The sequence below is a fragment of the Xenopus tropicalis genome, chromosome 9, assembly GCF_000004195.4.
Source record: "Xenopus tropicalis strain Nigerian chromosome 9, UCB_Xtro_10.0, whole genome shotgun sequence".
Lineage (NCBI taxonomy): Eukaryota > Metazoa > Chordata > Amphibia > Anura > Pipidae > Xenopus > Xenopus tropicalis.
Window position 1 is genome coordinate 68,488,942 of NC_030685.2, and position 57,916 is coordinate 68,546,857.

General features: G+C 41.2%; 3 protein-coding genes across 4 annotated transcripts; 1 reads left to right on the top strand and 2 right to left on the bottom strand.

Moving 5' to 3' along the window:
• Positions 1–374: 374 nt before the first annotated feature.
• Positions 375–7,749, bottom strand: klhl41 (kelch like family member 41). Its single transcript, NM_203883.1, is given in 6 exon segments — positions 375–622; positions 1,668–1,814; positions 1,922–2,107; positions 4,104–4,211; positions 4,294–4,451; positions 6,568–7,749. Coding segments are annotated over 6 exon segments (1,821 nt in total). The 5' UTR covers positions 7,678–7,749; the 3' UTR covers positions 375–510.
• Positions 7,750–13,249: 5,500 nt separating this feature from the next.
• bbs5 (Bardet-Biedl syndrome 5) lies at positions 13,250–23,704 on the bottom strand. The gene is given in 12 exon segments (NM_001016238.3): positions 13,250–13,915; positions 14,228–14,251; positions 16,699–16,782; positions 17,512–17,646; positions 18,661–18,723; positions 19,106–19,201; positions 19,783–19,918; positions 21,004–21,131; positions 21,224–21,273; positions 21,687–21,752; positions 22,251–22,333; positions 23,552–23,704. Coding segments are annotated over 12 exon segments (1,029 nt in total). The 5' UTR covers positions 23,614–23,704; the 3' UTR covers positions 13,250–13,813.
• Positions 23,705–23,836: 132 nt separating this feature from the next.
• Positions 23,837–35,912, top strand: erich2 (glutamate rich 2). 2 transcript variants are annotated; one of them, XM_031893321.1, is made up of 14 exons: positions 23,837–23,928; positions 24,146–24,189; positions 25,075–25,117; positions 26,919–26,952; positions 27,422–27,458; positions 27,735–27,780; positions 28,075–28,120; positions 28,631–28,667; positions 29,714–29,812; positions 30,025–30,104; positions 31,377–31,504; positions 33,228–33,285; positions 34,416–34,487; positions 35,682–35,912. In XM_031893321.1, the coding sequence occupies exons 2-14, from the start codon at positions 24,179–24,181 to the stop codon at positions 35,828–35,830; spliced, it is 840 nt and encodes a 279-aa protein (XP_031749181.1). In that variant the 5' UTR covers positions 23,837–23,928; positions 24,146–24,178; the 3' UTR covers positions 35,831–35,912. The 2 variants fall into 2 exon arrangements, with proteins under 2 accessions (XP_031749181.1, XP_031749182.1); XM_031893322.1 differs by having other exon boundaries at positions 25,075–25,108.
• Positions 35,913–57,916: the final 22,004 nt, after the last annotated feature.

Here is a 57,916-nt window from a genome sequence, read left to right on the forward strand (position 1 = left end):
TAGCTTTCATACACCTAAGCTATAGTCATACAGTTGGTAGGGCTCTCAACACTTAAAGTGCCTGATCTGCCAGAGGGATAAGAACCCTGAGCCCTTTGATGTGGGGTCCCTGCCAATTAGTATGGGGACAGTCAGACCCTGTTATTTTGAAGCAGCTGTTACAATATTGGTTGGGGGTGGGGTTACACCTGTTACACACCAAATTGTGACTGTGCGAGGTGAACAGATGAACCAACATAACATGGCAGAAACGATGCCCCTGATTCTGTATCACTGTACAGCTCAGACCAAGTTCTTTTCTAGCATCAGAATTCATTTTTTCTTACCAGTAAGATGCTAAGTCACACATATATATGTACAATTACATTTAAAAATCCATACATGGTCATAGTTTTATTAATTTACCTAGAAATGTCTGTACAATTTTTTGTGTTTTTTAATTTTTTTTACACAAGTAGCAGAGATGAAGAGAAAGCTGAGGACACAACCTCATGTCGCAGCGACGCAGCCTCACAACTTGGTCAGTTTGAAAAGGTTAAGACGTGTGTCCAGGCAGGTGGCTCCTGCGGCGTATCGCAGCTCCTTCAGCATCCCGCTCCATTCCTTCTTATCATCTTCGTATCTGCAAAAGTAGAGGACAGGGATGTTGGTAAAGATAATCAAAGTTAAGCTGAATATGAAAAATAAAAGATAATGGGATAAAGAACAGTGTGAGTAATTATGGCTAAAGGAATACCAATGCTGGCCTGAGGGTTGTCACCCTTCCTTGAAAAAATACTCTGCTTCCTATATTTTTATGATTATTCCCTAATAATAACATTGACATATTTTTTACCAATGGGGGGCAGCCCTAGGCAAGAAAAACTATGGGGTTGTCCTGCTATGAAGAGTGTTAGTAGCATCCTTGTTTGGCTGATCATTCTCTAAAGATGCCATGTAATGACCTGCCTGAACTGCTAGGGCTTGCACCCTGGTTTCTCATAATGGGATTATAACACAATAGGAGGCCCGTGGTGGGTGATAATCAGGGAGGTTTATTAGGACTCTCAACCAGCAATGAGTGCAAAATCATTGGTAATCCACACCATCCCTTTGCCTGTCTTTACAAGACCCTCTGTTCCCCTAAAAGTTCTCCTAAAGTCATGAGGTCTGCTCCAGGGTTGGACAGGGCTGGCAGGGCACTAGAATAGAACCTGGTAGGGGCCAAGGGGCCTCTGCTGACCCAGGCGCCCTCCCTTCACTAACTGCAGGCGCATCTCTCCCTTATCACAGCCACAAGGAGGAAGTGTGGTATACAGTGGGGTTGGGGGGGCCCCCAGGTGGTAGCTCTGGTGGACCCCAGACACCCCAATCTGACCCTGACCAGCCTGCCAATGGGGGAATGGCTTTTTAGGCAAGGCTTGAAACTGCAAGCTGAGCCCATAATAAGTTGTTTGGAACCCCGGTGAGTTACAGTAGCCGGACCATCTGTGTGTGTGCCAATCACCAAGGAAAAAAGGGTGGGCTGAGTTCCAGTGACTAGAGCCCAGGCCTGCGCCCTAACATTATTTACACTGACACTGTGTATTCAATCAAATAGTAACTTGTTTAGGCCCATTTTTAGATGCACAGCAAAAGCCTGCACAGAATCCAGTATAGTCTGCAGTATGCCTATCTAATAAACTTACTTCCACACATCAGTGACTTCAGTAGGTGCAAACTCCTTTGATTCCAGCTGAATCATAGCAAATCCTCCCACGGCATATAGCGACCCGCCCACGCTGACCAAATTTATAGAACTTCTCTCCTGGGGGAATTCGGCAAGTGTTTCCCACCTTTAAAGAACAAACAGAAAATTACTGAAGAGTTCTGAAATAGTGAAGTCTGAAATAGTAGCTCTTGCTCTTCTAGTATATCCAGCTCTTTGGCCAGTAGCCCTTACTTGTTAGTGGCAATATCATAGGCTTCCACAGATGCGGTCAGGCCTTCCTCTGTGACACCCCCGACAACGAATATTTTCCCTTTGTGCACGGTGACCCCAAACATGGAGCGGGAAGTTCTCATGGGTGGCAGGTCTTTCCATTCTCCCTTCTTTGGGTTGAATACAAACATTCTGCCAGTGCATTTCCTGTATAAGAAAATAAAATAGATTAACAGGAGCCAGAGAGAGCAGTACACAAGCTGGAGAGAAGGAGTTTTAATAGAAACCTATGTTCAATGAAGACAGGAGCCACCAAGCCAGTTAAGAAACTGTAGCATTTATGACCTGCCTTATTCGGCTTATCCCAGCAATGTGTATCTTTATGTGAAGTTCCAAGCTTGGTTTATCTATAGCAACAATATCTTGTGGCCTTTCAAATGTTTCTCTAATATATAAAATATAATAGGGCATAACTGTAAAAGAAGCAAACCCTGTGACTGCTGGGAGAGGCAGAAGGTAGAAGGGACCAATGAGGCACTGAACTATAAGCAGTCCCACTTGGGTGTCCTACTTGTCCATTGTAGCAGTTGCAAAACCACACAAGGGGTCTACATAATAAGGCTCTGAGCTACACATATTTTCCTATGACACTAACTTCAGGTCAGTCCAAGAATACAAATGTAATTGTCCATTATAAGGACCTTGAAGGTGTTGTAAATCCTGCTGCACTGCCGACTTTACTTAGTTGTTGCTGGACTACAAATCCCAGAATACATATAATATAATGAAGGGTGAGGCATGCTGGGAGCTGTAGTCCAGCAACATTGGGGTTATATTCTTAAAGCAATACTGCACAATAAAACTTTTCCAAAACATCTCCTCAAATCTCCAGGGCCAACTGCTGCATTAAAATGCAAAAAAATCCTCCAATGAGAATCCCAGCTGATCTGTGTTAATCTGGCTCCTGCAACAGGAGTTGGGAGCATTAAGCACAGTGTCCTGTAACTGAACAAGTCTGTCCTGTATTCCCATGTTTAATTCCAGTGTAATATAATAAAGAAGAAAGAAAATGACATAATTATCTCTATATGTAAGATAACAGCAAGATACCTGACACAGTGCTGGGATTCAGCATTCTCACTGGCGGATTCTCTTGCATTTATAATGAAGTTTTTTGATCAGTAGAATTCTCATTGGTGAATTTTCTTGCATCTATAATTACGTTTTTTGCAAAACTAAGGGGTGCAGTGGGACAGTGCTATCATTTTTTTAGTTGTTTAAGTGCTACCATTTCAGTGGCCACAACTGTGTATGAGCTTGGGCACATACACACAAACACAGGCACACAAAATTGCATTACAGGCAGAGGGGTAGTGCCGCTGCTGCTGGAGAGCTAGTTCATTCCAGTCCAAGAAGCTCCCAGACCTATATAGAAGGCCATGGGGTAGGAATTTCAGGCTGGTGACAGGTGCAGTGAACCCAATCCAGTCTGACAGCCTTCACCAGGCTCAAACTGTATCCTTTGATTTTCTTTAACCATTTCAGCACTGGAACAATAATTGCAAAGAAAAGCCATCTGAAGGGAACACAAACCACAGGGGGTCACAAATGGGTTTGATAACTTATGGGCTGATATACAGTTAGACTTGAACCTACTACTCATGCCACTGCCAGAATTGTATGACAATCCTTCCGAAAGGTTTTAAAGCACTGTATGTATCATTTTTACCACTGTTAACACTACAAGGCAGAAAGCAGTCGGGCAAAAGTAACATTCTATACTTTATAGGATTCACTATTAATAAATATAAATTATTGTTTTTCTTCAAACTTGTTTGGTCTGTGGTCATTCAGTCTACCACAGTGGCTCCCAGAGTGTAGGGTTGGCCTCCCTGGGTGATAATCAGATCCTTGCCTGTAGGACCAAAACTAAAGGCAGCCACTCATTGGCGATAAAATGACTGTCCCTGAGGGCATATCTGGGAAAGATCCTCTGTTTTGGTGACCTCACCAATCGAGCATATCTTTCAATGTATGGCCACCTTTAAGGCCATTTTGGCCTATTTTTTCCTTAGAACCACCAGAAAAAGCCAAGATTGGTGTTCCAAGATGGAGTAGAATGGTGAAAAAATATGTGATTCAGGAAGATAATACTGTTATTTTTTTTTTAATTGTAACATAATTTGAATGTATTTATACTTACTTGTCCTCTGTTTTTCCACCTAGACAATAGATTTGGCTATTGTGTGACACTGCAGAATGCCCATAGACCTTGATCGGGAGCTTCTTCACTTCTGTCCAAGCTACGGCCCTGAAAGGAGATCCCCAGATTTAATACAGTTTGTGGGATGAGATCAGACTAGCTCTAAGCATTGAAATAATAAACAACATACTTGCTATCGTAGCAGAACACAGAATCTAGCGACTCTTCCGACTGCAGGTCCCTGCCAGCAATGGCATAAACGCAGTCATCTGCTTCACCCAGGCCGAACAGGCATCTCGCAGATGGGAGTGGGGGGAGTCCAATCCAGTCGCCAGCGATGCTGTCAAGCTGCAATGCAACAAAGAATAAGGTTAACAGGGAAAGAAATAGAAAATGTTTCTATATTTTATAACCACTGATATCAAGGGCAAAGTATCCAAGGCCAGCCTTAGCAACTGTAGGGCCAGTTTGCTGGCCTCATTGGCCTTTGTGGCACCTTATGTGGGGAGCTAAAAGGGTTAAGGAATGTATGGTTCCATTCACTTACCTGGCCTTACCCTGACCCACCCATTTTGTGAACAGACTGACCCCTTTTTCATGAAGACTTCTGCCTGTCCCATCCCAGTAGTGGCCCTTCCCACAGTCTCTAATTCTTCTTATACCCCTTCTCTATCTCAGCTTAAGTTCCTTTCTTATTTCTAAAGCTGGAGGTAGTTACCCTAGTGCAGGCCCTTTAGGGGAAAAGAGGACCCAGCTGGGTTCATAACAGGGTGTATATTATTTTAACTATGAGTGCATAAAATATGTATTTTTACAAACTTAATTTGTATTTATTAACTTTTAAACCAGCTTTGAATGTATCTTACTGTATTACAATAAAAACTAAGTACCTTAGTGTATATCAGGGCTCATTAATAGTGTCATTTCATTTCACCCCCCCCCCCAAATGTAGTTTCAAGGAAACTGAAGGGGAGATTTAGTACCTCCTATAATATAGGGTTGAAAGGAAGGGGACAAAGTTCCTACCTATCCTAAACCTGGACTATATACTGTATGTATGCTTTACTGTGGGTTGTTTTGAATGTAACAATACCCAGACATGGGGATACCCTTGCTGTGTTTAACAAATAAAGCAACCTAGGTTTATTAATTTATGTAATTTAACGCTTTTTTTATATCTATATATAATTTTCATTCTAAAAAGATTCACTGTGGCTGCATGAATACATCTGAATATCTGCGAACTATCGGAATTGCAGACAGGAGCAGAGAATTAACATTCATACATTCACATGTAAATGGGCCTGCTTGAGTTGTATACGTTGGAAGTGCACACCCCTTTGGCATTGTTAGTGGTACAGTCCACTGGGCAGTGGACTCATTAGGCTGAGCTTTGGGTAATCAGTTCTGAATCATGATTAGTGAAGCTTTGGGCCTGACAAAAGTTCATTTCCCCCAGACATACAAATATCTCATTTACCTTTCAAACTGGACCACCAAGAACTCTTGATTTAAAAGATCATATTGGACAATATACTCTTTGTTGGCTTAATATTTACTTTATTTTCCTAAATAAGCATTAAAAGATAGTGGCTTTAGGTAAATCTGCACAGAGGGGATTTATTTGTTCTCATATTTTTGTTAATTGAAATCATTGGGTACAGAGCTATAATTGCTCTCACATAGACTCTTCATCCGCATAGTCAAATCCAAAGATATCTCCCAGTAGCCAAATTATCAGAAAGAATGGTGTAAAGCTGAGGTTTATCAAGCAATGACCTATGAATTAGCAGTAGCAGAAGAAGAACTAGACACCCATGAGCCAGCACCCTCTCCACCCCCTACCGATGGCCTGCTGCCACCATTGCCACCATCACTCCCCATGGGGGAACAGGTACTTACACCACTATGAATGAGCAGCACTGCTGTACCTTTGTTCTACTAAAGAAGCAATATCAAACAAACCTCATAATTTTCTAATTAATGTTTCTTAATTAATGTTGCATAACTTTCATGCATAAGCACCCTTACAGCAAAGGTCACCAAGGAAGCTATTGTACAACTGCAGCTTAAACTTTTCTGCCCATAAATGACCTTCGCAGTGCCCTATAGGTGAAGCGCACCTCCCATTCTACTAAAAAGTACCAATCCTATAAGTTTGACTATGTTGAGATTTTTGAACAACTTCCAGCATCTTGCAGGCAGCCAAAGGCAATATGTGGGCGATGGGAGTTGTAGTCCAATATTATGAGGATCATAGCCAGTACCTTATCACTGCTATCAGTGAGGCTTTTCACATTACCAAAATCAATTTCCATTGCCTGCTCATACACAGGGAGCCCTGCATAAGAAGGTGGTTAAAGCAAGTATCTGGTTGGTTTACCCTGGGATCTATTTTGGGCCCTACACCTACAAACCATTGATGCGCTGTGCAGTAAATTAACACAATTTTAAAAATACATACCTGAAAGAAATATGAATGCAATGGCTGATCTTTGTTCTCTTCATCCACATAGAGGCCACCGATGACGTAGACTTGGTTGGATTTGGTGACTATGCTGGAATGGTTTCTTGGAATCTGTTCTGACAGTCCGACCAAGAAGCACTCATTTTCAAGAGGGTCGTAAGCCACAGCCGCCGTGTCGCTAACCAAAAGCATCAGATCTTTCACAAACATACCGTGTCTGGGAATGTCATTCAGATACCCAGGGAGCAAATCTTCATCTCCAACGTCGCCATCCTCTCCTTCTTTGCCCGAATTCTCTTTGCCTTTGGAGCCCTCGGGGAGTTTGCCAGCAAAGGCATCCTTAATAACCTTAACTTTTTTAACTATATCAGGATTGGCTTTGATGAGGTCATGCTTTTCTACCTTATCGGTAAAATATTTTTCAGGCATCAAGCGAAATCGAATGCAGTCGAAGACATCAGAGAGGCTCTTTGTTTTGTTTTCCTTGTCTGTTTGTACCCATTTCATTATGGCCTCAAACACCAGCTCTTCCTTCTCCACATTTAGGCCATCACTGGAAATGACTGCGATTAATTCATGTGGCGCAAGCTGCAGGAAGTCTTCTTCATTGCAGATCTGCATGAATCGATCACAGACATAATCTCGGGCAGTAACGGCCAGGCGTGGACAATCTAAAAGAAGGCCCAATCTAAAGATGGCCAAACAGTTAGCGGGGGAGAGCCTTCTCTGAAGATAAGTCACACACACCGTGAAAACAGATGGGATTTGGAAGCGACTAGCCAAAGCAAAAATATCTTGCACGTTGCCATCATTAAGGTCAATATCAGCTGAATATAGATATTTAAGGATGGCTTCCATTGTGCTTGGTTCGACATTGTCCAATTCCATATTTTTTTTCTTCTCCTCACTTTCATCGGATAGGAAGAACTCCCGGAAATAAGGGCTGCAGGCAGCAAGGATAAGCCTATGGCAAGGAAGGCTTTTGCTGCCAGCCTTTAAGAAGCAATCTACAAACTTATTTTCATCAAGAAGCTCCTTCAGGCCATCCTGAAGAAGAGTCGACTGGTAAAGCCTAAGTTCATCCTTTATTTCCCCGGTGGGATCCATTTTTTTTTGTTTCCTGAAGAGCAGGCGTTTGCAGGAGAAACGGAGAGGCCTCTGCTTCTAGCAGCTCCCAAGGCACAAGCTAAAAGGGCTGATCTGTGAACTCTGCCAAGCTTAAAGTCTCTGCAATTTAAGCCTGCCAGCTAAATATAGGCGCAGGCTCTTACAATATGGAATTCAGGTTGGCCAATTTGGAAAGTGGGATTGCTCCTGCAGCTGTCACAGATTGAAGGAAACAACTGTAGATTTTAGCTGCTAAGGGGACGGCTTTGTCCCTATAGTGTTGGTCACTACAAAAGGCTCCATGTAGCAGAACTGCAAATGTTCTGATTAGAAAAACAGGGTGAAAAGTGCTGTAAATACTGTAAATTATCTGCATTTTTGCTTGCAAATTGCACTACATATAATGTTAATGATGTTAAAATGAATTTCAGAACCCGCCTTACATTTCAGACAGTCTCTAATGCAACAGCGCCTGCAATATCATATGATAATTATGGGCAGAGTAAAAAGCTTAATTTGAAGTTATTTCTTAAATCCATAATTATTACACATATGGGACCTGTTATCCGAAATGCTTAGGACCTGGGGTTTTTCAAATAAGGGCTTTTTCCATAATTTGAATCCCCATACCTTGTCTACTAAGAAATAATTTAAATGAAACCAAACAGGATTGTTTTGCCACCAATAGAGATGAATTACAGTATATCTTAATTGGGCTCAATTACAAGCTTCAGTTGTTTGATTAAAATGGAGTCTATGGGAGATGCCCTTCCTGAAATTCAGAGCTTTTTGGATAACGGATCCCATACCTGTATCTGTTATAGAAGCATCCCATAGAAATGGGCAGAATTCACACAAACCAGAAAAGTGGCTTCTTGGGAGAATTCGGGATATAGCCATTTCTGTCGTTGCGCCGGGGCATTTTTGCATTACTCCCCACATCAAGTGAAAACACCAGAAAAGGCCATTATGTGATTGTCTCCTGAAAATAACCTTGGGAATATAATAATGTGAAATAATCATGTCCTCACACAGTTACCAGTGGGTGTTTGCTATGTTAATCTGGCCATATAGGGGCTGATAAAAACTGCTGACTCAGCAACTTATTGCCACGTGTATGAGGGGCTGAGGATTGCCTACCTGACCAATATCTGGCAGAAAATCCACCAGATATGTATTGGGCAGGTTTTAAAACACCATCAGGGACCACATTGGTGTACTGGGTTCCCCTAGGACTGCAGAATGATCTGATTGTTTGCTTGGTGGGGGGGGAACTTCTTAGTTTGGGGGCCGAAGGCATATGTCTGTTATGCTTTGCCTTTTAAACCAACCCTGACAATGTTATTCTTAAACTACAACTCCCAGAATCCCCTGCTAGCCTGTTGTGAGAGTGGCATCTTAACAGCTGTAGTGCATATGATGCATCTGGCTTATGCTGCCCATTGTTTCATATTTTCCTTGCTGATTTATGATTAAGTTCAATGTCAGATGCAGCAACAAATCCCTTTTGGCTTTGCATTTCACGTGACAGCAGCATCGTAGAACGACAATGTGCCTGAAATTAATTCACGCATGGCAATGCCTAAAATAAAAGCTCCATATCCATATCCACAGTGCAAAGAAAGTTTAACCAGCTTCAAGATCTTGTTGGATCTGACAAGCTGAAAGGTTTCCAGGCCAATGTGAAAGCTGCATTATCAGAGTCCCAAAATACTCTACAAATACTGCTGCAGTCCGTCAGCTGCTAAAACAACAGCTGAACTGGGCTCTCAGCTGACGTTTATTCCATGTATAGCTCACAAAGCGTCAAGGTAGTCAGTGCTCCGGGTGGGAGGCAGCTGCATTACCCCTCCTGTAACAATATATATGACTTCATTTGCTCCACTTGGCACACGTCACATCCTAAAGGTCCAGTGAGTCAGAGGGATTCACAAACATAGTACATTCTACACAATTCCTACATAATCCCCAGGGCACAGAATGTTCTACTGGGATAGGGAACAGTACCTGGGTAATAATGAATTAAAATGGCATAAGCAGTGGTAGTTGAAAACCTATCCAGGGGCAGAAGTTTAGCCGGTTAACTGTAAAGTGGCAGTATATACCCAGGGCCGTGACCTCAAAGCCAGGTATTGACTGAGATTCAACACAGGGCTTGGTATTTCCAGTACACAGAGGCCCAAACAGCACCCCACCAGCCCAATAAATAGTGACTGTCTATGCCTCTATGGCATCTTACAGCAGCTACAATTTGACAGTCTGGGCTCATAGCCCTGGGACCCCCAGCAAAACATTTAGGCCCTTCTAATATGTGTGGGTACTCCTGTCACCCATGATTCCCAGCACCTCTGTCTTTATCAGGAACCCTGTTCCCCAGGCAACTGAGTGCCTGGGGCACTGGGCTCCAACTTTTAAGAATGTAATCCTATTTCTGGGGTTCGTAAGGCTAAAACAGCATTTATACATAATTATTGCAGTCTCTGAATTTATGCTGTGTGCGTATGCTTTATAATCTACACTTATTTATGGTAAGTTGGCTGATGTGAGCGTGATTTACATTGTGTGACTGCAAATCAAAGGATTCTGTTAATATGAATTTATACATTGCATCTCCCAGGTTGTGCATAGAATGTTTTTTGTTATACAGTTCTGAGTGGGAGGGTGGAAATGTTATTAAAATGCTATTAAAGGATTATTGGGGGGTATATAGATAGTGAAGATCTTTTGATGATGGTCCTAGATTAGGCATTTTTCTTGTATCTATTTATAAGGAAGTTAGGTATCCCTAGTGCTAAATTGCCAGTGTACCCCACTGATTTGCACCACAGATCAGGAAAGGACTTAAAGGTGAAGGAAAGATAAAATCTCTGGGGGTTGGTGGCGCCAAGGTTTTAGGCTCCTCCCAGTGGTTCTAGACCCTTACCTGTAACCCCAGGCTGGCACTCTTCTTCTTTAAAAACACACCAGCCCAGGGTACTGTCAGGGGCAGGGGTGCTTTGATAAATGGGCAAAAGGAACAGTTGCCAAGGGCCCACCAATACAGCAGGCAAATCTGTACAACTTACAAAAAACACAAATTGCATGAATGTTAGTAAATGGGCCCCTTAGTGTTACTAATAATTAATCTCTGTGGTTACTGGACGAAACTTCCCATCATGCTCTAATACTTCCTACCGTGCTGAAGAATGCTGGGAATTGTAGTCCCAGGCCAAATCCTTAGTACTCAGCCTGTCCAAATCTTTAGGTGGTCATACACGAGGGGCAAGGAGGGGCATGCCCGACCGATATATGGCCTGAAATTGGACAGTCGGATTGGGAACTGCATCAGCTCGTTGATGCGGTCCCCGAACCAACTGCGCCCATTGCCGCCATTATAATTCGATCGTTTGGCCCCAGGGCCAAACAATCGAATTAGCCTACATTTGCCCGATATTGCGTCCCCATAGGTGGCGATATCAGGAGAAGATCTTAACGTGTATGGCCACTATTTCAGCTCAAGCAATCATAAAGGAAACCCCATGTGAGTTCATGGGAAAAGGAAACCCTGCTGCACAGCGCTGCTCAACCAAACTTTACTCAGCTGTCGCTGGACTACAAATCCCAGAATAATGTAACATATAATAAGGTAGAGGCATGCTGGGAGCTGTAGTCCAGCAACATCAGGGTTGTATTCTTAAAGCAATATTGCACAATTAAACTTTTCCCCAAATCTCCACAGCCAGCCACTGCATTAAAATGCAAGAAATCCTCCAATGAGAATCCCGACTGATCTGTGTAAATCTGGCTCCATGTTCTCTGTTCCAGCAATTGGAGTTGGGAGCATTAAGCACAGTTTCCCAGCACTGAACAAGTCTGTCCTTTATCCCCATGTCTGATTCCTGTGTCATATAATGAAGGGAAAAAATGACATAATTATCTCTATATGTAAGATAACAGCAAGATGCCTGACACAGTGCTGGGAATCAGCATTCTCATTGGTCAATTAGTTTACATTTATAATGAAGTTTTTGATCTGTAGAATTCTCTTTGGTGAATTTTCTTGCAATCTAAATTTTTGGTAACTTCTATAGCAAACCTAGGGGGCGCAGTGGGAGAGTATTATGGTAGGGTTTACAACTGCGTTAAGAAACGTGGGGTTTTGGCTTTTTTGAATAATAAAGAATTTGGCATCAAAAAGCTGCTAAACTATTTTTGAGAAAGCCCACTTATGAAAAAAAAAACCCTGAACTAATGGGTTTTTATTAGGGATGCACCAAGTCCCAGATTCGGTTCAGTATTCGGGCTGAATCCAGGCTTTTTTTGAAGGATTCGGTTTCGGCCGAACCGAATCAGAATCCCAATCAGCATAAATTAGAATATCCTAATTAGCATTCGGAAAGGGTTAAATGGTAAGCGCGCAGCCTAATTAACATATGTGACCCTAATTCGCATATGTTAATTAGGATTCGGTTTGGGATTTGGCCGAACCCAAAAAAGTGGGTTTGGTGCATCCCTAGTTTATGGTTATGCAACCAAAACTTGCCCCAAGCCAGGAATTAAAAAATGAGCACCCGCTTTGAGGCCACTGGGAGCAATATTAAAGGGGTTGGGGAGCAACATGTTGCCCACGAGCGACTGGTTGGGGATCACCGCTCTATGTTGTGCCCATCCTTGGTGCTGAAAACCAATGACCAAAGCTTTTGATGGCTACAAAGGGTTTTTGTTTGTCATTTACAGAGGCAGCTACAGTGTGTAATTTCTGATGCAATTTGCTGTTTTTACCCAGAATGAAATGTTTCTCACCAGAATTCCAACACAGATTTTTACCTGATGCATCAAAATGAATGCAATTGTATTCTTTTTATGAAACTGGTGCAAGTTGTGAGTGGGGATTTTGTGATTTCTGGAACTCAATGTTAAAATAAATGTTGCATGCCTGTGCCGGTTACAGGCGGACCTCTGCTTAAAAATACATTTCTCGATTGTGCCATGTGTGCCCTAGGCAGTATATTTACCATACAGAACTCTGCAAGGCATTCTTTGTTAGATTGTACAAAATGTCTCCTGCTTACTGCTCTTAGAATGGAGTTCTAGAACACTTTTCATGCAGTGCTGCTGGCGTTCCACAGTGCTACATACCATGGAAGAGAATCATAGTGGCAAGAAAACTACAGTGATAAGCAATACAGAAATACATTGGGAGTGCCAGGAGAGTAAATATTGTCAGTTGTGAGGAATAGGGATCATGTGTTCCCTGTAACAAACACCCACCACAGTCTGATATTTAGATAATGCAAAGCAAGCAGCCATATACTTTAGTCTTAATAATCTTTAGCTGAAGGATAAGCAGGCCAGCACTGGGATTTCAAATATTCCAGTCCGGGCCTGGGGATAAGAAACCACTGGCACTTCAGCTGCTTCAGTGTAACAGCTCCCAGTGGCTCGGGGATACGAGTCCTTATTCAGTGACAGCTGGGGACCCCTTGCCTCACTTAGGGATCTTAAAAGTCAAAATGTGTAAAATTTAACGGAATGGTGAGGAAAAAAAAAAAACAAATAAAACACATGACAATCCAACAAGACTAATGAATTGCCGTATTTATTATTTCCTTTCTGCACAAACATGGTAAGCCAAAGTCAAATACTTATCTTACACTAAGGGGCGTATTTATTATGCTGTGTAAAACTAATTCGCCGAAAAAACGGAGTAAAAAGCTGTGTAAAATAAATGGAAAAGATCGCCCTCTGAAAGCCGGATATGGTTATTTTCCATAAGTTCCGGTGGAAGAAAAATGCTAAGCAGGTCTTGTCAGGACTATGTTTCCCATCATGCTCTGAGAGCTTAGGATAGATGATGACTAGAGTAGAAGACCCAGACACCCCAGGCATGCCCAGTTCTGGTTTACATAAATAAATATTTATTAATATAAAAAAAAGTGTTGCAGGAATGATATTTTATTGCATCCCCTTTAAAATAAATTATGTGTATCCATGGCCTACCAGAATAGCATTATGTATAGTGCCCAAGTGGATGCCTGGCTCTCAGTATGTACCAGCAAATACCAAACTGCTACAACTTTGCACTTTATGGGAATGTGTTTAGGATTTTCTGCAACTATACTAATTTTTAAACTCCACAGAAACCTGCAGTCATCCCTCATCCCATCACATCCCACAATCCCTGCAGGGTAAAGCCATCCTTCAGTTTCTCTATTGCCAAGCCAAGCTCTTCAGAATAGACTGGCTCCCGATCTTGTTGCTAGAATAAAGAAAGAATCAGTGAACCTTATTCAGGAGATAAACAGGATATTTTAGATTGTAAGCTCTACGGGACAGGGACCTCCTTCCTACTGTGTCTCATACCTCATGGCATTTATTCCCTGTGCATTTATATATATGTATTGTATTTATTTATTATAACACTTGTCCTCCCTGTGTGTAATTTTGTATTCTGTAAGTTTGTACAGCACTGCGTACCCTTGTGGCGCTTTATAAATAAAGTTATACATACATACATACATACATATTTTACAGTAGTTAATATAGAAAAAAAGGAAACAAAAAAAATCACCTTATTTCCATCAGCAAAGTAAGCCTATAAAAGAGAACATAAACACAAGATTAGTCGCTTAAAATATGTTTCTTTATAACACAAAGCGGGTAGTTTATTAATGGCAAAGCACAAGTGCCGGAGTCCTATGGGCTGCAACATTGCTCTGTATTGAAAATTTAATGCAAGGCTAAGAACTCAATGCTGACATGTGGAATGGAGACCTTAAAGGAACAGTTCAGGGTAAAATGGATAGATTGTGCAAAATATGTAATGTATAAAGGCTGGAGTGAGTAGATGTCTAACATAATAGCCAGAACACCACTTTCTGCTTTCAGCTCTCTTACCTCTTAGTTAGTCAGTGACTTTAGGGGGCGCCACATGTAGTTTACATTTGAATCTGACCTGCCTGCTCACAAACTAACTGAATAGTTTATCCCATGTGCCCCCCCCCTCCCCCCAAAATCATAGACTAACTAAAGGTGGCCATACACGGGACAATTTTAGCTGCCAATATTGGTTCTTTAGACCTGTCATGCGGGCCCTGAACCGACGGCGCCTATACCCGCCCAAGGGCCAAACGACCAAATTAGCCCGATATCACCCAACCGTAGGTGGTCAAGCTAGCGGATCTTACCATGTATGGCCAGCTTAAGAGGTTAGAGACCTGGAAGCAGGAAGGAGATTTCTGGCTGTTATGTTAGACATCCTCTCACTCCAGCCTTTGTAAATGACATTTTTGCCTAACTATATTAGAAATATTTTTTATCTTGCTTAGTCTATCTATTTTACCCAGTTTTTTCAATGAACAATGCTTTAATCAGAGCTCTTCTGGAGCCTTTTGGTGTCTGAACCCTAAACCACTGTGTTGGCCCATGTGCAGGCTAAACAGTGTGGGTTTCAGCTCCAAAACTTGTGAGTATGCATTTTGCACCAAAATTTGCTCTCTCTTCTGTGTCTGCACTCGGGGCCACTGTGTCAGCCTGGGTTCAGACACAGAAGAGTGCTGATTCAAGTGTGGATTCTTGGCCTGGGCTTATCCACAGGCTGACAATCTGCAATCTGAACACATAAGTGCAGCCCCTCCTTAATATATTGCAGGCAGTGCCATACATAGAGGGTTGTGCCTCAGGACTCTAGGGGGCTGATTTACTAAGACACGATTTTGAATCCGAATTGGAAAAATTCCGATTGGAAACGAACATTTTGCGACTTTTTCGTATTTTTTTCAATTTTTTCGTCGTCTTTACGTTTTTTGCGTAAAAACGCGAGTTTTTCGTCGTCTTTACGATTTTTGCGTAAAAACACGAGTTTTTCGGCGTCTTTACGAAAGTTGCGCAAAGTCGCGATTTTTTCGTAGCATTAACACTTGCGCGCAAAGTCGTGCCTTTTTCGTAGCGTTAAAACTTAAAAGGCGCGACGTTTCGCACAAGTTTTAACGCTACGAAAAAATCGCGACTTTGCGCAACTTTCGTAAAGACGCCGAAAAACTCGCGTTTTTACGCAAAAATCGTAAAGACGCCGAAAAACTCGCGTTTTTACGCAAAAATCGTAAAGACGCCGAAAAAAATCGAAAAATTACCGATCATTACAAAAAAAACGCAATCGGACGCATTCGGCACGTTCGTGGGTTAGTAAATGTGCCCCTAGGAGATATTCCAGAAAAGAAACAAAGGTTCAAAATGCAAAAGGATTGTACATTTTGTATCCTGCCCCCTTTATACATGAGCCTTAATGTTGGGATCAGAAAATACATGTAAATGAAACAGAAATGCTGAGAATCATATTGAAATGTAAAGCAGCAGATCTATTCATGTTTTAATGAAAAAACTTAATTACAATAAGAAAATTAAAAATATAGAAGGAGGTTAAACATCATATAAGATAATCCCAACCCTCTGTGATTATTGTATATGTCAGAAAACATTCTTACACTGTTCAAACCATTCAGAATACAGAGCATACTCACTTGTTTTATACCCCATATGACATGCAAAGAGAAAATGAATACACTATAGGGCTCATTTATGTTTGCACATGCATTGGGCAACTTGTGCTTTTCCCTGCAAAGAGTAACATGTATCACAGGTACTGGTGCCAAAATGCACTCCTTGCACTTCTGTAAAGTTCCACTTGGCACTGCTCAGTCCTCCCTGCCTTCCATTCCAAATCGGGTGCTGCTGTGTCTATTTACGCAGGGGTAGCCTGCAGCTACCGCCACCTCCTGAAGAAGCGGTAGCTCCAGGGTTCCCTTCACACCTTGAGTCAATAGGTACAGTGCATTTGCGCCTAAGGAATTGGGTACAAATGCCACTCGCGCCCTGACATCAGTCAGACTACCATGCATTTGCATCCAACTTGTGGTGAAATGCATTCATTTGGCTGAATCGGATAACTGCACCAGATGTAGTGCGACTGCATCACACACAATGTTCGCTTGCTGCCACAATGGCTTTTGCATATCCATATGAAACCCTAGAATGATGACTTACCACAAATGCATCAGTGTGTTCATCTGCTTCTATTTCAACATCATCTTGAACCTGCTCTATGGTCAATTCCTCGAGAGCCTGTGGCTAATAAAAACAAAATAGTATTAGAAAACAAAACGTGTTGCCTTTTATATCCCATAAAATTCATTTGCAAAATGCAATCAATAAAGATAATAATAAGGTACTCTTCATAAAAGATCCTAGGGCCAAAATGACTGGTACAGCTGTGAGTAGCTGCAGCAACATCATTCACTATGTATGCCTATTGCTACTTTTCAAGCAATATTACTTTCTAAAACAAATCTCTTGCTTCTACCCTGCCCCCTGCAGCTCTTTTAACATAATTATAACATCAATCTTGGGTAAGTGACAAAAAAACACCTAATTTTAAGCCACTCTTTACACAATTGCTTATGTTTATGGAATCTTTAACACTCTCGGGACAGTTAAAAAAATGTTGTTAAATAGAATATTACTTCTGAATATCCCATTTAGTAAACCTGACCTAAATTTGGCACAAACACAAACATTAAAGGTAATATTAGGCAATACTAGGCTCTAGGCAAAATCACCTTTATCAAAGCACAGTACAGTTACAGAATGCACTGCACTGAAGCTGTCATGGAACTTCCAAGATCTAAAGCCGATATAAGATCAAGAAACAGAAAATACTAGTCACTGCTTACGATACTAGCAGAGAACCCACAATCGACTCCTTATTTTACCAGAGGAGAAATAAAAGGCTTGCTTCAAACATATAATGATTTATTGCGCAGATTCATGGGGCCATTTCCTGTGCTGTACTAACATTACCTTTTCCTCCATCTCATACTCTACTCCAAATATAGGGCTTGCAGAGTAGACCCTGTGCAATGAGTTTATCTCCTTCACTGAATCCTGCAGCTTTTCCACTGGATCAATTTTAAAGCCAAGGACATATCCACCACTCTGGAAGCAAGAAAAAATAAGTGAATTTTATATAAGTAATGTTTCTATACCAAATAAAATATACTTTCCCACCAGTGGCGTAACTTTGGGCACCTGGGCCCCTCCATGATATTTTTTTTCCTCCCTCCCAGGTCAAAATCGCATGCATTGTGGTCATCAGTGGCCCCCCTACAAAAGAAGCAGACCAGGGTTCCCTGGGGGGGTCTGTTTCCTCTGTAGTTACGCCATTGTATTCCTAAATGGGGAATACTGCCCCTGCTGGTTATCTGCAAAATACATTAATTTACCAACACACCCTATATAACTCTCCATAGTACAGACCACTCATTTAAACTTAAGTGGCACATAATAAAAAGAGCTACTATAGCATATGTAAGCATCAGTTGACATGGAGCTAAAAAAGAACAAGATCCCAACATAAATAGATTCCCTCTGTTTATTCATGCCTATACTGGAAGTTAAAAAATATAATCGAAAATCCAAATGCGTTAAAGTAACCCTTTATTTATCTAGAAGGGAATCATTAGGCATTCTTGATTTACAATTTTTTTCCAGTGGAAAAGGTATTGTATCTGTTATCCATATCCAAATTATGGGAAGTAATAATCCTATTGAGTTTATTTAACATTCAAATGATTTTTAGTAGACTTAAGGTATGGAGATCCAAATTATGTAAAGATCCCTTATCCAGAAAATCCCAGGTCCCATACCTGTATCTGGAACTTGATGGTTATGTGTCAAAAGATTTTGGACAGTGCATGTTTTGCCAAAAGTTTCCACTACCCAAATCTTCATCATATTTGGATTACATTAATATTAAAAAGGGACAGCTGTCTTTATTCAGAGTTTTAGAATTACTGCCAAACTGCACAACTGTGATCAAGCTGTTTTAACTCCAGGCAATCTGTCTAATTCAACAGGACTTTTGTACATGGGTGATGGAAATGAATATAAAAAAATATAGGTTATCTGTAAAAGAATCTGCCATTGAGATGTAGACGGCTGCATTCTTACCTGCTGGGAGCTTTCTATCACCAGTGCTAAACCAAATTTTGAGTCTCTGATTTTTATGGAACGCTGTTTATGGAAGAATGAGAAATAAGTCACAAAAGAAATGTCACAAACGGAGCTCAGGCACAGTACACAGGTTATTTAACACAGAGAAAGTTTTTTTTGGGTGTGAGGGGGTTGGAGAAAATGAAAACTGATTCCACTGTATCCTGGAATATTTAGAATATTATCTATCTATACAGATTTCTATTAACAGTCCCATTCAATTGCCACATTCCTAATGACAGAAGATCATGCCCCTTGAGTTGCTTGAGCTCACCTACTACTGGCTTCTTGTTACAGCATTATAACACAATAGGAGGATTATGGGAAGTGATACAAAAGGTTATGGCCAAACAGTCTGAGTCTCCCTCAGGGGTATAATTACTCTGAAGAATCCAAAACTTACAATTTGCAGGTAAGGAATGCTGACGTTGAAACTGTCATTCATATTGGCATGCCAAACTATTCTTACATTGGTTATAAAGAATGTTCCCAAGTTTCCCTAAAGGAAGAAAACATATAGATTATTACACTTAAACCTGATAGAATTTTAATGCTATACAGAGTATAGATATATTCTCTGAATGTATAACATAATGCAGTGTGTAATATTAAGATAATCAACAAGGATGTTAATAACAATTAGCTGCCAGTAATTATGGGGACCCATGCAACTCCCCCCCGGGGTGGGGCAATAACTAGCCACTAGTCACATAGGCCCCCTAGTTGGTGGGCCCTTTAATCAGTAAAATGGGCACCACTGGAAAAAAGTGCCCCTAACACTGCCCAGTATGCCAAAATGCCATCCATGATCCACAGAAACCCTTCCCATTTCCGTACAAGCCCCATTGTGGGAATTCGTTGGAGGAGAGCTGACTACTGCAACTTGTTTCAGTGCTACATGTATTCAGAAACAGCAGTGCAGAGAACAACAATCTGCTGCACAGACAGATCCATTTTACAGTAATTTAAGAACTTTAAAATCAATGTAATTAATGTATATTAGAAAGTTGCTTAAATTACATTTGCTTTCATTGTGTTCTATTTTATATTTGGTTCTATATTTGTTCTACATATGGTCACCTGATCACTGGACAAATTCCACACTCCATTGATTTTATCGTACACTTGTTCTCGTGGAAGAAGCCTCAGCTGCTTGTTTTGGATGAGTGCGCCTCTCAGTTTAAGATCACGATACATTTTTGATGTCTCATAAGCTCTGCAACAGAAAAAATTTAATAATCACAGGGCTTTGGTAGATGTATCACACACACACACATATATATGATGAATGTTCTGCTTTAAGGCAATAGCACTAGGGACTGTTTCAGGCAGGGCTGGAACCTGGGGTAGGCATCAAAGGCAGTTGACCAGGGCAATATTGCTGGGGGGGTGGAATATAATTCTGCTACCATCAGTATACACGGCTCAGAGTCTGCAAGTGACAAGCTATGCCAGTACACATATCATCTTATCCATTGTGCAGCACAGGAGGTGTAGGACCAATTTTTGCCATTGACACAAGTAGTAAGCAAGCGGCTGCACCCATGTTGCTTGGGTCAGGCGATTATTACTCGATGCGTTAACCAGCATTTACAAATGTTAACAGGCTGAAATGTGAGTGCTCCAATGGGTGCACGCGATTAAAAGAAAACTATACCCCCAGAATGACTTATTAAAGAATCTCACAAAACTGGAATATATATATCAGTAAATATTGCCCTTTTACATACTTTCCCTTGATCCACCATTTAGTGATGGGCTGTGTGCTCCCTCAGAGATCACCTGACCAGAAATAATGCAGCAGAAAGAAGGCAGAACTCTGTCCATTAATTGGTTGATGTGACCTAACATGTGTGCCTTGGCTTGTTTGCGTGCACAGTGAATCCTATGATCCCAGGGGGGCAGCCCTTAATTCTTAAAATGGCAATTTTCTATTTAAGAGTACCCAATAGCACATACTACTATAAAAGTAGTTTTTTATGAAAATGGTTTATTTACATGAAGCAGGGTTTTACATATAAGCTGGTTTATGCAATATATTATTCAAGAGACCTAAATGATTTGGGGGTATAGTTTTCCTTTAACATCCGAATATATGAATGAGGCGCCTAAGAATGTTAGGTATTCTCCTTTTGAATGGGAACATGATCAGGAGACAAAACACACTGCATCACCTTGTGTGTTATTACCTTGAAAATAAAGGAAACCTAAAAACTCATTTTCTCCCAAAGCTGCCCTGTTAGACATCATTTTATTTGGGGGCAATGGCCCTTTCAGCTAAACGTAGCAGCAAACCGTTACCTGTGTACTGCGATAACAGAAGTAAACAGCCGAGGACTCCCAGGTACGAGGTTTGTAAAGATAAACTCAAAGCGAGTGTTGTTACATTTGGTTAAGATGTACAGTGCTTCAGTCTGGCCGCGTAATTTCTGTCGGGACATACAGTTGATTGGTACATTAATACAGTACCCTAAGGAGTTAACCTCAATTGTAAATATCTTGTTAATGACACCTCACTTACAGAATTAGCAGTCCTTGTAGTGATGTTTATAATACAGTTGTAGCCAACAGCTGAAATAGAAAAAAAAAGAAAAATCATAGACAAGACAACACTTCAGAAGGCCAAGCTGTTATAAAGGGACTGCAGATGCTCTGTTTAACCCATGCCTGTCTGGAAAAATAATACATCAGAAAATTATATTGGCTTCATTGTTAATCATAGTGATTTTTACTGTTATCTCATCGTACAGAAAGGGAGTAACTCTGTAATGGATAAGGAGATCCCTCTGCTGACAACATAAAATTACTGCTTCAGGAGGATTAAAAACTTAAAATATGAAGTAATGGTAATAACATTACAATAATAAAGTGCCAATGTTACTTATCAAAAAGCTCAAGTTCTGTTTGGGTGGAGTTCCCCTTTAACTATTTACCTCCCACACTTCTCCATGCAGGGGACTTACAATTACCCAGAAAGGACTTACCGAGATTCACACGGGGAAGTGCTAGGGAATGCCAAATGACTCGTAAATTTGTGACTAGCAGCCTTCCTAAAGGGAAGAACAAAGCTTGTTATAGAGTCCAAAAGAAAGTTCTGGGATATTAGGAATTTCAATTTCAATAATACAAAAGAGGTCAGTAAAGACTGCAAGTGTATAGTGCAACATCATAGTATAGTGCCAGCCATGTTTTTTTTTTTATATAATTCCTGTGTAATTGCAGCCAAGAGAAAGAGCTGCATCTGATATGGGGCTCTATGGACACACCCCCTGATTGAACCCAAAAAAACTTGCCATAGATATCAAGTGTTCTTGCCTCCTTGCACAAATTTCACAGCCCCCTTTCTTCTTCTTATGGGACCCCTGCACCCCTGGGTTGCAAGCTCTGTACCCTCTATGGTTACACAACAGTGATCTCCACTGCCTCCTCACTGTAAAACTCATCAGCCTCCACCATCCTTGTGCAACAAGGCAACACTTTTATAAAATGTTAACATATTTAATAAATATGAAACATGCTGCATTAGGTAATGTTTCAGAAAAATGTACCTCTGTCTCCATTGTTTCCTTTGGTATCTTCAATAGAATCTAAGCAGTCTATGAGCACTTCCCCGGGTCTCATTTTCATTTGCCTGCGGTACAAATCATAGTTGCATAGTTATTAACTACTCCAGCAATGACATTATAGCACTCATTTACCGACAGTGGTTTCAGAGGGCAACCTTTACACCATCCCCAACCAGTGGCTCGGGCCAACATGTTGCTCACCAACCCCTTGGATGTTGCTCTCAGTGCCCCCAAACCAGGTAGTTATTTTTGAATTCCTGACTTGGGGGCAAGTTTTGGTTGAATAAAAACAAGATTTACTACCAAATAAAGCCCCCAGTAAGCTGACAGTGTGCATAGAGGCTGCTTAATAGCCAAACTTAGCCCTTATTTAGCACCACCATGAACATTTATGATGCTTGTGTTGCTCTCGAAGTCTTTTTACATTTGACTGTGATTTACGAATAAGAAAGGTTGGGGATCCCTGCTTTACACCACTCTTGGCACTGAGCATGGTGAACTTCATGTATGTAAATAATTCCATTGAGTGGAAAGTAATTTTAGATGGCTCCAAAGACCTCCTGGTCTGTATATGACCTGAGGGAGTCTATGAAATGAGAACACAGATAAGAAAGATCTAGCTGCTGTGTCTACAGCCATCTCAGCTACTACCTAGGTAAGCCCACCTCCAACCAACATGGAACATACAGCTTTTTAATCAGAATACAAAAGGTTCTTCTAACAATAATCTTCAAGGCATCTAAGCAACCTTATAATGCAACGTCAGTTCCAGGTTTGGAAATAATTTTCAAACTAAAATAGGAATGACAGTCTTTTGCAGAGTAGAATCAGTTCTCTGTAACACAGGATTAGTATTCATTCTTCTGCAGCGCCACTTATTATACAGAATGTGTACAGTAGATGCATATAGAACAGTAAAAAGGGTGTTTGCACCATTTTATTTGGAAATTGAGGTCCCATCTTTGCAGTGTTTTAGCGTATACATCTCTTAATTAGCGTCAAGCATAGAAAAGCAATAATTGCATGTAGAAAAGACAAACGAATCTGGCTGCAGTGCTTACTGTCACACTGAGAGAAGGGGTGCCCCAATATAACTAGCAACACAGTTACACAATGACACTTTTTAGGGACCCATATGAACCTGGGGGAGAGTCCTTTCTGCACAACTTTCCCTGGACCAGGCCTTGCATTCACACTTCCTGCAGAACTAACTCTCAGAGCGCTATGGATGCTGGGACTTGTAGTACGCTGTTGGTCTAGCCTTACATAATGACAGTACTCACTGGGGCGATATATCAAAGCGAACATCCCGATCCTCCCATAGCGCGTCCAGCACGGACAGCATTTTGCCTGTTGGTCCAACCTCAGTCTAAGAAGCTCTGCTGCGCTGCTCAATTCCATAAGCCTGCGGTCTCCAAGGCAACCGCCTCCATATTGAAACAACGTCATGAAGACTCCAATCAAGTAAGGGCTGCGCGGTCGATAACCAATGAGACGCCACAGACTTGGAGATTAGGGTTGTATTTAGAAAATAAGAATACGGAACCTTTCTCTCGATCACTATTTTCTACCCGGAAAACGGAAGTTGCAACATTTTTGCATGAGCATTTGTTGCTATGGAAACAGGCCGCTTTTAAGCCGCTGGTAAAACTTATTTCTGGTAAGACACTAGCAGGGAGATTGGGGATATGTTACCCAAAGAATGGTGTTATACACTCGGGAATCTTTAACCAGCTTGGTGCCCCTTGTTGCTGCTGAACTACAAATCCCACAATCCCTCCTGAGACTAAAAGCAGCATGAGAGCCACTAGTGTATATTATAGGATTAACCTATTCAACAGACTCGTCCATAAACTATTTTTGTTTTTTTAATTTAGGAGATTCGCAAATCCAACAGCAAAAAAGGAACAATGGTGAGCAGGTAAATACAAACAATCCATACCTTTTCTAGAGGTTAAATGGAAGCTGCTATAAGATTTCTGTACTTATGATTTTCACTAGAATTTCCATCAGTTATTACATGCTGCCTGCCTCTAACCTCTATTCGTATGTGTGCAACTATTGGTCGCACGAAAGATCGTTCCCACCCTCCACAGACGTTCAGGGCTGAATCGTCAGATATCGAGGTAGAAACAATAGATATTCTGAACGTAAGATTTTGCTCGGGCGCCTTCAATGGCCATACAGACACCGAATATCGTATGAAACAAGGTTTTGGACAATATTATAGGTGCGTGAATGGCCGGCTTAAGGGTGAAGACGCACAGAGCTACTTAGTAGCAGCTACTTGTCATAGCTACTAAACGCCAGAATATACCCTGCCATAGACAATACTGAAAATTGCCTAAAACACAAATAATCATCTTAAAATGATCAGCATTGTCTGTTTCTGTAGCCACGAAAATAGCAGCTACTAGTAGCTCTGTGTGTCTTCACCCTACTGGCAGCCCTGGATGCAGCTGAAGTCTCCAAAGAGAATCATCCTTACCAGCTCTATGTCAGCCATCTCCCATACCATTTACTGGAGGGGTGCATAATGTATTGGCACCCCCAGCGAATTTATCTTTCCCGGTGCCTACTTTGGAGAGCTAGAAGATGCTGAATTGCGATACCCAACAGCTGTTGCCAGGACTTCTCTCTGTGTGTATTTCTTTTCTACATTCTTCCATAGTAAATGTGTTAAGCTGCATTGTCAGTTGTAGTACCTGCACATTTGCGTGGAATCTGTTGTGAGCTCCTTGGATTGTCAGGCTATTTGTGTATATATAATACTTTTTTAAGCTAACACAATTATTTTTCCCCTTAGGGTGGAGACCCGGAGTGCAACAACCAGAACAAGTGTAAGAAAAGTACTGGAGCTACATTTGAAATTAATGGGTGATATGTATTAAATATGCTCTGCTTGCTTTGTTTCTTAATTGATTAGAAAACCTTCTCAAATATTTGTTCCTTTTCCACTATGTTTTCTAGATGATTCTTATTCTTTGTATATTCCACTCATTTCTATGGCCTTCCTCTCCTCCTACCAAGAAAGAATATATTTATATTTGGAGTATACTGTATATGGTGTAGAGATAAATATAGAAAAATGGACCCTATTTACTAACTTTATCACTAGTACAGTGCTATACTGCTCTGAGATGGCATTATAATAACCTACATGGCAACAGTGTAGCAAGTTTTTCAGCATTCTTTAAATGGGTTGTTCACCTTTGAGTTAACAGTTAGTATGACGTAGAGTGTAATATTCTGAGACAATTTGAAATTGGTCTTTATTTTTTGTTGCTTGTGGTTTTTTTAATCATTTAACCTTTTTTTCAGTGACTCCAGTTTAAACTTTAAGCAGTTATGTGCTTGCTAGGGAACTAACAAAGCTGCATGAATCCATATTAGTGGAAAATATGTTTTTGTTTTAATTTTTTTATAATAAGCTGATGCAAATTTCCGAAAGACCTCTTATCTGGAAGGACCCAAGCATTACGAATAATAGATCCCAGTATATATGTTGCAAAAATAAACTTGATAAGGGTTTGCACACAAGAAACACAAGCACAGTGGTACTATTAAAAAAATATAGTCCTTTATATAGTATACAAAAGATTTAACAGCAGTCAATTTTAATTGCAAAGTTAGATTCTCTGCTGATGTAAAAAATGACCCTCCCAACTATCTCTTGCAGTTCCCACTGACTTCCAGGGATACTGCGCAAAAGTGCGGGTGGGAGTGTGTTTTTTAACCCTAAAATGCTTAGGATGTAAAAGTATTTATACAGGCACTTCTGTGAGGGGTTCTCCATACATTTGTGTTTGTGATCAGTTAACTTAAAGGGGTAGTTCACCTTTAATTCACTTTTAATATGATGTAGACATTGATATTCTGAGACAATTTGCAATTGGTCTTCATTTTGTATTTTTTGCAGTGGCCCCCACCAGCACATCTGAGTGGTACAGCTCTAGCAGGTTGTACTTTGCATGATTGGGTGAGAAAAATTGTGGAAAAGAAAGAATTTTGTTGATTGGGGGATAAAAACTCGTGCACAACTCCTGTTGGTGCCATGCTGTGACTGCTACGTCATCGGTGCGTGCCACGGTCAAACACGCAGGCTGACCTCAGTAGCTTGGTTCCCCGGCCATCCCTACCTCATCCAGCGCGTGGGATGACACTATCCATCACCCAGACTGGTTGTATTTGTTTGGCCATCGTGCTTGGCAGCACAGCAACCCCTAACATGGGGTACTGGGTTTGTGTCCCAACTACCACATGACATTTCCCTGTGACAGCATGGCATATAAAGGACTATATTTTTTTAATACTACCACTGTGCTTGTGTTTCTTGTGTGCAAACCCTCATCCTATTTAAAATGTTTTTGGTGCCCTGTATGGGGGTACTGCTTTTGGGTTTTTTTGCACCAAAAACCTATATTGTTGTTCTTTTGTTTGCGAAGTGAGTGCCCTCCATTTATGTATATTTACTATATGCAGAAATAAACTTGCTCAGATGAACCCAAAGGACAGTAAAATCTTGTTAAAAGTTAATGTAACATTTAATGTTTGTTAAAATCTTGACTTATTTGTACACGGTCAAGAAGAGTAGCAATGGGGGATTTACAGTGTTTACATGGTGGTAACTGGCAAATTTTATGATTTCAGGGTCCAGGAAAACTGGAAGTTCTTGGCCCAGAAGGTAAGTTTTTTCTAAAGGGAAAATCATAGCAATATCTATTGATATCCTATTTTAGTGTAATCGCACACATGCCTGTGTTTGTGAATGAGCCTTTAAATCAGACCCTGTGCTGATATCCAGTGGGCAAGCTGGAAAAGATCTAGGGCAAAAGACTGTCTGACTCTGGAAGCAGTCTGCATCTGATAGGTCTGCATGGGCCCCATAATTTCATGTGATCATTAAGTGACAAGATCAGCCCAATTCTGACAGACCAACTGTCCTATAAAATCACAAGGCAGTCTGCTAAACCTGACACCCTTCATGGCACCCTCCATGCCCAGATGATTAGGCACTTAGGTGCAAGATCAAAAGCTGACACCATCATCTGGCCACCATAGACTTCAGATGAATTCTCTTTAGGTCAGAATCTCTCTGTGTTTTAACTGAGTTGGAGGGTCTGACCATACTTGTTTAACGCTTTGTTTTTTAGATGGACTTGCTACAGAAACTTGCTCTTCGGCACCTCAGTGAGTTGAAAGATGTAATGTGTGCAGTGCACAAGCCATAATGGTACCGTGCAAGCTTCTATAAAAGGGAGTCAGAATGTGTGAGATTAGCTAGTCCTAATGTGTTTTCTATCTGTTTGTGTATATATGTTCAGTAAAGCCTACTGGTATTTCTAATTCTGCAGTGTTTATCCACATATTTCTGTTTTTTTGTGTATGTGAGCTGCCATATTGATCTTATTTGCATATTTCACAGCGTATAATTAATATCTTGTCATTAACTGCCTCTTATTTTAGCAGATTTTGCCATTTTGAGACTGCGGATCTAACAAAGGCCATAAAGGTACTTACATGTAAAAATTCAGTCCCATTGAATGAGTTGGTTATGCCTTAATCCTGTCTTATGCAATATTAGCTTTAGTTTTGATACCAAAAAAATGTAATATAAAGCAAAGTAACAGCGTACACCATGCTAAACATTATGTCTGCAAACTGCCCTCTTGGCCTAAAAAGACAGAGAAACTGCCCCGTGAGGCATTAGCCAAGGAAGCCTTTATTTGCCAGATATTTTCTGAAACATTTAGTAAGATACCTAAAGTGTGTATATTATTAATTATATTTTCTGTTAATTTTTTAGACAGTAGCAGATGAAAAAGGAAAACTACAGGTCATCGGTCCAAAAGGTGATATTATACTCTTTTGAACTCTTATACTGTTTTCTTTAATAAACATTTTTGGAAATATATTATTGGTGGACTCGGCAGGCAGCCAATGAGGGGCAGTAGTACTCTTAAGTAGGCCAACTTGAATAGAATACGGCAGACAATTAAGGAAGCAAGCCAGAGATCACCTGATCTTTTGTTTATTGCTGAAAGACAAACAAGCATTATAGAACCTAGGGCAGTTGACACTGTTTGTACCCCCTATAGACAAGTCTGGTATGAAAACTCCAAAATATTTAACCTAATGTCCAAATTGTGTTAGACTGCCAGCCCTCAGGGGCAAGGTTTAATGTACTCCACAATGATATTAAACAAATGCTGATCATTTTGGAAACAATTTATAATTTTCTTCCACATAACAGTCATGATTTATGCTCCTGTCATTTGAGTTGCCTGACTGTATATGGTTTCAGCTCAAAATTAAGTAATATTATTCATTCTTTTTTTTTTTTTTTTTAAATTGTATTTCAGAAAATGTTTTCATTCTTCCTAGTGGAACATTATCAAGGTAAGATGGGAGAGTCAGGAAACACCCAACTTATACTAAAAGGACCTCTTTCAAATGCTTGAATAAAGACTTTACATATATCTGTATACATATTAGTAGCAGGAAGGCCTGGACTGGCAATCTGTGGATTCTGGCAAATGCCAGAGGGGCTGCTGTAAGATGCCATAGACACTCACTATTTATTGGGCCTGTGGGGGGCTGTTGGCAGTTTTTTTTAGATGAACCTGATCCATTTAGCGATTTTTCTGCTGGTGTAGAGATGCTTGTCACCTGCCAAACACTGATTTGAAAGGCAATTAACATGTTCCAAGGGATAACAGTCCGAACTTTTTTTTCCCAAAACACACATTTCAATATTTTCATACCCTATTTAAGTCAATAGCAGGCAGCACAGCTGGTAATAGGTGTCACTATGTACATGTACTGTACGCCTTAGTACGTAGATGTAATAACAACCAATTCCTGTTATTACAGGTATAGGATCCATTATCTGAATATTTGGGATCTGGGGTTTTCCTAAAAAGGGACCTTTAATTTGGATCTCCATACTTTGTCTGCTACAAATCATTAAAACATTACATAAACCCATTAGGATTGTTTTGCCACCAGTATGGCTTAATGCAGCTTAATTACTATCATGTACAAGGTACTGGTTTATTATTACAGAAAAAAAGGAAATAATTACAAAAAAAATAGAATTATTTGCTTAAAATGGACTTTGTGGGAGATGGCCTTTAGAAAATGCTAAGTTTTCCAGATAATTGGTTTCCGGATAACAGATCCCATTTCTGTACATAGCACAATTCTTATGTTAACATGGGGGGTAGTAAGTAGAAAGGTTTGATTTAAGTTTAATCAGCTTAAGCAACCTTAACTTAATCAGCAGAACATTAATGGTTTGTATAGGTGACTAAACATGTTCAAATTTTGCACCTTTATTACTTTCCCTTATTGAATTTTATATACCTGGACAAAAATCATAGTCCACTATAAAGCCAAATTTAGAATTTAGAATATTGTTTTATTTAAATAAATTCCTTTTTCAGACCAGTCAGCGCTGGAGGAGGTCAGTGGTCAGTAGGAAGGAAAACGTACAGCCCTACCAAGCAGATCTCGCTGTGTGCAGTGAAAGCATTGTCACAAAGGTACGTGGCTAAGGCTTATGTCCCACTGGCAAACTAGGCAAATCAAATCAGTGTTTCAGTATAAACATTAGGGACGTTCAGTCACCAACTGCTGAACTCCCCATATGCCTTCTCACATGCCCTATGGTGTAATTGCTGTGCCACCACTTTTTAAACCAAAATAAGATATTACAAAGTGCACATTTAGTAACCTTACTTGTGCTTTTTTTCAGCAGCGACAGTGAAGAGTGCAAACCCCTAGGAAGGATGAGCACTAATAGAAATCTAAATAAATCCTTGCCAGAACAGATAGGTAATTGTCTGGGTCATTTTCTTAATGTATTTATTATTTACCTTGTTACAATGTAAGGTAGAAGCAGAGATGGCAGTGCAGAAGGGGGGACAGCAATAACATTTGATTTTACAGAATAAATATAGTATAATTGTACAGGTATGGGACCTGTTATCCAAAATACACGAAACCTGTGGTTTTCTGGATAAGGGATCTTTCTGTAATTTGGATCTCAGTATCTTAAGTCTACTAAAAAAAAACATTAAACATTTACTAAATCCAATAGGATTGTGTTTGCCTTCCATAAGGATTAATTATATCCTAGTTGGGAATCAGGTACAAGGTACTGTTTTATTATTACAGAGAAAAACATTTTTAAGTATTAGAATTATTTTCTATAGGAAATGGCCTTCCCGTAATTCAGAACCTTCTGGATATGGGGTTTTAGTATAATGGGTACCATACCTGTATAATGGTGTACAATATTGTCTTTTTACAGCATATATACATTTGCTATTTATTCATAGTATTTTGTTTGGACTTCATAATGCAGCACCACTTCATAACCAGCATTAATATGGATTATGGCTTTAATCTTAGCTTGAGATATTTTGCAGCTACAATGACTTTTCCCCAGGCTTTTTCCCCAGTACAGGTATGGGATCCATTATCCAGAAATATGTTATCCAGAAAGGTCATCTCCCATTGCCTCCATTTTAATCAAATAATTATCTCTGTAATAATAAAACAGTACCTTGTACTGAACAGTACCTTGAAACTGTTGCTTTTTCAGCAATAGCGAAATCCCACAGCAAAATCCTTTTGGGGCCCTACAATGCTAAAAGAAGAACCTAATCACAAATATATTTTTAAAATTGCACGTCTTTTAGGGCTCCACTGGGCTCTCTACACTTCAGGGCCCCTAGCAGTCACAGGGTCTGCTCTCCCTATTTTTACACCGATGATTAGCGATAAATCCTTTTTAAAGGGGTGGTTTTCCCTTAGATTAACTTTTAGTATGCTATAGAGTAGCCAAATGTTTGCAACTTTCCAATTGGTCTTCATTTGTTTTAGTTTTTAAATTACTTACTTTCTTCTGACTTCTAGCTTTCAAACCCTGGCATCTAAAAAACTATTGCTCTTTGAGACTCCAACTGTATTGCTATTACTTTTCTTTCTATTTCGGCCTCTCCTAATCATATTCCAAGCTTTCACCACTCCTTGGTTGTTTGGATAATTTGGACCCTAGCAACCAGATAGCTGCAGAATTCAATACAGCTTTCATGTTTTTAGATGAAAATGCAGGATGCGTATCACAGCACATTGGGAAGACAGTGGTGACAGACAAGGGCAAGGAAGCCAGTGATGAGGATGACAGCGATGATGATAAAGAAGTCGCGCCAATAGAGCTTCTTGCTGAGGTGGGAAAGCTTTGTATCAGATGCATTTTGTCATGCAGTGCAACCACCAAGCATGCTACACGCTCACACGTGACATCCTTAGGACTTTTGCAAACTGGCATTTGTACATCAGATAAAAGTCCAGCACAGCACTGAAGACTTGGTGTGGCCAAACGTATTCCCTTTCAGCAAACAGACCCTATATTTAACAAAGTGTGCCATCTGTTTATACAACATAATGCACCTTGGATAGAGGTAAAACCACAGTGGGTATGTAGCCATAGCCTAAGGAAGAATATATATTTTTAGCCATCATCTAAACACAGTAATGGGAGGCATTTAAAGGGACACTAAACCCTACTGTGCTGCACTGCTCAACCAAACTTTACTCAGCTGTTGCTGAACTACAAATCCCAGAACAATTTAACATATAATGAAGGTTAAGGCATGCTGGGAGCTGTAGTCCAGGAACATCAGGGTTATATTCTTAAAGCAATATTGCACTATAAAACTTTTCCAAAACTTTCCCCGAAATCTCCAGGGCCAGCTGTTGCATTAAAATGCAAGAAATCCTCCAATGAGAATCCCAGCTGATCTGTGTAAATCTGGCTCCATGTTCTCTGTTCCAGCAATAGGAGTTGGGAGCATTAAGCACAGTTTCCCAGCACTGAACAAGTCTGTCCTTTATCCCCATGTCTCATTCAAGTGTCTTATAATGAATGGAAATAATAACATAATTATCTCTATATGTAAGATAACACAAGGTGCCTGACACATTGCTGGGAATCAGCATTCTCATTGTTGAATTATTTTGCATTTATAATGAAGATCAGTAGAATTCTCATCAGTGAATTTTCTTGCATCTATAATTACGTTTTTTGGCAACTTCTATAGCAAAACTAGGGGGCGCTATGGGATAGTGTTATGGTAGGGTTTACACGCCCTTTAAAGAGCAACTAAAGTCCCACAATATTAACCTTGTATAATGTACATTAGCAAACCTAACATAGCTCGCCTTGCCATTTCTGCCGACAAACAAAACTTACCTGCCTGTCACTGTCTAGGTTTTAAGACACCCACGCTGGCCCGATTTTACCGCCATCTGTTGAGCAATTTGCATTACTGCACATGGTGGATTTGCTCAATAATCTTGCACTTTATATACTTGGGGGCACATTTACAAAAGCACGAACGCTCGATCGGTCATGCGAACGCTCCGAGTGTATTTTCGCCATTTTTTTCGGGCGTCCGCGCGACTTTTCCGTACGCCGCACAACTTTTTCGGACGTTTGCACAAAATAATTGGAAAGGTTTTACCACTGTTTACAATTGTTCGGTACGAAAATTTCGCGACTTTCGGATCGCCAATACGATATTATCGTGACTAATACGATTTTTTCATAAGCATTTTCGTGATATTTGCGATCTTACGAAATTTTCGTTTCCAATACGATTTTTTCCCATTCGTGATTCGGATTCGTGGATTAGTAAATGTGCCCCTTGGTGTTTGGATGCACTTAAGGAATTACCATTTCTAAACGTTTTTGCATTATAAGTTGTTTTTTGTCTTCAATTTCTATACACATGCGCTCCTGCTATACATCTCTGTAAGTCTGTCTAATATAGCTGGCTTCCTTCTTGCCTCCCTGGAATTCAAGTTCTGTAACTCCTTTTTATATTTACAGGTTTCTTTTATAGATTTGTGAGCCCTGAAAGCTATTAATAATCATTTCTCTTTTTTCAGTTCCTTAAGGCTGTAATGACTGCAGATTATAAAGTGGCGCACAAGCTTTGCCAAATGAGTAAGGATCTCCCTTTGTTACCATTTGTTGCTTCTGTACAAACGTTATAGAGCAGAGACCAGAACAAAAATAAAATCAATGGAAAGCTGAGAGCAGGGCACAAACCACTCAATTTATACATAACATTTACACTATAAAATGAAAAGGAAAAATATGTTCCTTTCAAGTAGAGGTATAATTAGATCTTATGTTCTGTAGCAGAAATATCCAGATATTTATGTTTTATAGCTAGCATCTTTTTGCTGCTGTTAAAACTGCCTATAAGTCCAATCACAATTAAGTATTTAATGGGACCATTACTATGAATCCAGCAGAATTTGCTTTGCAGAAAAGTCACTAAAGCAATATGTATTGTTTCAGTGCTAAGCCCAGCATCCACATTGCAAGGAATGTTGTGAGTGTGCGTAGCTCAAGGTTCACATATACAGAGCTTCCGCTTTATAGTACTCCCTAACCAAAGCTGGCCATACATTATAAGTTCCTCTCGTTTGGCTAGGTTGCTATGAGGTTGATATGCCCACCTAAGGTAGCCAATATCGGGCAGATCTGTTTGTTTGGCCCTGGAGGCAAACAATTGAATCACAATGACAGGGATACAGTCCATGAGGGTGAGGAGGGTATCAGTGAACCCGGGGCTGCTCCAACCATGAGGCAAAATAAGAACCTTGCCTTAGGTGAGCAACCAGTTACCAGGGAAGACACCTCTGGTAACTTTAAGAGCCGACTTTTTGTATTCGCGCTCTCTGCACTAGTGATGCTGCAGTCCTCGATCCAACGGGAAAATCAAACCTGCCTGATCAATATCTCCTTGATTTTTGGTCAGATATTGGATGAGTTGGAGGGCCCTATACATGGGCAGATAAGTTGCTGAATAGGTCTAAGGGCCTGAATTGGCATCTGGCCATGTATAACATTAACTGCTTATATCAGCTCCCAGCCTGGACCTCTCTTTGAAGAGAGAGCTTTTTAATACTTAAACCCAGTCCATATCTAAACTGGGGCAACACAATTACCTGCAGGCAGTCAAAGCATTAGATCCTTCCAAAACCCATGGTAACAGAACCAACTGCAACAGGAGCAAATTGTAAAATAATTTCCACTGATCCAGCTTGTTCTTTCCGCTATTCCAGTTCTTATATACGAACCTGAAAATCGAGAAGCAAAGGAATTTCAACCACTTATTGAGAAAATGGTGGAAATGGGTAGGTTACAGATTTTTTTAAAATTCCAAAACTAATAAAAAACAATACATCACTATCAGACAGAGGGAGAATACTCAGCCGGCATGGATCCAGTCAGGAAAGTATATGAAAGTAGGAGAACTTGCATTAGAGCACTTGCATCTTTAATAAAGCTTGGGGTGCCTACAGTTCAGTTTTAGGGAAAGTTAAATGAGGGAGCACCTTACTGGATACATTTATACATGTATCAGTAGAAGTTTCACTAATGCTTGCTTTGGCTGTGGCCTTCTCAGTAAGTGCCAAAAGAACTGTGCCATCTTTTTGTGGCTATCAGACAGAGATATCGCTTTACTGTATGCACTAGATTTATCCCTTCTGTCTGGATGAGATGAATGGAAGCTCAATAATATATGCATCAGTACTTTAGGTATTTAAAGGGATTTTGGCATGATTTTTATGGTATAGTTTTTATAACTTTATAACATTCTTCACAATGCAAATAATTGATTCTGTTATTTAAAATGTTATTCTTAAACCAACAAATGTATTTTTTGTTAGCTGTAATATTGGTGTGTAGGCGCCATCTCAGTGCATTGTGCCTGAGTCTGAGCTTTCAGAAGGAGCCAGCGCTACACATTAGAACTGCTTTCAGCTAACCTATTGTTTCTCCTACTCCCATGTAACTGGAGGAGTCCCAAGCCGGACTTGGATTTCTTACTATTGAGTTCTATTCTGATACCTACTGGGAGCTGCTATCTTGCTACCTTCCCATTGTTCTGCTGATCGGCTGCTGGAAGGGGGGGTGATATCACTCCAACTTGCAGCTCAGTAGTAAAGTGTGAAGTTTATCAGAGCACAAGTCACATGACTGAGGGCAACTAGAAAACTAAGAATATGTCAAGCACCATGTTAAATTTAAAAATCAAGTATAAAAAATCAGTTTGCTCTTTTTAAAAATGGATTACAGTGCAGGATTGTGCTGGAGGAACGTTATTAACTGATGTGTTTTGTACCCATGCCAGAATCCCTTTAAGGCATAATAACTATATAATAAAATGTATAAAATAAAAGTTATATTTGTAAACATTATGAATATTTTAACCTGAATTTCATTCCTTTTACACTATTTTGCAATAGGCATTTAATAGGTTAACTTCCCCTTTAAGTGTGCATAAATATACCTAATAAATGATAATTGTGCTATCTTGATTGTAGAAGATGAAGAGACAGACAGTGAAGAGACAGAAGACAGTGATGACACTGAGGGAAGTGAGACAGATGAGGAAAGCAGTGAAAGTGAAGGAAGTGGGGACAGCTCGGATACAAGCTCTGATGATTCAAGTGAAGAAGAAGATGTTCCTTAGGTGGGATATTATGTACCAGTATTCATTGGCTCTGAATATTTACATCATTACCGAATATCTAAATAAATTCTGTTTGTGTAAATTATTGTTATTATCCTTTATTTATAATATCCCAAAGCTCTTTACGGTGATCATTAATCATCCTCATCCATTTTTGTTACATGTATTTGATCCGCCTTTTGAATTATAATGCCCAGCCTCCTTCAGCAACCAGACTTGCAAAGTGCAACATTTGGCCTCAAATCACCATGTGCTTTACCCACAACACATTGTTGTTTCCCTAGAATTCTTGCATCATTTTGAGTACTGTCTGCCATAACTTCCATGTGATGCACTAGTGCAGTTGCAAATCAGTGTCCCCTTCAGTAAGTGAAAGCAAGTTGTGGTGCCTATTTTTCGTTGTTCGGATAGCATCGCTTCTGGTGTGCCAGTACATGTCATGTCATTATCAGCTTTAGCATCTGATTCACTTGGCTCCAGCAATTTGTGGCTCAAACTGCTATGGGATTCCTGGCAGGTCAAGGCTGAAAGCTTGATGAATACAAGACTCTTTATGAACAGCCTCAATGCTATTTACACTGTATCACATATGTCATGAACTATAAGGGGCCGTGGGCAAGTATTGGCTTTCAAAGAGGAGTTTAAACAAATAAGCTAGAAGTGCAGTGCAATAAAGGTATCATGGCTTTGGCAAAATATTTGTACATCAAATTGGTCTTCTTCTGTATCAAAAGAAGCATAGAAATTTTTCAGATGATCATAGTAACATAGTAAATTAGGTTGAAAAAAAGACACATGCCCATCAAGTTTAACCATAATGCCTATATATAACCTGCCTAACTGCTAGTTGATGAATGAAAGACTGGAATATGAATAGGAGAGGGGCTGATTATCAAGATAAGTAATAAAAAGTAACAATAATAATTTGTTTGCAAGTGCACAGAGCAATAGTTTTTCGTCGTTGGGGTCAGTGGAAAAGCTGGAAAAATTTAGAAGAGAAAGGAAAATAGTTGGAAAACTAAATAATGAAGACCAATTGTTGCTAGGAATAGGACATGTAATGTAAAGGTGAACCAGCGCTTTAATGCTGGAATTTCAAAGTCCAAAAAAAAAGAGAAAGCAACAAATTTGTGTTGATCAACAAGGAAGAACTTGAAATATGAACAAAACACATAAACCGATTAAACAGATTTTTAACTTTTTTATTACATAAACTAAAATATATATAAGGTAAAGAAATAAAACAGTGCTGATCCCAAGTCATTTACTTTCCAACAAATATCTAATATGTCATGATACCATGGTGTGTAGCCTAATTCTGTAACCCCCATATGTAATAAAAGGCACGAGCAGTAACCCATAGCAGCCAATCAGTGGGTAGCATTTACTGGTCACCTGTCTAAAAGCAAACATCTTGTTGGTTGCTATGGGTTACTGCTCCTGGGCAAACTTAGTGCCTTTTACTGCATATGGAGGTCTGTGTTTTTAATGTAATTACTTCTTAACAATTTTTGAAGGCAAGCATTCAGCTAAATGTTTAACCTCTGTATACAGATAACGTCAGGGCTAGCACCTAAGGGCAGGGGTACATGGGGAGATTAGCCGCCCAGTGACAAATCTTTGTTGTTGCGAGCGGCTAATCTCCCCGCAATGCCATCCCACTGGCTAGAATGTAAATCGCTGATGGGATGGCATACACGTTGCTGCGATGTCCCACAGTCGCCCAAAGTTTCCTCTCAAGGCAACTTCGGGTGAGTGCGGGACATTGCAGCGACGCGTATGCCATCCCATCAGCGATTTACATTCTAGCCAGTGGGATGGCATTGCGGGGAGATTAGCCGCCCACAACAACAAAGATTTGTCACTGGGCGACTAACCTTCCCATGTACCTCTGCCCTAAGGCAGTGAAACAGACTGTACAGACATCTTAGATGCAAAAATATACAACAGAGGAATTTATTTATGAAAGTGTTTTAGGTCCCGACGTGTAATATCTAATGAGCTGAATATAAGTTATGGGTATCATAAAAAAATAACAAAATCAACCAAAGCCACTTAACATTTTTAAGTAACACTAGCTTTATTTACTATAGATTGCTAACTGAGCTACTAAAAATGGTATTACAGGTATGGGATCTGTTATCCGGAAAACCATTATCCAGAAAGATCCGAATTATGGAAAGCCTGTCTCCCACAGACTCCATTTTAATCAAATAATTCAGATTTTGAAATTGGATTTCCTTTTTCTCTGTAAAAATAAAACAGTACCTTGTACTTGATCCCAGCTAAGATATAATTAATCCTAATTGGATGCAAAATAATCCTATTCGGTTTAATGAATGTTTTTTATTAATGTTTTAGTAGACTTAAGGTATGGAGATCCAAATTACAGAAAAACCCCTTATCCGGAATACCCTTGGTCCCGAGCATCCTGGATAACGGGTCCTATACCTGTACTTCAAAGTTGGGGTATATGGATTCTCCATGGTTGTTTGCTCTGTGGCAATATATATACATTTTTTATTACAATTAACAGTGCAATTTACATCACATTTTATTGCCATTTAAAAAGAGCACAATTTGCAGTCCTGCATTCATTAAAAACATGCGCCTTGGAAAGTGAAGGCACACAAATCTAGGTACAGAAAGGACACTATAAAACGAAACTTTTTGAATAAGCACTACTTGCACAATTTTCATGATTACTCAAAAACAAAGTCAAAGGGGGTCTCTCTATCCAGATCAGTTCTAAATTAGCATTCCAACAACATCAGGTAATAGCAGACCCCCAAGGCAGGTATCTAATGGTAATTGGTATGTTAGACAACCAGCTACATACACTGATAAATATCTATGTACCAAATGATAACCAACTACAATTTATATCCAGAACATTAACAGGTTTACTGGAATATAAAAAAGGTAGTTGTATTGTAGCAGGACCCCCAACTAGATGTGCAGAGAACCACCAACATTGCCACCAACAAACAGCAAGGGAAAATTACTTAAAAAAACGAGAGACCTCTTTCATAAACTAGCATTAATAGATGTGTGGAGAGCCAAACACCCGCAACATAAAGAGTACACTTACTATTCCCCTAGATACTCCATGCACTCCAGAATTGATTACATACTGACCGACAGACAAACAACAACAACAATAACTAAGGCATGGATAGGCCTGCAAACATGGTCAGATCATGCACCAGTAGGAATAGAAACTGACACAACAAAATCAAGAGAACATTTAGCGCCATGGAGCTTAAATGACTCCTTAATAGCAAACCCAGAAACACAAAACCAAGTTTAAACAACAATAACAGAGTACTTTAAACACAACACATACCAGAACATGGACCCCCAAATAACATGGTTAGCACATAAAGCAACTCTAAGAGGGGAACTAATAACTTAACTAACTAAACTTAACTAAATAAAGAAATACGTAGACAACACGAAAAAAGACAAAAAAGTCTAGAACGGAAGATAAAACAAACAGAAATAGCCTACCACGACAACTAAGAGAACAACTACAAACTGACAAAACAGAACTAACAAAGCTTTTACTAACCAAAATAGAGCATAGACTTAAACAACTAAAACAGTTCTATTATACCCACAACAACAAGGCCTCTTAGCATCCAAGCTCAGAAACCAACAAGCCAGACATAGAATATCACATATAACAAAAAACAATCACAAAATTACAGACCCATCCCAGATAGCTAATGAATTCGCTTTATACTACACAACCCTTTACAACTTAGAAAACCAACAAAATGAACCCAAACCAACAAAAATACAAATGAGAAATTACCTCAACTCCCTGCAACTCCCTCACCCTACCTCTTCACAAAAAGAACTCCTCAACGCCCCTAGAAGAAGTGCTACAAGCAATTAAACTTCTGAAAGTGGGCAAAGCCCCAGGCCCAGATGGGTTCACAACTTTATATTACAAAATATACAAAAACACACTAGCACCACATCTGCTTAAAATCTTCCAAAACATCAGGGATACAGGCAAAATAAACTCAGAGTTCCTTCAAGCACATATATCCACAATTCCCAAACCAGGCAAACCACAAGATATCTGCTCAAATTACAGACCAATAGCCTTGCTGAACACAGATCTTAAACTCTATTCGAAAATATTGGCCCAAAGACTAAACAGGATTCTCCCCTCACTAATAAATAACGACCAAATAGGATTTATCATGGCCCGTCAGGCACCGGACAACACTAGGAAATTGCATAACTTACTTCATGTAATTAAACGCCATAACCACCCAGCCCTGATACTCTCTCTTGACACAGAAAAAGCGTTTGACAGGATCCACTGGGACTATATGGCAAACACACTTTATAAATTCCAACTTGGTAACACATTTATCAGAGCAATACTAGCAATACTCTATTCAACCCCAACAGCAAAAGTAAACACATCAGGAATCCTGTCAGACGCTTTTAAAATCCTAAACGGAACGAGACAGGGATGCCCACTATCACCTCTCATATTCGCACTAATGGTGGAACCCCTAGCATGCAAAATCAGACAAAATGACAAAATCATAGGTATCCCAACCCGGGAGGGACAGCAAACAATAGGTACCAAACACCAATTTGAATGGAAAGAAAAATCCATCACCTACCTGGGAATTAAAATACAGAAAGACCCAGAATTATTGTTTAGCTTAAACTATTTACCATTACAAAAGAAGCTTCAAACAGACTATCAAAAACTGGATCAAAACTGGAAATCCCACAATATCTCCTGGTTGGGTAGAATAATTGCTGTTAAAATGAATGCATTACCTAGAATACTGTACCTGTTCAGAACGATTCAAATCCAACTCCCCTTAAGATATCTAAAGCTATTACAAACCCAGATGAACACATTTATATGGCAGGGAAAAAAGCCAAGAATTGCGGCAAAAGTATTACAACAACCAAAATCAAGCGGGGGACTGGGAATACCAAAATTAATGTTATATAACAAAGCCTCATTGCTCGAAACTGCCGTCAGGATGCATAGCCCCATTGAACACAGAAACTGGATAACAATAGAAACCGGCTTCCTCCATAACTTAACATTGCCAAACTTGTTATGGCTACCACCAAAAAACAGACCAAATAACCTACCGCTACTACCAACAAGCAAAGTAATTCTGCATAACTGGGACACACTTAACAAAAAGGGGAAACTAGGAAAGCTACCTTCTCCAATAACCCCAATCTGCAACTTTTAATCGAAGACCTTTCCCTACAAAATTGGTCTGACAAAGGCATTACTACAGTCGCGGACCTATACTCCATCCAAACTTACCAGACGTTCCGACAACTACAAGAAAAATACCAGCTCCCCAATTAAGAGTACTTCACATACTTGAGGATTACAAATGATCTCAACAAAAACTTACATTAATACAAAAAGAAACGTCAACTCACCAGGATCGAGCAACTATGCAGAATAGTAAAAAACGGACCTAGAGGAATACTATCTACATGCTACCGATTTCTCCTAGAAATACCACTAGACCATGAACACGCATTTATGGAAAGATGGGAAAATGAACTACAAATAGACCTAACACCGGAACAATGGTCAAACATCCAAACAGTAACCTCAGGAGCTACAAGATGTACAAACCACTTGGAATCACACAAAAAATTACTCTACAGATGGCATCTAACACCAACCAAAATAAACAAAATGGCAAATACATATTCCCCCCTCTGCTGGAGAGGATGTGGTCAACAAGGGACGCTACTACACATGCGGTGGTACTGTCCACCAGTAACTGAACTTTGGAAACAAGTGTTCAAACTATTAACAATAGACCTTCAAAGACCATTACCAAACAAACCGGAAATTGCATTACTTCTCCATTTACCAAAAAAACCCCTCCCCCATGGAAAAAACTTCTATTTCAAATATTTAATACTACAACAACACATATAGCAAAACACTGGAAAACGGGAGGCCCATATGATATAAATCAAATAATACAAGGACTAGATACGAGAGCAACAATGGAAAAAATGGCAGACAGGAACGAAAACAAACAAGAACACTTTGAAATGACTTGGGCCCATGGCTCGAATACAAAAACAAAACAGCAGACCAGAAAGCACCTGACGGCAGAGTCACACCAATAGGCTAAAATATACAACCCCACTGGCCAACAACCCTAAAAAGAATACTAACCATTAAACAACTAAGAGACAAACCTGGTGTAAGTATAAAAAAAGTTTTATATTATTGTTTTTAACTATACCCCTATGTTCTTACCTTTTTCACTCTTTTCTTTATCCCTACTTGGATACCGAAGAGAAACCAATACAACAATATTTCGTTTTTCTTCTTCTTCTGAAAAAGTATAAATATTGTTAAAGTGTAATGCAGATACAGAATAAATGTGATAACAATGAAAAAGAAAACTGATAACAAATGTAATAATGATGTTGTACTGAACAATTAAAAAATGTATAAAAAAAAAAAGTACAAGTTACAGGGAGTTGCATGTAAAAAACTCTCAAAGCGATTGCAGAACGTAATACTGATGGGCAGGGACACTGTAGGATTGGGTGGAGGGAGTTGTTGCAGGAGAAAATACCAAAAAAACCCAGCTTAGGTATCAAAGTACAAGTTACAGGGAGTTGCATGTAAAAAACTCTCATAGAGATTGCAGAATGTAATACTGATGGGCAGGGACACTGTAGGATTGGGTGGAGGGAGTTGTTGCAGGAGAAAATACCAAAAAAACCCAGCTTAGGTATCAAAGTACAAGTTACAGGGAGTTGCATGTAAAAAACTCTCATAGAGATTGCAGAATGTAATACTGATGGGCAGGGACACTGTAGGATTGGGTGGAGGGAGTTGTTGCAGGAGAAAATACCAAAAAAACCCAGCTTAGGTATCAAAGTACAAGTTACAGGGAGTTGCATGTAAAAAACTCTCATAGAGATTGCAGAATGTAATACTGATGGGCAGGGACACTGTAGGATTGGGTGGAGGGAGTTGTTGCAGGAGAAAATACCAAAAAAACCCAGCTTAGGTATCAAAGTACAAGTTACAGGGAGTTGCATGTAAAAAACTCTCATAGAGATTGCAGAATGTAATACTGATGGGCAGGGACACTGTAGGATTGGGTGCAGGGAGTTGTTGCAGGAGATAATCCAAGTTACAGGGAGTTGCATGTAAAAAGTAGTTATCATTACTTACAGTTTATAGCAGAAAAAGGTTTGACTCCTTTATTATGAATAAAATTTTTTTTTTTAATTTGGTAATTTTTTTTTTTTTATAAAGAGATTCCTTACATTCCTCACAGATGCAGCGAATCTGGGTGCGCAGTGAAGCGCTAGTTGGGAGGGCTGGGCGGGCTGGGAGCTGCACAGCAGATCAGGACCCAAGCAGGACTGACGTGGGCGCCGAAATAACATCATCAAAATCGCCGCCCACGTCTCACGCCCAGGCTTTCTCTTAGTGGCTCTATAGAAAGAAGCTAGGGCCAGCGGCCCCAGCTACAGACAGCCTGTTTCTTCTAGCCGGAAGCCCTGCAATTGGGAGGGGCTTCAGCGTTTGTACAGCAATTGCACAGCGTTCTGGATTAGTAGGTAAAAAATAAACGTTATTTTATTCAATTTTATAGTATTAGCTACATTTTAGTATAAAGTTAAAAATGATGGTATTTGTCTCCTTTAAAGAGACAGTTTTCGGATTTTGTCATTTTACCAACAATTTGTTGTAAGAATTTGTCTTTAGCTCTTAGTAAATCTGTCAGTGTGCCATCAAACCCGGCCCCACATCTACATGAGCCTCAGAATAAGGATTTTACCAGCAGGATTTTGCATTTCATTTGCCGTTTGTCATTTCACTTTAGGGGCATTTCCTGAAGGGTCATTTTAGTTTGCCCAGGGAACTATACATCACTTTTTTTAGGACAAGACGGGCTTTTTAATGTTTTCTAAATTTCTGTAACGAGATGTAAGGGTCTAAATACCTTCTTTGTGGAGAAAAGTGAATCAAGGGCCCACCCCCTGCACTACTCTGCCCCTGCACTACTTCTCTAGCCCCTACTGATTACTAGTCAACAGCAATCCGGCCCACACGCCAACATGCCCGGCGAAAAGGGGCCCAACAAAACTAGGGCCCACCGGGTTTTTATCCAATGCCCTGTTGGGGGCCAGTCCAACCTTATCACAGTTTGGCACCCAGAAATGGGCTGCTCTGGTTGGCGTTTTGACTTTTTCACTGGCTACATTTCCATTTCCCCACAAATCCTCTTTTTTGCACTTTCAAAAGCAGCTCACGATTTATGATACAGGTATGGGACCTGTTATCCAGAATGCTCGTGACCTGGGGTTTTCCAGATAAGGGGTCTTTCTGTAATCTGTAAGTAAACTAAAAATAATTTAAACATTAATGAAACCCAATAGGATTATTTTGCCTCCAATAAGGATTAATGATATCTTAGTTGGGATCAAGTACAAACTCACTGTTTTATTGATACAGAGAAAAAGGAAATTTTAAAAAAAATTAGAATTATTTGCTTATAATGGAGTCTATGGGAGATAGCCTTTCCGTAATTTAAAATATTACCATGACCACTTTATTATACAGAATAATAAAGTGGTCAAGTTCCATTTGCCAAAACACTGTCCAGCCAGGAGTTGCACCATAAAACTGGGTAAATGTTAAATACATTTATTCCCATTCATTCCTAATAGTGCAGGGCAGCCCTGGGCATTGCAGGGTTAAACAGAGAGCAAATTTAACACATTCATATGGGGAATTCACAAAAGTGGTGATATTGAGACAAAATAAAAGTCTTAAACCCCTATCTCCACTTGTGAATTTGTCTTTTAAAGAGACAGTTTTCAGATTTTGTCATTTTACCAACAATTTTTTGTATGAATTTGTCTTTAGCTCTTAGTAAATCTGTCAGTGTGCCATCAAACCTGGCCCCACATCTACATTTTATAGTGGCAGTCTAGATGGAATTTACACAGATTTCTGTTTGGGAATATGGAGAAAGTGTTTTCCCACCACTTTTACTCCAAAAAAGGGCTATATACACTTTTGTGTATTACCCCATTGAGCTAAATTGGCCGCCCAGAGGCATTTCCAGAAAGATATCTCTAAAATATGGGCCTGGCCCTGGAAATGATGAATAAATTGATTGTAATACGGGAAACCATTTGTAAGCCAGAACCGACTGTTATTCTTTTAATAAAAAAATATGCCTCTGATATTGCAACCAAAATAACAGTCAGCAAAAAAAAATAACCCAGAATGGCATTTCATTAAAATGATGAAAATGTGGCATTTTATACCTTTATTTTCTTTTAACTGATCATCTGTTATCCCCTGCTGGTATATGGTACAGGAGATTTACCCTACTTCTATGCATTATCAGGACCTCTTCAGCCAGTATATAGTTCAGCAGGGGGTACGCTAACCATTTAGCTGTTTTGTCTAGACAACTGCCCCAGTATTGAGTATGTTGCAGACTCTGATTCCCAATGCTGCTTACTATAGCAATTACATTTCCAAACTAGAGAAGTACATTTCCTGAAGAAAATGTGAGTGGTGCTTGCCGTGGCAAAACTCGTGCCCCAATATTACAAGTTTCCTTCAGTTCTCTGTGACAATTGCCCCTGCTGGGGCAATTAACCGCCCACCCCTCAGAAAAGTCATGGAACCCCATTCCCGAATAAGCCGCACGGTTTAACTGCTGGGGCAATTAACCGCCCACCCCCGAGTAAAGTCATAGCACCCCATTCCCGAATAAGCCGCACGGTTGCCCCTGCTGGGGCAATTAACCGCCCACCCCTCAGAAAAGTCATAGAACCCCAATCCCGAATAAGCCGCACAGTTTGACTGCTGGGGCAATTAACCGCCCACCCCCGAGTAAAGTCATAGCACCCCATTCCCGAATAAGCCGCACGGTTTGACACCTCATTCATGGGTCTACGACAAACGGTGGTTAATTGCCTCCTGCTGGGGCAATTAACCTCCCACCCCTGAGTAAAGTCATAGCACCCCATTCCCGAATAAGCCGCACAGTTTGAAACCTCATTCATGGGTCTACGACAAACGGTGGTTAATTGCCCCCTGCTGGGGCAATTAACCGCCCACCCCTTCAGAAAAGGCATAGCACCCCATTCCCGAGTAGGCCGCACGGTTTGACACCTCATTCATGGGTCTACGACAAACTAGTTATTTGCCGAAATCCCCATTATAAGTCAATGGGGCAAATTTGGGGACCTCTCTTGCCCCGGGGGTAAAACTTATACCCTTGTGCGGGGTATCTTTCACATAAATTTCACTTTTTTAAAAAATCCCCTCTCTGCGCTACAATCCGTCAAAGTTGGCCTCAATGTTAAGTCAATGGGATTTTTGGCCCTGTTAATTGCCCCCTGCTGGGGCAATTAACCGCCCACCCTTCAGAAAAGGCATAGCACCCCATTCCCGAATAGGCCGCACGGTTTGACACCTCATTCATGGGTCGACGACAAACTAGTTATTTGCCAAAATCCCCTTTATAAGTCAATGGGGCAAATTTGGGGACCTCTCTTGCCCCGGGGGTAAAAATTATACCCTTGTGTGGGGTATCTTTTGACACAGGTTGCAAACCTCTTCAAATGTGGTAAATTTCACGTTCCTAAAAAATTCCCTCTCTGCGCTACAATCTATCAAAGTTGGCCTCAATGTTAAGTCTATGGGATTTTTGGGCTGGTTATTTGCCCCCTACTGGGGCAATTAACCGCCCACCCCTCAGAAAAGTCATAGCACCCCATCCCAGAATAAGCCGCACGGTTTGACACCTCATTCATGGGTCTATGACAAACGGTAGTTAATTACCCCTGCTGGGGAAATTAACCGCCCACCCCCTTGAAAAGTCATAGCACCCCATTCCCGAATAAGGGGGCAATTAACCGCCCACCCCATAGAAAAGTCATAGCACCCCATTCCCGAATAAGCCGCAAAGTTTGACACCTCATTCATGGGTCTACGACAAACAGTGGTTAATTGCCCCTGCTGGGGCAATTAACCGTCCACCCCTCAGAAAAGTCATAGCACCCCATTCCCGAATAAGCCGCAAAGTTTGACACCTCATTCATGGGTCTACGACAAACAGTGGTTAATTGCCCCCTGCTGGGGCAATTAACTGCCCACCCCTCACAAAAGTCTGCTGGGGCAATTAACCGCCCACCCCTCAGAAAAGTCATAGCACCCCATTCCCGAATAGGCCGCACAGTTTGAAACCTCATTTATGGTTCTACGACAAACGGTGCGGGACTCAAAGTTGGTCTCAATGGTAAGTCTATGGGCGGATAATTGCCCCCTGCTGGGGCAATTAACTGCCAACCTCTCAGAAAAGTCATAGCACCCCATTCCCGAATAAGCCGCACGGTTTGAAACCTCATTCATGGGTCTACGACAAACGGTGGTTAATTGCCCCCTGCTGGGGCAATTAACCGCCCACCCCTTCAGAAAAGGCATAGCACCCCATTCCCGAGTAGGCCGCACGGTTTGACACCTCATTCATGGGTCTACGACAAACTAGTTATTTGCCAAAATCCCCATTATAAGTCAATGGGGCAAATTTGGGGACCTCTCTTGCCCCGGGGGTAAAACTTATACCCTTGTGCGGGGTATCTTTCACATAAATTTCACTTTTTTAAAAAATCCCCTCTCTGCGCTACAATCCGTCAAAGTTGGCCTCAATGTTAAGTCAATGGGATTTTTGGCCCTGTTAATTGCCCCCTGCTGGGGCAATTAACCGCCCACCCTTCAGAAAAGGCATAGCACCCCATTCCCGAATAGGCCGCACGGTTTGACACCTCATTCATGGGTCGACGACAAACTAGTTATTTGCCAAAATCCCCTTTATAAGTCAATGGGGCAAATTTGGGGACCTCTCTTGCCCCGGGGGTAAAAATTATACCCTTGTGTGGGGTATCTTCTGACACAGGTTGCAAACCTCTTCAAATGTGGTAAATTTCACGTTCCTAAAAAATTCCCTCTCTGCGCTACAATCTATCAAAGTTGGCCTCAATGTTAAGTCTATGGGATTTTTGGGCTGGTTATTTGCCCCCTACTGGGGCAATTAACCGCCCACCCCTCAGAAAAGTCATAGCACCCCATCCCAGAATAAGCCGCACGGTTTGACACCTCATTCATGGGTCTACGACAAACGGTAGTTAATTACCCCTGCTGGGGAAATTAACCGCCCACCCCCTTGAAAAGTCATAGCACCCCATTCCCGAATAAGGGGGCAATTAACCGCCCACCCCATAGAAAAGTCATAGCACCCCATTCCCGAATAAGCCGCAAAGTTTGACACCTCATTCATGGGTCTACGACAAACAGTGGTTAATTGCCCCCTGCTGGGGCAATTAACCGTCCACCCCTCAGAAAAGTCATAGCACACCATTCCCGAATAAGCCGCAAAGTTTGACACCTCATTCATGGGTCTACGACAAACAGTGGTTAATTGCCCCCTGCTGGGGCAATTAACTGCCCACCCCTCACAAAAGTCTGCTGGGGCAATTAACCGCCCACCCCTCAGAAAAGTCATAGCACCCCATTCCCGAATAGGCCGCACAGTTTGAAACCTCATTTATGGTTCTACGACAAACAATGCGGGACTCAAAGTTGGTCTCAATGTTAAGTCTATGGGCGGATAATTGCCCCCTGCTGGGGCAATTAACCGCCCACCCCTCAGAAAAGTCATAGCACCCCATTCCCGAATAAGCCGCACGGTTTGACACCTCATTCATGGGTCTACGACAAACGGTGCGGGACTCAGTCAAAGTTGGTCTCAATGTTAAGCCTACAGGCTAATTGCCCCCTGCTGGGGCAATTAACCGCCCACCCCTCAGAAAAGTCATAGCACCCCATTCCTGAATAAGCCGCACGGTTTGACACCTCATTCATGGGTCTATGACAAACAGTGGTTAATTGCCCCCTGCTGGGGCAATTAGCCACAAACCCCTCAGAAAAGTCATAGCACCCCATTCCCGAATAAGCAGCACGGTTTCACACCTCATTCATGGGTCTACGACAAACGTTGGTTAATTGCCCCCTGCTGGGGCAATTTACCTCCCACCCCTCAGAAAAGTCATACCACCCCATTCCCGAATAAGCCGCACGGTTTCACACCTCATTCATGGGTCTACGACAAACGTTGGTTAATTGCCCCCTGCTGGGGCAATTTACCTCCCACCCCTCAGAAAAGTCATAGCACCCCATTCCCGAATAAGCCCCACGGTTTCACACCTAATTCATGGGTCCCCAGCCCCCTGCTGGTCTCAATGTTAAGCCTATGGGCGGATAATTGCCCCCTGCTGGGGCAATTAACCGCCCACCCCTCAGAAAAGTCATAGCACCCCATTCCTGAATAAGCCGCACGGTTTGACACCTCATTCATGGGTCTAGGGCAAACAGTGGTAATTGCCCCCTGCTGGGGCAATTAGCCACAAACCCCTCAGAAAAGTCATAGCACCCCATTCCCGAATAAGCCGCACGGTTTCACACCTCATTCATGGGTCTACGACAAACGGTGGTAAATTGCCCCCTGCTGGGGCAATTAACCGCCCACCCCTCAGAAAGGTCATAGCACCCCATTCCCGAATAACCCACACAGTTTGACACCTCATTCATGGGTCTACGACAAACGTTGGTTAATTGCCCCCTGCTGGGGCAATTTACCTCCCACCCCTCAGAAAAGTCATAGCACCCCATTCCCGAATAAGCCGCACGGTTTCACACCTCATTCATGGGTCTACGACAAACGTTGGTTAATTGCCCCCTGCTGGGGCAATTTACCTCCCACCCCTCAGAAAAGTCATAGCACCCCATTCCCGAATAAGCCGCACGGTTTGACACCTCATTCATGGGTCTACGACAAACAGTGGTTAATTGCCCCCTGCGGGGCAATCAGCCACAAACCCCTCAGAAAAGTCATAGCACCCCATTCCTGAATAAGCCGCACGGTTTTAAACCTCATTCATTGGTCTACGACAAACGTTGGTTAATTGCCCCCTGCTGGGGGATAACAGTAGCAACGCTTCCCAAGCCCCACTAATTTGCTCATCACTATCCCAGACACATTAGGGGCACAGATTAAGGGAAATAACTATATATTTGGATTTAGGGAGGATTTTTTTCCATTCAGAGGCAGAGATGGGGCTTATTCACTGGGGTTTCTATTGCTGCTCTCAGACCTCAGTTTGCCCATCCCCCATGTTGCTGTGTTTGCTGTTCAACTCCCAACAGTCACTTTCCCTCCATTTTCTCAGCTTAACTGTATGTGATGTCACTTGTTGTGTTGTGATGTCCCGGTTACCAAGGATACCTCTGTGACATCAGCGCTGGTTATTTACCTTCGCTGAGAGATTTCTGAAACTGTCTGTGATGTCACTGGAGTAGAGCTCTCAGCGAAAGTAAACCAGCTGTGATGTCACAAAGGTATCCTTGGTAACCGAGTGGGTAAACAAGTGCCGGTCATATGATTGCCATTGGCAGCGCTGGCATGGGAGGTGAGTGCAGCTCAGACACATTAGGGGTACAGATTAAGGGAAATAATATATTGGGGCTAAATTATTTTTACATAATACAGAGTTGTCTCTTTCCAAGAAAGTAACTGCTGCTGTGGGACAGTGAATAGAGTAATATACTGTATAAAGCAAGATGGGATCAGTAACTGCTGCTGTGGGACAGTGAGTAGAGTAATATACTGTATAAAGCAAGATGGGATCAGTAACTGCTGCTGTGGGACAGTGAGTAGAGTAATATACTGTATAAAGCAAGAGGGGATCAGTAATTATTTCTATCAGTGATCCAACCTGCAGCCTCCAGCTGATCACTTGAGAGCCACATATTCAACATATACAAGTTATTTACATCCTCTCTGCCATTTGTTCTTTCCATAGGACGGTGCAGCTGGGAAGATGATCATCATCTCATCATCATCATCATCTCATCATCATCATCTCATCATCATCATCATTTCATCGTCATCATCATCTCATCGTCATCATCATCTCATCGTCATCATCTCATCATCATCATCATCATCTCATCATCATCATCATCTCATCATCATCATCTCATTATCATCATCATCATATCATCGTCATCATCATCATCTCATCGTCATCATCATCTCATCATCATCATCATCATCTCATCGTCATCATCATCATCATCATCATCTCATCATCTTCTCTTCATCATCATCATCTCATAGTCATCATCATCATCTCATCGTCATCATCATCTCATCGTCATCATCATCTCATCATCATCATCTCATCGTCATCATCATCTCATCATCATCATATCATCATCATCATCATCATCATCATCATCATCATCATCATCATCATCATCATCATCATCTCATCGTCATCATCATCATCATCATCATCATCATCATCTCATCGTCATCATCATCATCATCATCTCATCATCATCATCATCTCATCATCATCATCATCATCATCTCATCGTCATCATCATCATCTTCTCTTCATCATCATCATATCATCATCTCATCGTCATCATCATCTCATCATCATCATCTCATCGTCATCATCATCATCATCTCATCATCATCATCTCATCGTCATCATCATCTCATCATCATCATCATCATCATCATCATCATCATCATCATCATCATCATCATCATCATCATCATCATCATCATCATCATCATCATCATCATCATCATCATCATCATCTTCTCTTCATCATCATCATCATCATCATCATCATCATCATCATCATCATCATCATCATCATCATCATCTCATCGTCATCATCATCATCTCATCGTCATCATCATCATCATAATCTCATCATCATCATCATCTCATCGTCATCATCATCATCATCATCATATCATCATCATCATCATCATCATCTTCTCTTCATCATCATCATGTCATCGTCATCATCATCTCATCATCATCATCTCATCGTCATCATCATCATCATCATATCATCATATCATCATATCATCATCATCATCATAATCTTCTCTTCATCATCATCATCATCATCATCATCTCATCGTCATCATCTTCTCTTCATCATCATCATCATCTCATCATCATTATCTCATCGTCATCATCATGTCATCATCATCATCATCATCATCTCATCTTCATCATCATGTCATCATCATCATCATCATCATCATCATCATCATCATCATCATCATCATCTCATCATCATCATCTCATCGTCATCTCATCATCATCATCATCATCTCATCGTCATCATCATCATCATCTTCTCTTCATCATCTCATCGTCATCATCATCATCTCATCGTCATCATCATCTCATCATCATCTCATCATCATCATATCATCATCATCTTCTCTTCATCATCATCATCTCATCGTCATCATCATCATCTCATCGTCATCATCATCTCATCGTCATCATCATCATCATCTCATCATCATGTCATCATCATGTCATCATCATCATCATCTTCTCTTCATCATCATCATCTCTTCGTCATCATCATCTCATCATCATCATCATCATCTCATCATCATCTCATCGTCATCATCATCTCATCATCATCATATCATCATCATCATCATCTCATCGTCATCATCTCATCATCATCATCATCATCACCTTATCATCATCTCATCGTCATCATCATCTCATCATCATCATCATCTCATCGTCATCATCATCTCATCATCATCATCATCATCTCATCATCATCATCATCATCATCATCATCATCATCATCATCATCATCATCATCATCATCATCATCATCATCATCATCATCATATCATCATCATCTTCTCTTCATCATCATCATCATCATCATCATATCATCATCATCTTCTCTTCATCATCATCATCATCATCTCATCGTCATCATCATCTTCTCTTCATCATCATCATCTCATCGTCATCATCATCTCATCATCCTCATCATCATCATCTCATCATCATCATCATCTCATCATCTCGTCATCATCAACTCATCGTCATCATCATCTCATCATCATCATCTCATCATCATCATCACATCATCATCATCATATCATCATCATCATCTCATCATCTTCTCTTCATCATCATCATCTCATCATCATCATCTCATCGTCATCATCATGTCATCATCATCATCATCATCATCTCATCATCATCATCATCATCATATCATCATCATCTTCTCTTCATCATCATCATCATCATCTCATCGTCATCATCATCATCTTCTCTTCATCATCATCATCTCATCGTCATCATCATCTCATCATCCTCATCATCATCATCTCATCATCATCATCATCATCATCATCATCATCATCTTCTTCTCTTCATCATCATCATCTCATCATCATCATCATCTCATCGTCATCTCATCATCATCATCATCATCATCATCATCATCTCTTCATCATCATCATGTATATCATATGTATATTTCTCTTCATTGTTTCATTGTTCTAATGATTGTACTAAAATGTACTCTTTTGACTGGTCTCAACATACTGTTTATTGTGAAATGCCAATAAAGACAGTTAAAAAGTAAAGAAGTTGCTAAAGGGTTCTTACACCATCATTACTTGAATGTGATACAGGGCGTAATACAATAGTTTGATTAGTGCCAGTAATTTGAATTATGTAGAAACTTGCTCCTTGCTCATCTGATTTAAGTTTAGAATCTACAGGGCTTTCACTTATGTTAGCACAAACATCAGAAATTAATTTGTCTCCACATTAGAGACATCATAAGTACCGGCAACACCTGCACTGCAGTACTATCTACACTTATGGTGGAACTTGTTCCTCACCAGCCTTTTGTTTTATTTTCTCTTTTTCCTTCTCTTTTTAGTAGCCCCAGAGACATTCTTATATATATTCTTTAACGTGTCTTTATTGCCTTTTTATACCCCTATATATAACTGAGAGCAGCTCAGCCGTAGCCTTGGTCCTGAAGCCGCCCTCACTCCTTCCCAGGCCCAGACGACACTTAGAATTATTCTACAGATAAAAGAACTAAAGAGAAGAAACTATTTTGCTCAGTGCAGTTACAGTAGCCTCGGCCCTTGATCCCCAGCCCAAGTCAGGTAGTCCCAGGCTCCCGGCCCCGGTCAGGCAGCCCCACGCTCCCGGTCAGGCAGCTCATACTCCCGGCCCGGTCAGGCAGCCCCACGCTCCCGGCCCCGGTCAGGCAGCCCCAGGCTCCCAGACCCTTTTTGCAGGGAGATGATAATCTTATCAAATAGGATTGTTCCTTTCTTTCCTCAGCACAGCTATACCCTCCCCCATTCCTTCCAAACACAGTTTTTCTAAGCTGCAGCCTACCCTCGGCCCGGTCAGTCCCTCTCTCTCCCAGACCCGGTCAGTCCCTCTCTCTCCCAGACCCGGTCAGTCCCTCTCTCTCCCAGACCCGGTCAGTCCCTCTCTCTCCCAGACCCGGTCAGTCCCTCTCTCTCCCAGCCAGTCAGTCCCTCTCCCTCCCAGACCCAGTCAGTCTCTTTCTCTCCCAGACCCAGTCAGTCCCTCTCCCTCCCAGACCCAGTCAGTCCCTCTCTCTCCCAGACCCAGTCAGTCCCTCTCCCTCCCAGACCCAGGCAGCCCCTCTCCCTCCCAGACCCAGTCAGTCCCTCCCAGACCCAGTCAGTCCCTCTCTCTCCCAGACCCAGTCAGTCCCTCTCTCTCCCAGACCCAGTCAGTCAGTCCCTCTCTCTCCCAAACCCGGTCAGTCCCTCTCCCTCCCAGACCCAGTTAGTCCCTCCCAGACCCGGTCAGTCCCTTTCCCTCCCAGACCCAGTCAGTCCCTCTCCCTCCCAGACCCAGTCAGTCTCTTTCTCTCCCAGACCCAGTCAGTCCCTCTCTCTCCCAGACCCAGTCAGTCAGTCCCTCTCCCTCCCAGACCCAGTTAGTCCCTCCCAGACCCGGTCAGTCCCTCTCCCTCCCAGACCCAGTCAGTCCCTTTCCCTCCCAGACCCAGTCAGTCCCTCTCTCTCCCAGACCCAATCAGTCCCTCTCTCTCCCAGACCCAGTCAGCCCCTCTCCCTCCCAGACTCAGTCAGTCTCTTTCTCTCCCAGACCCAGTCAGTCCCTCCCCTCCCAGACCAAGTCAGTCCCTCTCCCTCCCAGTCAGTATGGACGAATTGGAGGAGCTGGAAGCCCTGGTCCATGTGACGGTCGGGGACCTTCCCAGCCGGGGTTACGGGGTGATGGAGGAGATCTGGAGGCAGGGCAAGCTCTGTGATGTCACCCTCGGGGTAGGTGCCCCCTGTTGGTTAGGGGTGGTACCCCCCCATATCCATCCTTGTTTGGGCTTCTCACTCACAGGCCTGACAGTGTGCCCCCTACATGCCCACCCTTGGCAATGACTCTGTATATCAGCACTAGCCCTGCTGCCCTGACCTGGAATAGCCCATTCACTTCCTGTAGCCCTGTATGCCCCCTAGCTTGTCCTGCCTTCACTGTGCCACTTAATCTCCTCACACATAATGGCCCTCTACTGTATATCCCCAGCAGTGACCCCTCACATGCCCAGCCCATAATATCTGCCCAGCCCTTAATATCAGCCCAGGCAGTGTGCCTTTAACTGTCCCCCTGACTTTCCCGGCCTTACCCCCCCCCGCACCCCTGTGTATAGCGAGGTGCTTGGTTATTTATGGGCCGTGATTTAAATGTCGTGATAGGAGTAAATCCAGTCTCTCCCGCTCAGTAAGGGAATGGCTGGTGTTGGTTAAATGAGCTTGCCGTGTATTTCCCTTCCTGAGCCGCTTACTCTGGGCAATCACATTATCTCTGTGGGCTTCCCAGTGCTCAGCCTGACCCCCCCCCCCCCGTCACTCATTGCTATACTCCCTAAAGCATTCCTTCTGCTACAAATTTTTAGACCCCTAAAGTTTTCCTTTAGTTTTGACCCTTAGAATTCTGCTTTCCTCCCTTGTCCCCTATGATACGAGCCTGGTGCTTTGGCTAGACAGTGGCACACTGGCACTGACATGGGTTTGCTATTGTTGCACTTTCTCTCAGCCGTGTGTAAATAAACCATAATTACAGCACTAACGAAGATACCGACAGTGATTGCAAAGAACAAGGGGCTGGGCCCGACCTGCTTTTGCCAATGAAGCGCTTCCTGCTACACCAGTTCAGTGTCCCCGTCATTGAGCCCAAGGACATTACATACAGGGTGTAGCGCTGCTCTATGCATTTATATGTACAGCAGCCAGAGACTGGCACATTAACTCCGTGGCACAGGCGGGCGAGTCTTCCTTTGAGGAGCTGTGATACATGTGGAAGTGAAAAGCATCTCTGTTAACTGTGGTTCTGCATAACCTTGTGTATGGGGAGAGGGGAAAGGGGGTAATGTGTTGCCAGTGTCATTATCATTTACCGCAAGGGGGGGTCCCAGTAGGGTGCCACCTCACCCCGTCAATACCAGCCACATAGTAAATCCACACCCTGCGTAGCTTGTTAGCATTTCATTTGGATGCATGCTGCAGACTGAACTGATTTATGTGCAGCCATGCAGCGTGCATCTAAATGAACTACTAACTAGCCATGCAGGATATTAACCCTTTAAGTGCCAAGGGACGTAGATTCTACGTCCCAGGTACCAAGGGACCAAAGTGCCATGGGACGTAGAATCTACGTCCAATGGCACTATCGGGTTTACAAGCGCTGCGCTCGCTTTTAAAGCAGCGCAGCGCTTGTAAAGCCTTCACAACCCCCTAGGCAACGAGCGAATAAGGACATACTTACGGATCCGGTCGCCCAGCCGCACCGATCCGGTCCCTCAGCCAATGACAGCAGTGGACACGCATTGATGACGTGTCCACTGCTGTCCCTTTAAATGTCGCCGCCCCCGCGTCGCCTCTTCACTCCTGCTGAGCACATGTGACTGCTGGAGCCCCCCTGCTGCCTTCCTGCTGCCTTCCTGCTGGATTGGTCGCCCTGATTGCCTGCCTGCATTGTGTGAGCTGAACTACAACTCTCTAACCACTGTTTATTTTGCTTATTTCTATCTCAACTGTCTAAAAATTTTTTTTATTTTTTTTTTCCATTTCTTCTTCTATCTTTGTCATTATTACACTTTTACACACATACACACTTATTTACAACTTTCCCAAGCACACACAGACACTTACACACACACTTACACTTAGAAAAAAAAAAAAAAAAAAAAAAAAAATCTTTCTTTCTTTTCTTTTCTTTCTTTCTTTGCTTTCTTTGGCAGTCTTTTTTTTTACTAAAACTTTATTTCTGATCTTGCTCTATAATTATCTGATTTATTTGGTTGCATTTTAGTGTTTTTTTGGCATTTTCATAATTGATTTCTGTTTTTGAATTATTCTATTGCACTGTAACTTTTTTATTGCTATTGGGTGCTGAATTTGCAGTGACGTTGGTGGATCCAGGGCTCTGGCCACTGATTTCATTGCAATAATTGTTCTTCTGTTGGTTTGAGTGGTTTTATTTGAATTTACTGATTTTATGGTGTTTTATCTTTGCATTGTTCTTTATTGTGTTTTTAGTGCCCCTAAAAGGTTGCTTTTGCAGTGACATTGGTGGATCCAGGGCTCTGACCACCGATTTCATTGCAATTATTGTTCTTTTGTAGGTTTGGGTGGTTTTATTTGAATTTACTGATTTTATGGTGTTTTATCTTTGCATTGTTCTTTATTGTGTATTTAGTGCCCCTAAAAGGTTGCTTTTGCAGTGACATTGGTGGATCCAGGGCTCTGACCACCGATTTCATTGCAATTATTGTTCTTTTGTTGGTTTGGGTGGTTTTATTTGAATTTACTGATTTTATGGTGTTTTATCTTTGCATTGTTCTTTATTGTGTATTTAGTGCCCCTAAAAGGTTGCTTTTGCAGTGACATTGGTGGATCCAGGGCTCTGACCACCGATTTCATTGTAATTATTGTTCTTTGATTGCTTTTAGTGGTTTTATTCCATTTGGTTTCAGTTGTTCTAGAAAGATCCAGAGGTGCTAAGTTCAGATTGTTCTAGTAGTTTCTATTGCCAAAGGTTAACTCCTGGTCATCCCTTGCTGGCTTGAGT

Coding starts and splice junctions, on each gene's coding strand:
- erich2 (XM_031893321.1), top strand. Junction 26,953..27,421: donor GGAAGTTCTTGGCCCAGAAG/GTAAGTTTTTTC, acceptor TTTGTTTTTTAG/ATGGACTTGCTACAGAAACT. Junction 27,781..28,074: donor ATCTAACAAAGGCCATAAAG/GTACTTACATGT, acceptor TTAATTTTTTAG/ACAGTAGCAGATGAAAAAGG.